At 40.0% G+C, this 72,089-nt stretch overlaps 1 pseudogene; it reads left to right on the top strand.

The window, feature by feature from the left end:
* Positions 1–843: 843 nt before the first annotated feature.
* On the top strand, positions 844–58,441 carry LOC148164932 (transforming protein RhoA-like; annotated as a pseudogene).
* The last annotated feature ends 13,648 nt before the right edge of the window (positions 58,442–72,089 follow it).

Genomic DNA, 72,089 nt, shown 5'->3' on the forward strand with positions numbered 1-72,089 from the left:
ATCTCCTGCTGTCTAACCAAGTCTATATTAAAACAGCCACCACTGGGCTATTGAAAAATCCAGTACACAGTACACCCCTCACCAACGAATTCCATACTCTCTTAGTGAAGGATGTATTCCCTGGAATCTCCTGGGAAACATAGCCAGCTGGTACACTCTCAAGGTTGGACACAGTAGGCCATTCAAACATTTCCACCTACCTGAGCCTTCTGACCCATCCCTTAAGATACTTCCAAGGAGTTTCTGGCATCATCACCCCATTCACTGTAGTTCATCTTTATATTTAAGCTTCAAGGTGCCTTTCCAGAAGACCTAGATATCTTTTCCAGATCCCAAATCCAGAGTCATGAGTAAGTGCCCTGACATAAAAAATCTTCCCTATCCAGCCTTATCATCACCTCCGCCTGCTCCAATACCTTCTAATTCCATTCTCACAAATGTTTCTCCAGTTCTTACCAGTATGCATGAGTCAACTACTGAAATTCCTTTGGGGTGTAAGCTGTTCTCCCCTGGAGCCCAGACAGTACTTCTCCACTCAGACAATGAGTGCTAGGATCCGACCCTGGATATTGTTCTAGAGGAAGTGAGGCATTATGGAGGCTGATCTTGAGGAGAACAGGGTAGCACTGTGAGGCCCTGTCTCAGGGCAGAGCCTCACACAGTATCCAAGCAAGGAAAGAATGCTTTCCTCTGGCGAGAGGAAGGTGGCCGCTCCTTCCTATGTTGGACACGCAAGGGAGTTTGAGGGCTCAACATCCTCAGGCTCATCCACTCAAATGTCCCTGAGCCAGTTCTCAGACTCCCCCTCTTTGTCTATCCAGGTCCTAACTAAAGAAAGAGGCCATGGCTGTGCAACTGGTCTACTTTGCAGCTCTGTCCTCTGATTTTCTAGAGTTTGCTCCAGATCTAGAACAGGTATCGTCGCTCTTCAAAACAACCATGAAGCCCTTCTGGCTTTCATGGCACACTTCAAGTTGGCAGGTTATTGCCTGAGTCTATCGTTTTCTTTTGCCAAGAACTGCAATGTAGTTAATCCACTCCAGTAATCTCATCATTACCATTTTCCCCAAACTGTTTATTTAGCAAAGCCTCTGTATAAAAGTATGTCTTGCCTACTCTTTTCATCCCATCCCAATTAATCATAGGTGCAAACATCAGTAATTCTAAGGCCACTGCATCCAGGGGTTGTCACCCAACTACTTCCCACCAGTACGGGTCCCATGTTGCCATCGGACCACGAGTCATCCAGCTCCAAAACAGATTCTAGAGTTCCCCGAAGGCAGAGTTTGCACTATTGACAGGAAATAGATATGGGGGCAAGAGAAAAGGTGGTATAAAAAGAGACATTTAAGTAGATAATTACAAGATAACAACAAATTCTATAATAAAGATATGAACAATATCTACAACTCACCTGAGAAGGTAGTTAACTCGAAAAATCTGGAATACCTTCATGGAGAACTCAGACAATGACATTTATTCAACATTCACTCTGTGTCAGGATCTATGGAAAGTCCTTTATATTTAATACTTTTAAGAATCCTATGATGTAGGTAGTTCTGCTGGCTACGGTTTAGATATGAGAATACTAACTAAAGTTTAATGAATTCCCACAGATGCTAAGTGACAGAGCCAGAGGTCATGCTTTTAAACACTATGCTAAACTTGTTTTCTAGAAAACTTGATGTTGGCCTGATTTTTTTAAAAGATAAGGTGCTTTTTAATCAACTGTACAAGGAGGAAGGATACCCTAAGCAAAAAGGACAGGAGATGCACAGACAAAGAGATGTGAAAGGGACTATCATGCTTGAGGATAAGAAATTCAGTATAAACCGTGAGCCATTTGAAGGAGGTCTTAGTCTACTTGGGCTGCTAAACCGAATATCACAGAATGGGTAGCCTATAAACAACAGAAATGTATTCCTCACAGTTCAGGAGGCTGGGAAATCCAAGATCAGGGTTCTGGCAGATTCACTGTCTGGTGAAGCCCCTCTCCCTGGCTCACAGATGCCTGTCTTCTTACTATGCCTGACATGGTAGAAGAGGCCAGGAAGCTCTCTGGGTCTCTTTTATGGGGGCACTATTCTCATTCACGAGGGCTCTAATCTCATGACTTAATCACCTCCCAGACAGAGGCCTCTAATACTATCACTCCTCCTGAAATGATCTCACTAGAGAATAGATTCAAACACAGGAATTTGGGGAGAACACAAACAGTCTATAGCAGAGGGTGAGCAAGATGAGGAAGAATGAATGCTACAGAATGGGTGAGTGAATTTACCATGAGGAGGTCATAAAACTGAAAATGATGTATGGCCCTGAAGATGGGCCAAGGGACCCAAAGAAGCTTGTACCCCTTCATTTCTGTTATAGTCCCCTCTCTCCTCCTTGGACCTAAGTGCCAGATATACACCTTGTCTCCATATCACTTTGGGCAAGTTTCTCAACCTCACTATGCTATTTCTCTAATATAACCTGGAAATAAAGAGCTGTTACCTACCTACCTTTAAAGATGGTTATACAGGGGCGCCTGGGTGGCTCAGTCGGTTAAGTATCTGCCTTCGGCTCAGGTCATGATCCCAGAGTTCTGGGATCGAGCCCCACATCGGGCTCCCTGCTCAGCGGGGAGTCTGCTTCTCCCTCTGCCCCTCACCCTGCTCGTGTTCTCTCTCTCTCACTCTCTCTGTCTCTCTCTCAAATAAATAAAATTATAAAAATAAATAAAGATGGTTATACAGATGAAACGATTTCATGCAGATACAGTATCCAACACCCACATTTAACTTACATCGATTTAACTGTAAGCTCTTGTTCAGAGATAGAAATACAAAGAAAGCAAGAGAAGAAATAACGGTTCACCAGCATATGAAATCCCACTTTCAATAATTGGTAGCTCTCCCTCGGCGAGAAGGCAGGTGTGAATCTGCTGTTCCCATATTAGTCCCAGTACCCCCTGCCTCTCAGGGTGTGAGCATCTCACAGGCAAGAAGTCATTTGTACTTGAAGCTAGAGCTTAGCACAGTGAATGAAACAAGGTACGGATTCAATGAATGTTCAACAAATGTTTGTTTATATCTTTATTATTATTTGTATTCTCCTCCACCCTCTCCACCTTGCTAGCAGGCTGCAATCTCTGACACCAACTGATTTGTCAAATTTGTTGTCTTGCAGAGACCGTTGTCCTGCACTGGGGACTTAGCCCACCTTGGCTTATAGAGGAGTTACTGATCTACCATTAGTTATTTCCTCTGTGGCTACTCAGAAGCAGCTCCTCGATAAGTAGAAGCATCTGCTCCAACCAGAATCTGTCCCTGACTTCTTGCTTAATTCCCCCCACACATATCACCCAGAATCAATGTCCATCTCCATAAATTCAACTCTAGGTTGACCTGATCTCCAAGCCCCCTTGAAAAGCCCCACAGAGAAAGAGAATAAAGAATGCATTAATCCTTGGGGTGCCTGGGTGGCTCAGTCGTTAAGCGTCTGCCTTCGGCTCAGGTCATGATCCCAGGGTCCTGGGATCGAGCCCCACATCGGGCTCCCTGCTCGGCGGGAAACCTGCTTCTCCCACTCCCCCTGCTTGTGTTCCCTCTCTCGCTGTGTCTCTCTCTGTCAAATAAATAAATAAATAAAAACCTTTAAAAAAAAAGAATGCATTAATCCCAACCTCTCTACCTCTTATTTAAGTCACACCTCATATCCTCGTCTAGAACTAATCTCTTCCTACAACTATCGGCAGGGAAACTATCCTTTCCCATCCCTGGAAATTCCATCCCCCCACAAGGTGTGATCTGATCCCAGAGTCCTGGCAATCAACATGATCTGACAGTCCATTCCTAAAATGCTCGTTTATTTAAGGTCAGTCAACTCTGGATGTCAGACATCAGTGGTTCTGCCAGGAATATATTGTGTGATCCCAAGCTGATCCCAACTCTCTTCCCAGTCTTTCCTTCAATACTGAGTGAGAAGAAAACCAAGCCAACACATCCCTCACATGTGATCTGCCCTCCACTCCCCATCTCCTGGGAGCAAATGCTTAGACGAGAAGACATGCAAACATTTCCAAACATTTCCCTAAAACAAAAAATGTTTAGACATAGAGAAATTTAAAACAAAATTTGGGGGAAAAAATACCTTGCACAGTTTTCAGGGACACAAAATAGATGTCTAATGTAAACTGCTAAACAAACGACTTAATATTGCCATCAGCAGCATCTACATCTGGGTATTTCCACCGTCAACTGAGTCCCTGCCAAGAACCCAATGTGGATTCTTGGGTTTGTCTTGGGAGGTGGGTTTGTCTATGTCAATGAAATTAAAAGATCCACCAAAATCCTCTGTTCCAGAAAAGGAGACCTATGACCTAAAGACCAAAAGCAAGTCAAGTCTCCATGCTAAAAGGCAGATTCCATCGATACTGACTGGCACAATGCCTGGAACATGCCCCAAGCCTTCAACTGATGTTAGTTTTTTTTTTTATCATTGTAACTGTCCTCTTTTTATCCCCTCACTGCATGTCCAAGTCCAAAAAGAGATCCTTGTTCTCTTTTGACTTGCAGAGTCAGAGGAAACAAAATGGATCACCATCTCCATCCCTAATTTGTGCAGGGATTTGAATCTGACATGCTCTGAATATGTCCCACTTTGCACGAAAGTTCAAGTTCCAGGGTCAAAGTGGTTTGCAAGCCAGTTCACTTTGCCAAGTGCCCTTCGTGGAAGAGTTAGCACTCCCTTGGACTGGGCCAGTTCACACCCAATGCCCAGTGGAATGTAAAGGGATCTCTAGTGCAGAGAATTTGTGGATATTTGTATGAAAGAGAAAAACAATACTAAGAAAGCTAACTGAGCCCTGTTTCATGAGATTTAAACAGCAATGCTTCGGCTGAAATCATGAGCTTATTCCAATGATCTTTTCATTTTAGCCTGCATGGCTCCCATTTTATAATCTCTGAAAAAGTAGAGACATGTGCTATGCACTTTTAATATTTTGTTGGAAACCTAGAATCTCTGAATATTAGAGTTGGTGTGCGTGACACACACACACTAACAGATCATCTTCCCCACCATGTTCAGTTTAGGGCTTGGCCACTGGTGGGAAAACTAATTGTGTTGGGGAAGGTGAATGGATTTGGGACCCAGAATTGCCAAATACAAGTCAGCACCTCATTTTTCTGGCTCTGGGATTCTGGTTGAGTTACTTCTCCTCTCTGAATTTTATTTTATCAGCCATAAAATGGAAATGATAATAACACCCACCTCATGGAAATATAGTGCGGCCTGAGGAAGATAGCATACATATGGAAAGCTCTTAACATTCTGTCAGGTGTTACACAATCACATGGAGTCACACTGATGTGACATGGGAGCCTGTGGTTTAAATGCGGAGGACCTCAAGCTTCATCCTCCTTCTATCACCTGACCTTTACAAGTATCACAGTCTTCATCTATAAGATGGAATATGCACACCTCCTTCATCTGGTTTCTGTGATAACCCAGAAGGTGCCTATAAAGCAGTTAGTATCTGACACATAGAAGCACCTATCCTGCGACATTTGGTAATGAAATTGATTTCTTCAACAAGTGTTTAATGAGACCCAGCTATGTGCCAGGCACTCTATCTTGTGCTGGGCATGAAGGGGGTAATGAGTTATCTTCTGGCCCTGAAGGGACTTGCCATGTAGTGGGAGATATTTTCCTTCCCATTCCCAAGAGTTATCAGAGGCTTCTCATTGCCCAGAAAATAAAGTTAAGGTTCTTTGTTTGGCATTCTAAACATTCTAGTACATGACTCCACCCTATCACTGAACCTCCTTATACAACCTATGTTTCAATCGTACTAAATTTCCAATGTCTTTGTCATTACTCATTGTATTAGTCAGGGTTCTCCAGAGAAACAGAAGCGGGAGATCTATCATAGGGACTGGCTCATGCAATTATGGAAACTAAGAAGTCTTATGATCTGCCATTTGTAAGCTGGAAAACCAGGAAAACCACTGGCATAATTCAGTCTGAGTCTAGAAGCCACCCAAAACAGGGGCAGTCATGTTTGAGGGCTGGAGGAGACAGATGTCCCAGCTGAAACAGAGAACAAATTCTCCCTTCCTCCAACCACGGATTGGCTGAGGCCCCCACACACTGGTGAGGGCAATCTTCTTTATTCAGTCTACAGATTCAAATGTTAACCTCTTCCAGAAACACCCTCACAGACTTACCCAGTAATAATGTTTTTACCAACTACTCAGGCATCTCTTAGACAAATCAAGTTGACAAATAAAATTAACTATCACATTCATCTTGACTTCACCTGAAATATACCTCATCCCTTTCTCTCTCTGTCAGAAGCCCACACTTCCTTCACAGCCCAGACAAAATGATCTCTCTTGTGAACATCCACTTCTCAGCTTCCATGTATGTCCCTTTAAGGAACAACTTCTTCTCTACACCTCTTCTGGCATAGCTGCAGATGCCACCCCTTGGCCACAAAATGGGTACAATATTACCCATTTGAACCCATAGTTCAAATCCCCCTCCCTTAAAGGATTAGTTGGGGGTAGGCATGTGACCCAATCCAGGCTGATAAGAATGACACCTAGGATTCATGCAGAACTATTCAGAAAGAGAATTTCCTTTTATACTGGGGTCATTAAGGTAGCTGTTAAACCAGAAGGCTGTGAATTAGCAGCAAAAAAATTCCATCTGACCTATAAGAACACCCAATTCAGAGGAAAGCAGAGTTGAGAGATGAAGAGAAACCAACTGCTGATGGTATCACTGACCACTTGGATGGATACCCCTTGACTTTCAGTTAGGGAAGCCAATCCATTTCCTTTTATTATCATTACTATTATTTAGTTTCTATCACCTGCAATCAAGAATCTGCTGCTGAGCAAGTCCACAGCTTTTTTTTTTTAAAGGTATTAGAGAGATGGGGTGGGGAGGAGCAGAGGGAACGAGAGAATCTCAAGCAGACTCCACACTGAGTGCAGAGCCCAACACGGGGCTCGATCTCATGACCCTGAGATTATGATCTGCGTCAAAATCAAAAGTCGGACACTTAACTGACTGAGCAACCCAGGCACCCCAGACCATAGCTTATTGATATTTGTGGCTCTTATGAAACACTGGAATGAATTTTCCCCCATTGTTAAGTGTTCAGTAAATGTTAGGTTGGATTAATCTATAACTCATGGAATGAAATGTAATGGATTCCAAATGGCATTCAACATCACTAACATTTACCCTGGTTCATTAAGGCAGAGGAAATACATCTGAGCCAAACAATCTATTTGTAAAGACCATTCAGCCATTCAGTTTCTCTAGAGCCCCAAATGAACCTGTACTTTGCATAATAATAACCTACCAAATAGAAAACATATTTTTCCAAATGTTTTTAATCCTCATTTTATTTTTTTATTTTAATTCCAGTATAGTTAACCGTGTTTAATCCCTATTTTAGAAATGAGAAGATTTGGAAAGATGAATTGATTTCCTACCGTGTCTCAGGAAGTGGGCAGAATCCTCCTCAATTCCAAACTTGATGATTCCAAAGGACTAGTGGTCTTTGTCTGGTTCTGTCTTCAGAGTTAGGGTAAAAGTAAGAACTCTGGGAGTCACCCAGCTGGAGCTGAAGCCTCATCTCCACCAGCTGTGAAACACTGCTTCAGGGTCTAAGACATACTAGTGCCAAATAAATGCAAAAGTTCTTATTATTTCCATTAACACACATTTTGGTGACTTCTCAGTCCACTAGAAATTCTAAACTGACTCAGGAATCTTGGGGGAGCTTCATCTGACTATCTCTAAGTGTTACCTATGAGATTTCTCTATCTTGGGGAAGAAGAAATTCCCCATCAGACGTCTTGATGGGAAAAATGTAAGGTCTAAGTTACTGGTGCTTGTGCTATGATCAATTTCCCACCCATGAGTCATAGAATTTCCTCATTCATAATAAAATGAAACATTCCTGTGCTCATTGAGGGGAGAATATTATTTGGTTACTGCTCTAGATTTGCTAAGTTTCATTAGTTTTAGAATCTAATTTAGTTTGAGGCTTTGTAAGTCACAGTAGGAACTTCTCAACAGATTAAGGGAATTTGATGACAGTAGATGAATAAGAAAATGGGCCACTAAATATAAAACTTAACCCTATAAACCTGAAATGGCTTCAGAAATTCTTGCCTCAGGTTGAAGGGGGATATTAAAGGACAACTGCCTCCTTCATGTAACTTTATGACTCGTCATTGTCCTAACGAAATGTCAAAGGACAGACCCGTATAAAAAGCACCAACCAAATAGACATGATTAAAAACAAGGTTTTCTGACCCACCGAAAAGGTTATTTTGAGCCATTGTAGACAAGGTTTTATTATGAAAGCTTAATTTAATTTCTTTTGGTTTAATCTAGCTAGACCAAAAGTGATTAGTGTGTAAATGTTTAAAAAAAATAAACACAGCTGATGATTTAAAAAATTCTTAGAATGTGTGCACAAATTTAAAATATGACATTGAAATTGAAAGCATTCCAACACAGGAAAAGAGAAGACATCCTTCTCCCTGAGGGAAGAAATATTTTATTGTTTTAATTGCTGACATGGTTTCTCAGTGACAAAGATCTCTCCCCAAATATTTAAGTCAAAAACTGAAGAAGAAAAGGATATCAAGGGAGGGGAGTTAACATATGATGAGCGTCTACTTCATGCCAAGTATTGTGCAATGATGCTAAACACGCATGAGCACCTATTGTTCTCCCCAAAACCCTTTAGATAGATTTCCTCACTCTCCACAAAGGGCCTTCGAGCCCCAGAGGAACCGAGTACCATGCCTATATTCTTCTCACTAATAAATGGCAGTGGTGAAACCTATAAAAACAATCAGTGTTGTGATTAAAAAATAAAAATCTCCAGAGCTCAATGCTTTGCCTATTCATCAAAGTTCTCATAAGTCAGTCATTCAAGGCGCACCTGGGTGGCTCAGTCGGTTAAGCATCTACCTTCGGCTCAGGTCATGATCCCAGGGTCCAGGGATCGAGCCCTACATCAGGCTCTCTGCTTCTCCCTCTCTTCCCCACTTAAGCTCTCTCTCTTGCTATCTCTGTTGCTATCTCCCTCTCTCTCAAATTTTTAAAAAAATAAGTCAGTCATTCATGTTTAACCTTAAGAAATTCATTATATTGATGTGGGCCAGAGATTAAATGTTTACCAAACCGTTTCACTCTTCTACACATGGAAATTGCCAGCTTCCCTTGGATTTTGCATCCATGTGACTGGAATCGGGCCAAAGGAAAGTGGTAGGTGTGATAACCAACATCTCCAGGCCTGGCCCATTAAAACTACCTCCACGCTTTACCTGTTGCCATATCTCCCAGCCATATTCCGATAATCTAACCAAGGACTCTAAGGCTCAGTGGGTACTCGGGCAACTCGATGGAAAAAGCCTGGGGCTTCCATGACTCCATGGAGCAGAGCTATGACGTCAAGGCACAGTGGATTGTGACATGCATGGAAAACCTTTATTAAATTAAGTCTGTGAGACTCATGGGTCATTTTTTACAGCTGCTGCTGTTCTTCCCTGATACATGATAAACCATTAATACTAATACTTAATATTTATATATTTATATATATTACTGATACTTAATATTTTTATTTAAATGCATCTACCTTTTTCTTAAGATTATTTATCGTGGCATTATTTACTTTATTTTACTTTACATTATTTACTCTATTGTAGATTTGATGTACTGGCCAATTCTTTTCTATTACATGAAAATAAAATCAAAACTATTTGTCCAAGTTTGCTGTATAAAAATCTTGTGTGGCACATATAGAGATAGAGTTCTACTCTAATCACTTCCCTGTGCTTGGCCAGGCAGTTGGCCCCTTCTTCAGCCAAGACCTTGAATATCCAAAGTGAATGTTTGGGGGCCCTGGGTGGCTCAGTCAGTTGAGCATCCAGCTCTTGATTTCGGCTCAGGTCATGATCTCAGGGTCATGAGATTGAGCCCTGCATCAGGCTCCATGCTGGGTGTGGAGCTGCTTAAGATTCTCTCCCTCCCTCTCCCTCAGCCCCTCCCCCCAACTCATGTGCACACACGCATGCACTTTCTTTCTCTCTCTAAAAAAAAAAAAAAAAGTGAATGTTCACGTCAGGATATGCATATGGAGGCCCTGTGTCATCCCAATTCAACAACTGTCCTTTAAGTCCAGAGGGCCCAGCTAGAAAGGACAGAATTGAGCAGAAACTCCAGAGCTGCTCTGGTTTCAAAGGTAACAGAAGCCTCTTGGAGAGAGACCAAATAACTGTGGCCACAGGCCTCTCCTGATTGCTCTGACCTCAGCTCTATGGTTGCTGTGGTCCCCTAGCAACTACTGAGGACTGGATATGCAAATAGAGTGCCTTTTTCTACCTGCTCTGCCTTCGGACAACCAAGTCAGTTATGCTCACTCCCTCCTAGGTTACCTATGGACACAACCGACATGGCATTCAACCAGCATATTTAGGCATCTGCCCCAGAACCCCATCTCTCCGCCCCACAAAGAAAACCTTCTAAGCCCAAGACTATTGTTCTGAAAACTAATTCTTCCGAAAACAGAATAAGAACTTCTGGAAGACAAGGACCATACCCTCATTATCTCTGATTCCCCGGAAAATCGCAGAGGATTTTTACAATAGTCGCTAAATGAGCATTTGCTAAGTTGAACACCAAAGGTTGGTCTGCTCAGAGGGAAGAAAGAAAGTTTTCATGTCACCTCATAGTGATTCAGTCCGAAAGAGAGAATTACTTAAGAATTCCACGAAAATAGATTAGAAATGTTTAGTAGGCAAACAAGTGATAACCGAGTTTTCCTTCCTAGAAAGGAAACATAAAGCCATGTTTGAAACCCCATGGTAAAAATTAGATGACTCCTAAGTCTAATATAATTACGACAGAGTTGGTATTTACAAGGAGTGGGCTGCTACTAAAATTCAACTGCATCTACACACACACACACACACACACACACACACACACACACTGCCGCTTCATTAATTCAATTAAATCTGCCAGTGTTCGGTGGTGATGTTCGGAATTATCTAATGTTGAAAATCAGGCCACCAACCCAAATCCGAAGGAAAGAGGGAAAGAAAGAAAAACCGAAAGAGAAACAGAGGAAGCTTTTAGTACAAAATATATGTAACACAAAACCTGCTGAGTCTCCAGCATGGCGAAGCTCTAAGTGTGTGCTCTAACCCCAGACATCTTTTCTATACAGGCTTCCTGTGCATTCCTACTCTGTTATTTATGGAAAGATGGTGGGGGGAAGCAGATGAACTCTTACCATGGCAACCCTTGCAGAACATATTACACCTAATACTATCTGTCAATGGTTAGATAGAGAGGAGTTCTCACCAGGAAAAAAAAAAAATGCATTTGGCTTGATTATATGAGTATTTAACATCCATCAGGGAAAACATACAAAGCAATTAAAAGAGCACTCACTTTGTCCCCCTCAAGTGTCGAAACAAAGCTCTGAGGTTTCTCTTTCTTTTTAAAAAAATCCTCATCTCTTTGTGGAGGAATTGACAAGTTTGTGTAATTGACCTGTACCGTCTTCATGTGCTGACCAGCTTCTAACATAGTATTAAGACTGAAGATCATGACTAAGTTTAAGATTTCTTTCCAGTGCTTTCCAACCAAAATGAAAAGCTTCCTTCACCGGTTATTGTTTCCTTCAGATGTTTACGCCCAGGTCACCATGGACTTACTTCTGATTCATTAGGTCACTGCTGTCACTGGGCCAGTCTCCTTTCAGCTTCTCTCTCTCCCTGCCCGCCCCTCCCCACAAGCCTGTGGCCTTGTGGTCTTCCAGAGACAAGTAAACACCTCTGTTCTCTCTCTTGGTTTTGCTTTTATCTATCTATCTATCTATCTATCTATCTATCTATTTATTTATATTTCAAAAGATTTTTATTTTTTTATTTTATTATGTTATGTTAGTCACCATACAGTACAGTACATCATTAGTTTTTGATGTAGTGTTGGGAGAAGGAAGGGAAAATTGAAGGGGGGAAAGTCAGAGGGGGAGACAAACCATGAGAGACTATGGACCCCGGGAAACAAACTGAGGGTTTCAGAGGGGAGGGGGGTGGGGGGATGGGTTAGCCCGGTGATGGGTGTTAAGGAGGGCACATATTGCTTGGTTTTGCTTTTAATTACCTTCTCTGGGCTCTGGCTTCCTCTGTTTTTGAGAAACCTCACAGAATTGCCTGTGAAATGTAAATACTGTCACACCCCAGGAACAGAAACCCCAAGGAATACCTGCTGGTGGGGTAGTGCTGCTTCACTGTTGTGGTGTGTGAGGCAGGTGAGAAGCCAGGTTTTCATTTTCTGGTCATCAATCCACAATTGGAATACACTGAGGTTTTTTTCCCAAAAAGTCCTAGCCTCTAGGAGTTGCCCAAATAAAATTCCACATTTTCAAGGGTTAGATTAATCAGAAACCCTTTGCAGACGTCCTCAGGAACACACCTCTGTTCTGATTGTTGATAGTGTTCATTGATTCATTCAGAAAGCATTTTTGAATGACCATGTGCTAGGAACTGTGCTGGAACACAATAGTTCTTATTCATTTTTGCAATCTCAGTTTAGACTTTAATTCCTCTAGAAAGCATTCTCTAACTTCTATGACTGGGCCAGGTATCCTCTGCGTTTCCCTGGCACCTCGAGTTTAATCTTAAGGTAGCACCAATTATTTTGTAATTAACTTCTCTTTGTAACAGTCACAATAAGCTAAGTTAAGCTTCAGGTGTGGATAAACTCCCAAATTTCCGTAGCTTAACAAAGCCCTATTTCTCACTTAAATCGCCATCCAGTGTAAACTGTGTGGCCCTATAGCAATGCTCTTTTTTTTTTTTTAAGATTTTATTTATTTATTTGACAGAAAGAGAGAGAGAGCACAAGCAGGGGGAGCCACAGGAAGAGGGAGGCAGAGGGAGAAGGAGAAGCAGACTCCCCGCTGAGCAGGGAGCCCGATGCGGGGCTCCATCCCAGGACCCCGGGATCATGACCTGAGCCGAAGGCAGACGCTTAACCGACTGAGCCACCCAGACGCCCCTATAGCAATGCTTTTACCTAAGAATCCGGGCTGCTTCTATCCTCAACTCTTTTATTCAGAATCCTTTGCTTCCAGCTAAATGCACAGGAGAAACAGAGGGGGGACCTTAGGGTGTGGGGGGTCAGGACCAGAGAGAAGCCACACCCGTTTATAACTGCCTCAAAAGAGTTAAGAATTGGCTAGAATTAGTGATATTGACACCATCCAAATTGAGGATGGGAAATGTGGAGGAACATATGGATATTTAGTGAGAAATATCACACTCTGCCCCTATATGCAAAATTAAATTGTAAACTCTTTGAGGAGAGAGACTGGTTATGTGAGAATGTTTTAGCATGACAGCATGTTTGTACCTGGTAGGAATTAACTAACAGGCACAGAAAAATCTAAGAAGATTGATGTGCAATCTCATTATTAATAAAAGAGTTCAGAATTTTTCCCTAACACAAGAATAACATTAAAAATCACTTTTATTTCTAATATACCAGCAAGAAACAAATACAAGATGTAAGTTTTTAAAAAGACAAGTATACACAAAGGAAGACAAACTGTAAGGGTGTGGGAGTATAAAATCGTTCTCCTTTACTTTGGAGAACTGGATGGCAATTTCTTACAAAGTTATACATCTACCTATGACTTAGCAATTCCATCCCAGGTATTTACCCCAGAGAAAGGCATCCCCCAACAAAGAGAACTGCGCAGTTCTCTTAGGAATTCTTAAGAGATTTGTTCATAATGGGCAAAAACTGGAAACAACCCAACCATCTCTAAATGCACTGTAATATCATCATAGACTATTACACACCATAAAATCAAATGAAATGTTGCTCGTGCAACAACATGAAAGAACCCCCAACACATCATGTTGAAGATGAGCCAGACACAAAAGAGTACAGACTGAATAACCCAATTACACGAAGCCCACAAATCGGTAAAACTCACAATAGAAGTCCCAAAGTACTTACCTTGGTGGTAAGTGAAAATCCTATACTAAAGGTCATTTAAAAACCCGTCTAGGGTAGTGAAAGTGATCTATATCTTGTCTGGGATATGTGTACACAGGTTTGTACAACTATCAAAATTTCTCAAATTGAACACTTAAGATGCGTGAATCATTTCAAAGTTGATGTTTATTTCATGTGAAGTTCAAAGCCGATACCCATGGTCTGGTGGTTCTCCTGGGACACTCTGCTCCTAGCTGTACTATAGAAATCCCAGACCTCTTCCATCTGATGGCTCTGCAATTTCTAGGGCTTCGGGGCCTCAACAGGAAGTGAGATAATGTGATTACCTGTGGTTACATTGCACTGGACAGAGCCCAGTACATGGTCCAGGTGTGAAATGCAGAACCCACAGTACAGAATGTCTGCCACAAAGGCCTTCCCACTGTTGGGCTTATCTCTCTACATCTATTCTCAACACAGCAGCCGGAACAATCCTCTTAAACATTAACTAGATTATGTCACTTCTCCATTTATAATCTTACAGTATAGCCCTTTTACTCAGACTTAAAGCCAAAGATCCTAACAGTTGCCCAAGGATCTACAGTTGAGGAAACCCCCATTAGCTCTCTCATCCCACTTTCTACTTCTTGCTGTGGCTTCCCACTAGTCCAGGCACACTGGATTCATATTGTGCCTCAGATATGCCTGGCATGTTCCTAGCTAAGGGCCTTGGTCTATCTGGGCCTTTTGCCTGGGAGAATCCTCCCAGATAACTGCATGGGTAGCCCCCTAATCTTTTTCAAGTCTTTGCTCATACACCCTCATGTTAATGAGGCCAACTCTGAACACTCTATCTATTGCTGCTACAATATGCCCACCCCCTTTCTGGAACCCCCAACTCCTATTCTTTTTCTGGCAACCCCAACTCCTAGTCTCCTCCCTGGCTGGCTCTCCTAATCTTCTTCCCCTTCCTAAAATGTGTGTGTGTGTGTTTTCTCTCTCACTCTACCAAAACATAACCACCTAGATAGTGATTGTTTTTGGCATACTGGTAACACTTAAAATGGTGGCTGGATTATAATAGAAGCTCAGTCAATACATTTTTTTTTTTAATGAACAAGTCAATTCTCACTACCACCTAACTTAATAGGTACAATTATTATCACCCCTTTTTACAGGAGAGAAACTGAGGCACAGAGAAATTTAACCATGTGCAAAGTTGTTTTGCTAGCAAACATCTGAAGTAGTGGGGCTCACCTTCAGATCCTGGTAGTCTGGCTTGAGGGTCCATGTGTACAACCACTAAATTCATCTGCCTTTCCATTCAATTATCCCTGGAGCTATTCTAATCCATACTGCAATCTCCTAAATTAGGTACTATTAGTAAATATGTTTATCTGACAGATGAGGAAACTGAGGAGAAGTTAGACTAACTTTCCCAATGTCACACAGTGAGAGATAGAGCCAGGTTTGATTGAGACATTTTGTCCCTAAAACTTTGCTCCTAAGTACTACATATATTATTCTAAGAATTCTATTGCATGACATCACCTCTAGATGGAAATAATATATCTCTTCTTTATTGCTATAAAAAAAATCACAAGGTTTGCTTCAGGGCTGATTTTTTAAAGTGCTGCAAGTATCATTTTACTGAGTGAATGCCCAACCACATCATATTGTACTGCCTACCCCCAACCATTTAATTACTTCAAGCTCATAAAGCCTAAACTGCTGACCCAAATCCTGTGGTCTCTCCTCTCCATGTGGTAAGCTCTCAATTAGATGTTCATATCAGTTTAATTCAATGTTTTCACTGACTTGAACTATTTCCCAACTGAGCTCACCCAAGTACCACTGAGGACTGCCATCTGAACAGGTTTATATGGATTTAAGTCCAGATTTCAATCAGCCTAGTTTCTATGTGTGTGGTCCTTACAGTAAAATCATTTGGTATCTACAGTGTGAGAACAATGACTTGAGTCAATCTATGGATCCCAGGGTCCATCTACCAACAGTGGCGCTCAAGGACTTGTCAAGAAAAATGGGAAAACTGGCTATACTCCTAAATGCTGCTTCTCAAAAGGATATCCTGACCAGTACCTTCTCCTTAGAGTTGCTATTAAAGGTATCTAGACATTGAATCATAGACTCGAACATTTAAACTTCTTACAGATTTGTGGTTGGACCCGGTATACATGTGCCCTTGGGTTAATAATGGGTCTTCTGTTATCATTTACTTGCTTTGAGTGGAAAGACATCTAAATTGTTTCAGCCCTGAAAGAGAGCCTGTGGCGATAGATCATCCAGGTAGTTGCTCAGGGATTTTGCGGGTGGCCAGGCCAAGAATGACTGTTTGTATGAAAACTTAAGGGTACACTACTTGTCCACCTGACCCCTTGTACTGGTCACCTGTTGCTCGCTGTGTGGCTGCTTCTCTGCTTGAGAAATACCTTTGTCTAATTCCATGTAATTCCATAACATGCTGCCCCACCTTCACATGCACAAAGGGGGGCATGTAACACATAGTGCTGGTCAGAAGGGCTGGACATAAGGGCTAATATATAAGGATGAACCTGCAACGTCAGCGTCACTGGAAGAGGAAAAAATAGGTGAGCTGTAGAAAGACATTTTACATTACATTACATTACTTTTCCCTTGTTGCATAACACATTACTCCTAAACTTAGCAGCATAAACAACACACATCTCAGAGTTGCTGTATGTCAGAGATTTGGGCATGCCTTAGTTGGGTCACCCAGCTCAGGGTCTCTTAAAAGACTGGAATCAAGTGTCTGTCAGTGACTCATTCATCTCAAGTCTCACGTAAAGAATACATACTTCTGAGGTCTCTCATTTGTTGTTGGCAGGGTTTAGTTCTCAGGGACTTCTGGGCTAGGAACTCAGTTGCACACTGGCTATTGGTCAGAGACCACCTTCAGTTTCTTGCCACTTTGACCTCTTTGTATGGAAGCTGGCTTCCCCGGACTGAGCAAGTTAAGAAGTCAAGAAAGATTGTACCAACCATAAAGAGAGTGCTGGCAAGACAAAAGTCACAGCCTTTTGTAACTGAGTCTAGGAAGTAATAGCCCATTATCTTTGGCGTACTCAATTCATTGCAAGTTAGTCACCGGGTCCAGCCACGTTCAAGGGGAGGGGATTATACAAGGGCATGATGACCAGGAGATGGCTAGTACCTGGATTCATTCTGGAAGGCTGGCTAACACAACAATGTGTCTATATATTTGTACCCTAAGCTGATACTAATTCGCTTTGGGCAAGCAAAGGAGAGAAAGTAACCCCCCTCACACAGGTCATATGCAACCCAGATGCACCCATGTCAAGAAAAAAAAGCACCCCTTCCTAAGAGAATGCATCCCTCAGCCAGAGTACATGGCTTGGCCAAAGAGACCATCTTTGAGCGGTGCACACACTATAAAACTGAAAGTAGCAAGTCTGTGTACACTATTGCCTCATTTTCTGTCCAAGTCAATTCTATGTCAAATAATGCTACCTTGGAAGTGAGGACTTACCTGTCCTGTTTGAGAAGAGTGAAGCTTTTGGAAAAGAATACAGTCAATGTAATATCATTTATTAAATGAGATATTACAAGGAACATCTCTGAAACTGAGTTGCTAGCTTTAAAGTACTAAGCAAATTTAAGGAAATATCTAGTCTCGTGACTCTAACCAACATATCCCACCCAACAGCAGCACTTCCTTTAGAATACCCAATAAATGACCTCAGACTCCCACACCCCTTTTATTCAGCAAAGTTTTATTGAGCACCATTTTTGTATCAGGTGGTTTCTGGCATATGAAGTCATGATGCCAAATAAAAGTAATAGTGTTAGCTTTTCACAAAGGTGGTATATAATTGGACACCTACATGGACTCAAATGTTCCTCCATTTCTCTTACTCCAAACCATCTCCCTGGAACCCCCAACGAAGGAGAGCTAACTCGGTGCCTATAATGTGCCATATTGCTGTGCTATGTAGTTCATTTACCCTTGTTGAGCTAAGGAGTAAGAAAATATAGATAAACTAATGGGCCAACTTTCTGGGACAACTGTCTTCCATGTAGTGGTGAGTGTCCAAGATGCTTTCATCTTGTAGCCCCATCTCAACACAAGGCCTCTTTCGGGCTGCTTATAGGAAAAAGAGATGTAGAATTGTGCCATGGCATTTCACTGCCTTAGGTTGGAAGTGATCTGTGTCACTTAGGTTTACAACCCATTGTCCAAAATTACTCATATGACTTGACCAAACTCCAAAAGGGCTGAGAGGTATGGTCTTCCATGGCCCAGAAGAATATGGTAAGCTCTAATAACATCCACTACCACAGCCACATTATTTCTCTACAAACGATGCTGCTAGGTCTCAGAAGGCGTAGGCTTTTTTTTTTTTAAGATTTTATTTATTCATTCATAAGAGACAGAGAGAGAGGCAGAGGGAGAAGCAGGCTCCCCGCTGAGCAGGGAGCCCGATGCGGGACTCGATTCCAGGACCCTGGGATCATGACCTGAGCCGAAGGCAGACGCTTAACCATCTGAGCCACCCAGGCGCCCTACAAATGATGCTGCTAGGTCTCAGAAGGTGTAGGCTTCCAAGACTATCCAGCAAAGCCTCGATTAGAATCACTGTCAGTCTGGCTCCAAAACACATGCTTTGTTCTGTTTTGCTTTCCACCACAGCATCCTACCACTTGGTGGAACCATTCCTTTGGGAATTACCTTACTAAGATACTAATTTCCAAATGACATGCCTTAAACAGGGCACTCTTAATGCCTCACCTCAACCCTATCCTAAGGGAATGAGCTCTCTCTTGTATCTGAACATCTCTCACCTAGACTTGCCCTCTCTTGTGTCCTTTCACACCCTCCACCCACCCAAAGACCATCTGAAAATGCTGTTTGTAGCTCTAAAGCTCTATACACACACAGCTGTTACTTAAGAGAGCTATTTTTTTTTCTCTCCTCCCTTTAAACACTACCTACTTTCAGAGGAGACTTCAATGTCCATCCTGTGTCATTAAGAGTCATGGAAAGAAAGCTGATTTCATCTTCCATTCATCCCTGTACTCCTCCATCAGACACCTCTAAGTAACACCTAGAGGAGGAAGACACCGTCTGAGAAGGGAGGAACCTGGCTGGGGCAGTATCTACTGTCTTCCCTGAAAAGCCATGACACTGCAGATCTGACTTGCTTTTTGTCTCTCTACCAACCTGGTATACCTGACTTAAGAAACAAACAAACAAACAAAATCTTAGTGCAAAAATATAGGAGCCTAATTCAGCAAGAGAAAGACTGAGTTGTCAGAGTAGAGGTTTGCTAACGTGTTGTGCTAGCCACAAAGTTGTTTGAGCAATGCCTATGGTCACAAAAGTTTCAGTCTCCTAGAGGAGGTAAAACATGAAAAATTATACCTAAAAAAAGAAGTTGTGTCATAAGATAAGCCCAAGCAAATACTTTTACATGTGCAGAGAAGAAAGAGACCACGTCCTGTTGAGATCATCAGTGAGGGCCTCATGAGGGAAGGGGCATTTGATAATAACAATAATAATGGTAATAATATAATAAAATCAAATTAACATTAATTGAACACTTATCTCATACCAGGCATTTTCCTAAGCGCTCTACATATATTAACTCATTTAAACTTTAGAACAGTTCTAGGAGATATTCATTCATTCACCAAATATTTATTGAGCCCCTACTCTATGGTAGGCAGAGGTCTATTAGCTGAGGTTAGAGCAAAGAGCAAGACAGAAAGCATCACTGCTCCCTTGAAGGTTACTTTCCATTGAGAGCTACCACTATCATCTCCATTTTCCAGGAAACCGAGGTCCGAGGGAGTTAAATATCCTGACCAAGGTCACATGCATTTTTAGTATCCAAGTCAGGATTTCATTGCAGTCTGTAAAGCACAGAGCATGCTTAACCACCATGCTCTTCCAACATGAGTGACAGGGTGATAATAATTAAAATAGCAATAATGTCAATGGACATTTAGCATTTCACATTTATTTGGGCATTTAGCATATGACAAGTGCTATGCAACTTTATATGGGTTATTTCATTTATTCCTCAAAACAATCCTATGAGTGCAATAACTGGAATAAGACTATGACTTGGTAAGATCCTGTGCTCTGTCTTCAGACCACCATATTTTAAGTTCTAGCACTTCCTAGCATTTAACCAGCTGTGTTGCCTCTTCTTTGATTTCTTCATCTGCAATGGGATGACACAACTAGCCGGCGCCAAAGAGAACTGAGGTTGGTGGCACCAGTGTTTTTATTTGCCTCTGCCTCCTATATTTATAAGTGTCTTGGAGTGAGGGGTATGTCTCAGTACTCACTGTGTCCCGCTGCCTGACACACTGGAACTTCTCAGTGAATATTAATGAATGAGTTAAAGATGGGTAGAATAACGGACTTGACCTTGTGGAATAATTTTCATGAATCAAAGCATCTGTATGATTTCAAGAACTTCAGCATTCCAGAAACCATTCCAGAAACCACCACATACTGGAAAGATCATCCTTCATCAATACAGGAAACTCACCGTGAGCCAAGGTAAGCACCTGTGGCTGCATGGAAGGCTCTGGATACCCAAAGGAGACAGTTGTGTAGTGTAGGCCAGAGAGAGACAACTTTTTCTATTTCCCTGTTAACCTTGAGTCTGGGCCCAGTTACAAAGAAATTGGATCAGAAGGTAACTTTAAGCTCTACAAGTTTTCCTAGCACAAGAAAGGGCATCCTACGGCAGAACTCCAACCAAAAGCTGCATTTGTGAGTGACAATGCAAGCCATATCCTGGTGTTCTAAACATATTATTAAGTCCTCTGCAATTACAGGAATCTACTGTTAAGAGTTGCAGCGAGGCCATTTTCAAAGTTGGCATGAAACCGAGAAATGAAGAACTCAAGCTCCATCCATTTTGTTTCTACTAATGAATACTCTTTTTGTTCCAAAGTCTCCCGAGTGACTCCCTTGACAATACAGGTAATTAATGGACCATTCTTCTTGATTCAGAGACTGTTGAAAATGTAAGGGGACTTGATAATTGAATCTGCATCCAAACTTTCCCATTATCTAAGTGACTAATAAATGTACATTAAATTAATAACAATTTTTTTCTAGGAACTTCTTCACAGCTAATTGATAATGCTCATTCAACAAAAGAGAAAATGAAGGCAGAGAAGTCTTGCCAAATAAGACTGGAGCAGAAATTTCCCTTGATTCTTTTTAAAATGAGATTTGAATTTGGACTTCATTAAAGTCAGCAAGGCTTAGGTCTGTCATTAGGCTCTCAAAAAGTCAGAATTAAATAATTAAGTAGCACAGGTTGATTCAGAAGATTGCTTTTGAATTTTTTTAATAACTTAAGCATAAGTTTTGTTTTGTTTTTTAACTTTGAGATAAAGACAGGATAGGGTAACTTTCAGGGTCAGTAATAATACTACTCAATGCTTCTGATATTGAATTTAAAAAAGATCTTCAATATCAACCATCTCTAGGACAACTCAACAACAGAGATTAAAATATGTTAGGCTCTGATTTTGTAGATACTATAAATGAGAGTCCAGAAGTCACAAATGTTTGAACCATATAGAAACTTAACCTTTTCTGGAACTAGTCTTAATGAATGTTAGGTAGTTTCCTCTCCCTCTCCCAAAGGAACTTCTACGAGCTCCAAATGCACATGGCAGAATAATACCTGATTTAGAAGATGCTACAGATAAAAAATTCCTCAAATATAAAGTTCTTGTTCCTGAGAAATCAGTGGCATCTTACTGCATTCAAGTCAATGTGCAATATTCAGAAAGATTACCATAGATTTGGCAATGGTTCACACTAAAATATACCAAATATTGCATTAAGTATTTGAGGAGACACAAGATGAACAAGAAATTATTGTTCATAAACAAAATGTCAGTTGCTATTTCATGTTTTCTCACAGTAGTGCAGACAACATATGGGTCAAACAAAGAAGTAGCTGAGAAAAATCTTTCTGAGAGTGTTTTAGCAAGCATCACAGAAAATGTACCTCAGGTCTGTTTCCCAGGAGAAAGGAAAGAGAATTAAAGAGACTAGAAAAAAAGATATAGAGAGAGAGATGGTGTTTTGGGAAAACAGCAAGTTGATTGGTGGTTCAAAATGTCAATATTCAAGGATTCAGAGATTGTGGCAAAATAAGAAAGAAGTGTTCTGAATACCTTGATAAGGAATGAGTAGAGCCAACACAGAGTATGACCAACTATGTGTTGGCTAATTGAATTTAAGTAAAAAAAAAAAAAAGGAATGAGTAGAGCAACTTTTCTTAAACACTAGTGGATTGGAGTGGGGTGAGACTAGAGGCAGAGAGACCACAGCATTAAGTATGATTAGCATTGGTGACATGGGTTAGATGGCGACCTAGAGTGGTCAAAAAGGAAAAGAGAACAGTAGTAACTCTGATGCTCCCAACCAAGTGTTACTGGTGATGACTTTAAGATAGAAAATAGAAGGAGCCAGTTAAGAGAGAAGATGCATTGTTTACCTTTGGAAATTGGTGGTTTCTGTGGCACATTTCTGGGGAGATGTCTAGGAAGCAGTTCAGGATGTGCAGGAAGGGCTCAGAAGAGCATCTGGGATATAGTGTTAGCAGTCATCAATATTTCATTGATTTGTGAAGCAATGCAAATGTTAAACTTTTAAAGCAACATATTACATTAAAGCTAATTTTTAGTATGGATTCCAATCTACTGCAACCCAAAACTTGCAGAGTCTATTATTAACTTGTAAAAGAATGAGAATGCTAAGTAGCAAATGAAGACAAATCAGAAAACTTGGGTTTCAGTTCCCCCTGAGAAGCCAAGATTTACAAAGTAGAACATGGTAGATGACTTAGCTCCCCTGTGGCTCTGTCTACAATGTGCCAAGGCAACCAGCTGATCATCGAAAATATTCAGTCTAGCCAGTTGTTAGGCATCATTTAAATAAAAACCAAAAGGGACATGAGTGAATCTCAACTTGTAAAATTTCTAAACCAAACCTTTTTTTTTTTTAATTAGAAATCATAACCTTTGCCCAGTTCCCTCCACCTGAAATTCCCCACAACTGTCTCCCAGACAAAACTAGATTCTCTTTAAGTTCCAGGGGCACCTGGGTGGCTCAGTTGGTTAAGCGTCCAACTCAATTTCAGCTCAGGTCATGATATCAGGGTCGTGAGATTGATTCCTACCTTGGGCTCTGCACTGGGCGAGGAGCCTGCTTAAGATCCACTCTCCCTCTCCCTTTCCCTTTGCCCTTCCCTCACTCTCTCTAAAAACTAAATAAATAATCTTTAATTCCAGATAAAGGTCCATGCCCTCCATAAAGCTTTTCCAGCTGTCTTCACCAGCACTCAAGTTAAAATAAACCACTCTTTTCCAGAGCTGTAATGCTTCAAAACTATCTCTGCTAGGGAATGTAATACACCACACTATTACTATGGGCTCATGTCTTCTCCAATTACATTGTGTCCCCCTCGAAGGTAAATCTTATTTATCTCTAATTCCCCCACTTTATCCTTTTTGCCTGGTAACTTGTAAAGTGCCATTCAATTTCTGTTGAATGCATAACAATTTTCTTGTGAACAAACAGGTAAATAAATGCATTATGAACTGTTTGAAGGCAAGAATGAAAGAACAATGCATGCATAAATGAATAAATAAATGAAGACCTACACTGGCCATCTATATGAGGACACTTAAGTTGGTTCACCTGGTTTGTTGAAATTTGCTTTTTGGGAACACTGAGCAGTCAGGATTCTGAAGTATTTTACATGGGATTTTAGGCAAGTAGGAACAGTTGGGGCTCACATTTGGGGCAGGGAAGCTCCACCTATTTCACATCGAGACAGCCATCGAATTTCTGGTTAGAAAACAGATGGGCAAGTCATCCCGTACAAGTTTTAGATGAAGAAATGGGGAAAAAATTGTTTACATGGTAATAATTTTTGTTCAGAACATCACATTGAAAGTAGAAAGGCCAAAACCAGAGGAAAATGTCAGACACTGGCAAAAAATATTATGAAGGCTGATTATGTAAACCTTGTCTTGTTTGAAGGGTAAAGACTGTAATCCACATATCAAGTTCAAATTTCCTGTTTAAATATTGTTAGTTTGAATGTTAATCTGAGCTCCATGTTTGATTGCAGGGATCAGGGCTGCAAATATTGATTACCATGAAATGAAAGCAGAAATTCATTTCTGAAAAGGAAGCTGAGGAGTGCATTTATATGAACCCAAGTAATAAATAATACCTTGGGATTCTGACTCATTCCCAAACCAGAGTGTAATTATTTCCTCTTTCACTGAGCTTCCTCAGCCTCCTTTCAGTGGACTGAATGCACATCCCATATCTGGGCACATTTACAAAAGCTAAAACAAACAATCCAAGTAGCCAAACACCATGGCAACAGAACCAAACTTAACACCACTAACTCACAACAATCCATCTCCATAGATTTCAGAGCCACCATCAGATCCCCTGCTTTGTCCTCCCACTGCAAAGCCCCACTCTCTCAATGAACTACAGGGAGTCACCGCATCATGCCATGACTCCTAATAATTGCCAAACGCAAACTGTGATGGACAGCAAGGGGAAAAGCTCACAGCAGAGAATCCCCAGCTGAGCAAAACCTGCCTCCCTGGACACAGTTTGCTTTTGAGAACAATCAGAAAGATCAGGTTTTAGTTGGGAGACACAATCTTGCAGAAAGTTAATAAGCTAAACACTTCACGGTGTGAGGGATGCCAGGAGATGCCATGGTGTGAGAGTTGCTGACCCTAACATTATTCTTCCTTCGACAAACCTCCAGGCATTGAGTACGTGGATTCACTATGTATTTCTACATGATCTGGTGGTGTCATTTATATTTGTACATAGATTTTTCCATATGTGATTGATGCACCAAACTTGAAAGGAGGGGGAGAACGGAGGCAGAAATCTTGATGTGGGTCAATGGACAAATAATTTCATGTGAACACAAAACAGAATCCAGGTCAGATGTATAGTGAAACTTGCCCTGAAGCAGTCAAGTGCCTTAAATTCTACTCTGCTTTGTCTGTATACAAAGAGCCCCCATATTTGACAGACACAACAGAAGGGAGCAAATGAACTTAACATTATCCACTTCAATGGGTCCCAAATGCCAGTAAGTAGATGGGTAAAGGCTATGACAAAGTTCTCACCACACCAAGGAAAAGAAATAGACAATAAAGAGGACAGAGTGAGGTTTTCAGAAACTAAATGACTCATCTTAATTCTGAAATTATGCCCTCTGTATTTTACTAGTGTTAAAATATCTTCTCCTTTATAGCATGATGGTAGGAGCAAAAATATTACAGTTCTGTTTGGTTTTCTTTTTCTTTTTCTTTTTTTTAACCTGGAAAAATTAAAAAGAAAATAGCAACTTTCTAACAAATATAATTAAAAACATGTATCATTTTATGAAATAACAATGGAGAATAAGGTAATAAATGCCTGTTTCCTCAAACCTTTAATTAATGATCAACAAGGTATCATTTGGTAGAGTTCTGTGTTTTTACATAATTAAGCAGCTCAGATAAAGCCAGAGTACCCCTGACCTCCCATCTCAGTGGCCTACAATTCTAGGTAGTAGGAGCGGGACTAGATGTCTGTGTCCTGGTTCCCTTCCACTATTTGTAATCAGAGAAGCCCTTGGACAAGGGGTAAATAATGCTCCAAAGAAATATCTCATGTGTGGATGTTTGGAGGGAATGCGAAGGACCTGAACAAGAAGTGAGAATAAGTTACAAAATTGAGCGTTTACATCATAAATTGTAGTCTCTATTCCACTAGGGTCTTACAGTTCCCAAATCTTTGACAGAGCAGCTAAAGCTCCAAATTTTCACATTCCTTTGACACTGTAAATGTCATACATAAATCCCATTGTTATTGGAACAAAGTACAACACAGTTAAAACAATTTTGGAATCTGGTCACTTCTACTCAATAGCATACATGACGTTGGGTAAATTCATTACCATTTTTAAGCCTCCATTTCCTCTTTAAAATGAGGACTATAATACCTACCAAAAAATTAAATTTATTGTTGAAGGGCTAAATGAAATCATATAAGTAAAGCATTTAGCACTGGGCTAACGATTATTACCAATTATTGCTGTTACTATGGGCTTTTCTTCTACACGCTAATCCTGAAGGTTCTGAGTCTATTGCATCCTTCAACTGCTGGGTTCTTCTCCCCAGCTGCCATCAAGACTTCCTAACACACACCAGTTGCCAGGAATCTTTCCTAAACCCTCAACCCAGAGTGTTGATTTTCTTATGTGTAAATCTTATAACCAAAATGGATGTAATCTGCATATATGGTGGATGACTCTCTGGACTGAGATCGATTTGGGAGGTCAAGGCATAAGCAATTTAATATATCACGCAAGAGATAAATATATGAATATCCAATATGCAAGATGCCGTATACAAAAGAAACAGAAAATCTCTGAAAGCATTTCATGATACGGGTCAGATAAATGGTATGAGAAATGTACTTTGGTTTCAACAGATACTAAGAGTCTAGAAGGACTGTGAAAAATTTTGTAGTGAGGAGTCCAATGCTTGGCCATGAGGGAGCGGTAGAATTTGGTTTGGCTGAGATGAAGAGGGTTACATGAGTAAAGTCAATGAATAAAGGACTTGGAGTAACCCAGAGAAACTGGAGTAGTACAAAGTGATTACAAATAAATCTAGATTTTATGTAGTTAGATTGAGGCCAGCAAGTGGAAATATCAAAGTTCCCAACCACCCAGTACTTCTGGGAAGGTGCCATTTGGCAGAAATTTCCTCAACTCTGTGAAATATTTCACACCCACCTCTATTAGTTCCCCTTAGGGCATTTGTAGTATTCTTTTTCAACTTTTTAACTTGAGGATTTATTGGGTTTCCTTTTCTTCCTCCTCAAACTTGGCTTCTCATGATTTTTTGCTTTTCTCTTTCCTGTTAGTCTCTGACCTGCCTACCACCCTCTCCCAATATAACACTTCCTTGGAACATTTGAACTATGCCCAGTATGAGACCTCTTCCTCTTTCTCTAGATGCAGACAAGACAAAAACTCTGTCTCTGACACCATCAAACCTGTTCCCAGACCTGTGTAAGAACCTGTGCCTGCCTGGCCACAAAATGGAGGTGTTAACCTCCAAGTAGAAGGAAGCCATTGAAGGTTGTGGAGGGGGAGGGGGAAATTATGTCAGAAAACAGTTGTTGATCTTTTTGTGTCAGTGGGATTTCAGACACCAGAATCTGGTGGCCATCTAGAAAAGTTAAGGTATTGCAAACATCACGAACCAGGTCAATAAAAATTTAGCTCAGTCACTATGATGCTAAAACAATCATTATGTATCATTCTGTGTGTGTACCATTCACTCAGACACCAGCCAGCTCTCTGCCTTTAAAAAAAAAAATGTTTTCTGCATTCATCAGTATTTCATATTCTTGTAAGGTGCGGGTCTCACACAAATGTTAACTTGGAGCCAATTTAATGTTATGCCTCTCACCTGTAGCAGCTTCCCACTGTGCAGCCCACTCAGCTACATTCCCTACTTGACACAGAGAGAGAGCCCTATAATAAACTAAAAAATAAACAAGTACTGTGAAAATCTATGTGAAGTACCATTCAAAGTTGGCAGCTCACCTGTGAAGGTTTGAGGCCCATTTGCATACCATGACATTCCAGGGGTAAGGCACCGGTATGGAATCTAAAAAGTAACCTCATACTTGGGACGTGAACTCCGCAAAAGCACAGTACCCATAATTACTCATCCAGCCTCAGGTTAAATACTCAATTTGTAAAAAGTGTTTTTTTTTTCTTGTGTTGATTCAAAGTCTGCTGTTATCCACTGGTCCTAATCTTATTTTTCAGAATTAACAGAATAAATCATACTCAGATGCAGACATCGAGTAAGGACTTTTGTGCCAGCGATTTATTATGGAGGTGCTCCCTGGAGAACTTGTCAGGGAGTGGGGAACAGAGGACAGAAAAAGGGAAGATGCCAGTAAAGTTGCAATGACAAAGTCCCTTGGAAGGTAGCTTTAGCCTCACTCTGCAAGGGAGATCTCTAGACTATAAACTACACCTCCCAACTCTGTCCCTACTTGGGGAAAGGAAGCTGTTCTTTCTTGCACCAACATGAATTAGTCACTGATGAATGACATTGACTCTGAGGACCTAAACGTTCTTCACTTCTGTCCTTCTGTGTCTGTGAGCAAAGCAGCTCAGCAGCCTGAGAACGGTCCTCCGAAAGATTTCAGGTGCAAGTCTTTGAAAAACAAAGAATATGGAAGCCAGGAGCAGAGATCGCAAAAATGGTAAAGGGATCTAAGCACATTACAGTGGAGACCAAGAGCCCATGACATCCTTCTTCCTTGTGAGAGCCCTTCATGCTGCTGTAGGCAGCCCTCCAAGCCTCCTTGTCTTTCCACTAAACCTCCCTAGTTCTTTTAACCCCAAGTTTGTACCCAAACCTTGTGAGAATTGAGTAATCCTGAGTTGTTACTGGTCTATCATCTCTCGAAGAAAGTGGAACTCTAGGAAGGTTTACCTGGCTGGGGAAAGATACTGAGGTGAGCCTCTCCGACAGCAACGGTTAAGTAATAATGTAATGTATTGTGATTAACATAATTAAAAAAAAAGAAATTCATTTAAAAAAAGGGTTGGATATTAATTTCTGTAATTCTCCGTATGTCAACTGCCAACAGAAATGATGGTGGCAAAGGATTTTCTGAGAGGCCCACCAGCCAGTCCCTGTCCCCTCCAGGGAAGCAACCAAACCCCACACTGGTTTCATTTAAAGACCCGAAGTTTCAGCTACGATTTTCGACTTAGCCATGTTTATAAAAACAGCAACTTAGAGCTTGAGGAGATTTTGACACCAAAAATTGTTTAAATTTTAGAGGCTGAAAAGTGCATTTCTAGCCTTTGGAAAGGTCACCCTTCCTGTTTTCAGGTTTATGAGCCGCAATGTTTATGGTGGCTTGGTTTCAACTCTGTTTCTTTCGACTGCAGGGCATTTCTGTGTAAATGTCACTTTCTCCAGCCAGCACCCTGCGAGGTTGGCTTAAGGAGGGCTTATATGTAGCTATCAGAGGCTCTGTTCCCAAGGGCAAGGGTTGGTTTGGGTTGTTTTTTTTTCCCCCCCGGGTATTTTAATTGATCTTCTTGTTCATTTAGCACTGTTTGCAGAAGGATCTATAGTCATAAAAAAAAAGAGGATCTCTAAAACACCAACAAAACCAGAACAAACAAGCCAACAAATACAAAATAGTATCACAACACTATGCCTACACTAGGTTTGAAGGTTGATAATTAATCATATTCCCCAAACTGGAGTTTGAAGTTTGGTAATTAAGCATATTCTTCCCTCCTCATGTTTAGAAACAATCAGAAATAGAACTAGGAGTCACAGGCAGAGAACAAAGTATTTGCTTTTGCAGAAGAGGATGAGATTAGCATGGCTTGAACCCATAGACAGTGGGTTGCCTGATTCCTCTTCCCCTGTTGTACTCAACAGAGCAACAGGGCTGTGTCTGGTCTCTTCTGCAGGGATAGCCCAGTCACCAAAGCAGAATAGTTTGGGGGGTGGGGTGGGCAGGGGAAGAGAAAGAAACGAAAACAGGAGCCAGGACACTCTGGTTTGGGCGCTACAGGTTTACGACCTTAAATAAGCTGGTTATTCTCAGCCTTGGGCTCCTCACTCATAAAACGAGTGCTGAGAATTAAATGAGATGATGTGTATAAGGTATTTTGCACAGTTCCTGGCACATAATGAGTATTCCATAATGAGTATCTCCTGTTACTAAGAATATTATTTTATTCCTACCTTCAACCCAAAGAGTCTTAGGATTTAGGAGCTTTTTCCTGCCCATTCTTCTCCTGTTGTAAATGCTGACACAGCCACAAATTTTCCTTCGCATTCGAGGCCCCATAGAGAGGATCAGATACAATTCTAGGGCTGCTCCAGAGAAATCGTTTTGACATCACCTGGTCCATGCAACATTTAATGAATACCCGTGTCCTACTAAGCACAGAATTGGGCACAGAGAAGAGCTGGAATTTGGAAGGAGATTTTCCACAGAAACAGGATTGGGGAGGGAAGCAGGGAGGTCGTGGTTTCTTGATCTCATTTGCTAACAATGTTTATGTGGCAAAGTATCAAGTTCCCAACAGCCAATAAGCAAATAAAACTTTAAGACCTGAGAGCATCCTATGTTCACAGAATATGCCAACACAAACCGGATTATACATTTCAACATGCTATTCAATATAATACAGTGGTTCACTTCTTTGTATCCATATTATAATAGAAGTTTCAAAATCTCTAGGTCATGAAAGTAGTTCCCAAGCCTTACCAAGCCCTGAGGAAGGAAATAAACACTTCTTTAATCTTTCCTAAAGTTAGTAAAGCAGACAGAGGGGCACCACACAAAATGACCCCCATATACTACTCCTTAACAAGTTACTTGTGAATGATTAATGGTTGGTCAGCAGCAAAATCTTCAAAACAAAGACAGAACATGAAATACGAAGGCTCTCTACTCAGAAAAGTCATTACACTTTGCAAAGATCATATTTAAATACATTTTTTTTTAACATTTAGCTCCTACTTAACAGTCATGGATACCCTTTCCATCATGGCAAATGTATATACATTAAATTATAGCCTCTTCTTTTCTATTATGGTTTATGTAATTAACCAGAGCAGAGGTAATGTGGAAATATTGGGATTGCAGTAATTGAGAGACTAACAATTAGCACTGATAAAATTTATAGTGCATAATATCTTTATAAACTCCAAAAGAATTGTATTTCATGAGAGTACATCTACATATCAAGTTTATACCTTTAGTAGTAAAATCAATATGGTCATCCTCTACAGAGGTTTACTTTAACACACTGGGCACCTATGGGGTAACTTAATCACAAGTCGGACTTGTGGAAATGCTAGTAATTATTTATTTATTTACTCATTAATCACAGAAGAATTTTTTGAGCACCTACAATGTGCCAGTTGTGTGAGAAACAGATGTGATTAACACAGAGAGGATCTCCTCCTTCTTATAGTTTAGAATCTAGCCGTAAGCATAGCTTTGAGTCCAATTGTGAATCTCACAATTCCTATAAACAGAAGACCTGCCACTTTATTGCGTGTGATAGCAACTCAGTCTGCATACAGATACAATTAATTTGTATTTTACTAACATCCATAATAAAAGCAATTATCTTGCTTCCTAACTCTCAATACATTTTAGGCAGACAATGAGAAATTCCCACCATTGTTCAAAACTATAAAACAAATAACAGTACTTGCTACCATCCATTAAACACTTCCTTCCTGCCAAGCAATGCTTGACTTATTTTAATACATTTAACCTTCACAATCATAGGAGGTAGTTGCCCTTTTTATCCCCATTTTTAGATGAGAGAACTATGACCCAGAGAGGATTCAGTAACTTGCTAGGATCACTCTCCTGGTAAGAAGCAGAGAAGGGACTAGAATACACAGTCTCTCAAGTCAGAAGTCATGGTTTTGAACACAGCAAGGCACCAACTCTCCAGCAGAGGATGCTCTCTTGGCATACCATTGTCTTCCTATTTTAGCAATCCTTGAAAGATGCATTGGGGGGCTATATGAAAGTATATCTTTTGGTGATAATTATTGTGTCCAGTTTTCCATGAAATAAGAAATGTTTTGAGTCCCGTACACAAAGGCCAAGTGGAGTAAAGATATTGCTAATGTTATGTGGTAACCTTTCTTTGTCCTGATAGCAAACTCAGTTTTTAATAAAAATAACTGATGTAGCAGAAGAACCAGGGATAAATTTTAGGCCAGACTTTCCTGTCAAAACTATCATTTGGTGAGAAAAACAGCCATTTCCATCATACTCATCAATAGCAATTACTCTACATTAAGACAGAACTAAGAGAGATTAAATGGTTTGGAATGTCTCTATTCCAAGAAAACTTTATTAAGAGAAAAAGAGCGTGGCTATTCAAGCTTCTGTCTGCAGACCTGGGTCATGTGAATCATTGATGTTTGTGTGAGGCCACACGGAAACATTCTGAACTCAGCTGGAAAAACTAGGTAACAGATTTGGCACCACAACTTAACCTTTTGACCTTGAGAAAACCAGTCACTTAATTGTCATGAGCCGCAGTTTATCTGTAAATTGGGATACTCTCTACACAAACAACCACACAGAAGGATTTTTGAAAAAGTAAAAAGACAATGGATGTGAAAATGCTTTATGCACTCTACATAGATTCCGTTTAATTCAATGCACAAACATTTGTTGAGTACTTTCTATGGGACAGGGATTGTGGTGAGCCCTGAGGTTACAAGATCAATGGGATCTATTCCAAAATTTTAAAGTTATCATTATCATTATCATTATCACTAGCATATTAGTTTTAAGTCATGCTTATGGCACAAAAGAGTTGGATTTTGTGTGTAATATATACAATTTATAGTACATTTGGACCCCTTGTTTCATAAATATTTACTGTTAGTGTATGTTCATTTTTTAGGACATAAGGCATAATTTTACACTTTTAAATTATTGTTGTGGCTTTGTGTTTTTATGACATACTAATCACCGTTTCTGTGATTTATTTGTTGACAAATCCTTGGTTGAAAATATATGTGTCAATTATAATATTGTTTCCATAAGAAGCACATTCCACTTCATAACATGTGTTTTAGGAATACATTATACCCTAACTTGGAGGCTATATTTTAAGTTCATTTTTCAAATCAACACAGTAAGAGCCTAAAACAATGGATATTTTCTCAAATAAACCAAAGTATGATATCTAAAGCAAATACGGAAAAGCACTAAATATTCTTCTTAATTCTACAGGTCTTGGCTCTGAGGTTTATTTATGATGATCAAATATGCATTTTCCCCTTTTCTCCAAGTGAGAAATTCTCCATTAGTTATTCACTTATTTACCATTCATTTAACAAGCTTTTATTGCAAAGTCACTGCGCTATAGGGATAAGAACAATGAAAAAAATACCAAAGGAATGAATGATAATGGCCCTCACCCTTGAAGATCTCCCAGACATAAGGTCAGGATGCAGTAGCAAGGATAACACTTCTGAAAAACAGAAAAAGCCTCCTCTCTGGCAGAGACACCATATCAGCCCTGGAATGCCAACCCCCAGACAACACATTTAAGTAGAAAAATAAAAATCCTAATTGGCTTGAGTCACTTTCTGGAAAGTCCCTGTTATTCATAGCTGGATGTAATTCCGAACACATAAAGATCTCTGACTCATGTGGAGACCAAAAAAGGGAGTTTTTTTTTCCCCCCATCTGGGCAGAAGCAGAGGTAGAAAGGGACTCAGGTGAACGGATGATAAGAAGCTGGGGAACACCACCCAGAGCACTGGAGACTTTGCAGAGAAATGTCTAAGGAGGCGTAAGATCTGCCTAAAAGCACATATGGAGAAAAACATCTCAGGCAGAAGTAATGGCAGAAGCAAAGGCACGGAAGTTAGGAAAGAACAAGGCATATCCAGGAGCAGCAAGTGTCTCTGGTGTAACTGGGATGTAGGGAGTTCAAGGGGGACCTGGAGTGCAGAAGACAGAGCAGGTTTATGAATCACCGGAAATGCCATGCCAAGGGCTTGGGACTCCACCCACCAGGCACAGACAGACCTCAAGTGGTTGGATGCAGTTCGCTAAACCACACTATGTCCCTCTGATTGGCATGGACGGCCTCGTTTGGATATTTCTCCAGGATTAGAGAGAACCAAACACTGTGGAAAAGGGAAAGCTTGGGACTGTGGCTACTGGAAAAGCTTATTAAGGAATGGCACAGGACCCACCACACAAACTAACCGCAGAGCGGCACCTGCCATTAGCCAGCCTTTCCAGAGGCTGTCCGTGATGCTGCACTTCAATGTCTCTAGGTAAACAATTAGTTCCTTTTCCGAATGTGATATCAATCAAATGCACATGGTCATTCCCTAGGGGGCAATTTATGCACACAAGTCTCTGCTCTGCTGGGAGGCCAGCATTATTGTCTATGGAAAATGGAGTCCTTGAATTTTTGTTATTTTATGTGCTTTCCCTGTATTGACTTTTATTTTGGAATTTCTGTCAATCTCCTTCAAATAAAATGAAATTTAGCAAACATTTCTTGAGCACCTACTGTATGCCAAGCACTATGCTAGAAACACAGAGAATTTCAACTTTATGGTAATAGAAGTGGACATAATGTTTAGATTAGTACAGTATAGTTGGGGATGAGACAAGGTAAATAGGGTTGCCAAGTTTAACAAACCAAAGCTCAGGATGCCCAGCTAACTTTTAATTTCAGATAAACCATGTATTGTTTTTATTATAAGTATTTTATATAAGTATTATAAGTCTTTAAGTCCCAAAGGGATGTTGTAATAGTAACTTCTATTATTGAGTGCTTATTCAGTGAGAATACCCAGGTACAACGAAACTGATTGCTTACATCCTGCACCCACTTTGATTTGGGGGGGTGCTCATACTACAATTGTAAAACATTTTGAGTATCATTCACTATTTACCCTTTGCATACATCGTCTAATCACCACAGGGACACCCTCAAAGGAAAACAACTGTACTTAGCATTATACCTTTTAATAATGTAAAAAAAGCTGATGATACCCAAATTACAAACTGAACTGGCCCTTCCCATGCTTCGCTATTTGGTTTTGAGGCGTGTTTAGATGAAACCCAGTGAATCCTCTGGACAAGGCCTGTGGCCAGGCAGGGAACTAGAACTACTATGAGTTATAAGGGATGGGGCAAATGTGGGTGGAACAAGGCCACATCAGGCCAGGAAGATAAATGGGTTGCAGACCAGATGGGCAGCAGCGGGGCACAATCCAGACAAGTAGTCAATGAGCAGAAAGACAGGCATGCAAGAGAAGGAGGGAGGGCAAAGCCAGGCAAGGAAGCCAGGCAGGGGCTGCTCAGGGTCCAAAGCGAAGAGCTGGGACTGTCAGCTGATGGAGGCCCAGGTCCAAGACTGAGTGTGAGGAGTACAAGCCAGTTCCTGGAAAGGATCAAACAGGCAAAGGGGAGGTTTCAGGTTTGGAGGGTCCTGGCTTCCTATGCACATGGAAAAAGTTTTAGACAGAAGCCAAAGTGTGTTTGCTTGTTATTTTTATAGGTATGATATAAAATGGGAATTTATATGGAATTGAAGATTTTTTTAATTGGAATTCATATATTCAATTACCAAATAGTGGTTGAGTGTATCTATGTGTCAGGCCATGTCCAGCGACAGACAACAGGGATATAATCATCATTATTATCATCATCTACAAATAACAGCCAATATTTTTGAATGCTTACAATATGCCTAGTTATCTTCCATGTTCTTTGCATATATGAATTTATTTTATTCTCACAGCAATCCTATGAGGCAATTTCTATCATTACCCCCAATTTACCTATGAAGAAACTGAGGCCAGGAGGGGCACACTGTGACTTGCTTGTGGTTACACGTGGTTTGGAATTAGCAAATTAGGATTTAAATCCAAAAATCAGGATGCAGAACTCATGTTCCAATCCACTGTACTGTGTACCTCTTAAATGATCACTAGCCTCCACCTCTGCCCCCAGTGAGCTCCCAGAACAGAGATGACATACTTGTAAACAGCTAAGCACAGCACACTAATATCACACAGGCTATCAGACAGCAAACATAAAAAGTTTTGGTAATCCAGAGAGGAAGGCCAATTGAGGTCTGTGGATGTTTCTCAAAAGAGACAACATTTTTAGCTGTATCTGAAATGATGTGTGGGATTTTGCCCTTCGGCTAGGAGCTTTCTGGACAGAAGGAATGAAATGATAAAGACTCCTGGAAGGGGTGTTTGGGAAGGTTAAGTTATTCCAAGGGGCTGGAACACTGGGCACACTGAGGAAAGTGGCAGGTGTCAAGGATGCACAGGTAGAGTTAGGTTCACTTCTGCGTGCCCCTATAAAGTGTGGACCCCGTAAGAGAAACTCTAGGGAACCATCCTGGGTTGTAACAGGGAAGTGACACCATAAAATCCAGGAACAGTGTGGAAATGGATCTAGTGATGGAAAACAGAGACAGGTTCTGGGTGAAACCAGAATGAGCCCCAACATGTCAATGAAGTACTAAAACACATCCAGTCTCAGGACAGGCAGCCCAAGGCAGCCCCAGCTCTCTGAGAAGCAGAAATATAGAGAGAGGCTGGAAATCAAGCTGGGCTGACAGGTAATATTGATACTAATAAAAAACCCATTCTTTTTTGGCTTTTACCAAGTGTCAGGTAGTACTCTAGGTGTTTCACACCTATGAATTCTTTAAAGCTGCACGACATCCCCATTTTGGAAATGAGGAAACAGAGAAGTTAAGTAATTTGCCCAGCGTCATACGGGTGGGTAATTGGTTGGGGAACTTAGCTTCAAACCCAAGCAGCAGGATACCACAGTCCATGTTCTTAGTATACTCCACTGCCTACAGCCTATGTTGCCTCTAATATATACAATGGAAAATAGCTAATTATAACTGTAAAACTTTCAGGACCCAGAAAAGTTATTATGCTTCCAGTATGGCATAGTAAAGGAACTGGGTTAAATCAGCAGCTGGAGTGTTGAGATAAGAAGGAAGAAATAAAACTTCTTCCTCTTGATCCCCTTGGTGGAAATGAGGCAACCTTCTAACTGTGGCTTCTCAATTAGGATGCAGACACTGACCACAGAGTCTTATCTCAGCACCAATAAAGGACTGGGTTCAATTTTACCTCCACTATTGTAAAACTGTGGGCAAATTTTTTTTTTCTGGTTTTTAATTCGGGCCTTCGTTTTCCCTTCTGTAAAATGTGAGTGATGATAACTACCTTGTAAAGTTGTTGAAAGGATTAAAGAGGTCGTATGTGGAGAGCACTCAGCCTATGGTGAGTTCTCAATAAACATTATGGGTGATCATAATGATGGTGAAGATGTGATGAGTTCCCTGTCTCAGGAAACAAATGGGCCATTTCAAGAGACATGGAGTTGTCCTTTCCAACTCTTGGATTTGAGATTCATTCCAAGATAAGGCCAAAGCCATGCAGGGGAATTTTTGTGATACCATCCCATGCACCTGATGTGTGATGATCTTTACTCAGGTTCAGTGCCACAACAGTTGAAAGAGCAGCCAGAAAAAAAATTGCTGGAGCTCCATATGACAATGTGGAAACTTCAGGGAACAAAGAGAAATTATTGTGAAGACTTCTAACAATGAACTGCTAATGAATAACATCCCTAGAATCTAAGTTCCCAATGCCTCCACTCATTCCTTATCAAATATTAGCAGATATGTCTCCTGGGGAAGGTTTCCTCCATAGGAACAGATCTCCGATACTACCCCATTGGACAATTAGAAAACCAGGACCAGTGTTATAGGCGTTACTTTATCCACATTAGGAATGAATCCGTTTTGGCATCCTAAAACAGGGCGCTGTTTGTATTTATTGGAGTTCAGCTAGAAATCCAAGTTAGATCAGGTGAATTAAGCCTTAAGTAAACTTACAAAACTTATATGCATAGATATTTTCTTTTAATTTTTTGTTCAAGTTTTGCTTTTTGCTCGTTGTCCCCTGCATTTAAAAATATAATAAATATAATCACTTGTAGCGACATCCTGAAGATCCACAAAGGCTTATAATTAAAGCCCTTGAAATAATTACCACTGACCTAAAGAAAAGTTTTTAAAAATTGGTTGAAAGCAATTATACAAGGCAGATAAATGCCTCTTGCCACATTACAACACTTGAAGTCCACCCCAGAGCCTGAGGGCAAGCCTGAAATGTTCCAAAGTAAAGATACTGGAAGTCCCTTCTACTTGCAAAAGATGCAAAATGGAATGAGGAGACCAGGATTTGAGTCCTAGTTTTGGTATTCATTTGTTTTAGGACGAGGGTAAGTCACTTACCGCCCTGGGCTTCACTTTCGTCAGTTATAAGATGGAGTAGTGGTATTGTATGGTTACTCAGGGCTTGCAGGCTTACTGAATACAGAAAGAGACATACACTCTACTTACATCGAGATGTCATGTCTTGAGTAGTGGTCAAGAGCAGGGACTATGGCGCTACACTGCCAAGTTTCCATCCCAGTGTTGCAGTGGGACCTCAGGCTCATCACTTAGACTTTTGGTGTCTCATTCCCCTCCCCCTTTGTAAAACTGGGACAGTGATGATAATGCCTTCCTCATAGGGTTGTTGGGAAAACTGAATGAATTAACACTTTGGCACAAAACAGTTTTTAACACCATGGCTATGCTCATCTTAAAAGCTCTATATAAGAATTCCCTGACGCCAGCCACTGGGTTCAATCCTTTATTTAAATTTTATCATCCAAACCACACAGCCCTCCTGTAAAACTGCTATTCTTATCCCTTAGGGTTCAGTACCCTGCCAAGAGCTATGCAACTGGTAAGGGCCAAGGTGGCATTTGAACCACGCAATGAAGAAACCCCTTCAACACACTCCTCTCAGAGCTCTGCCCTTGTCACCTTGTTCCGCCTCATCAACTGCCTCTCCCCCCTTGCCTGTGATGCTTCAGGCCCCTTCACATTGTTTAAGCTTCTCAAACATGCTCAGCCGGTTTCACCACAGGGCCCTGGCATATTCTGTTCTGGTGGCCTTGTCTGTCCTTACTTCTTGCTCTTTGGGTAGCTGGATCCTTCTGATTCTTCAGACCCTGGCTTAAAATATGTTAAAAAGATCCTCCCTGAACACACTATGTTCGTGGCTTCCCTACCAGCCTTCTAAATCCCACACACTTTTCAGTCACCAAACCCTATTCATTGTTTGCAGTGCATGTATTATCTGAAATTATATATTCACTTGTTTGTTTATCTGGTTCCTGTCTCTCTCCTTTTGTAAATTATACTTCATTAAGGCGGGGACAATAACTGTTTTCATGCAGTTCCCATAACATTTCTGGGGAAAACTGACCAGGCAATTCTCAGATTTATAGAAAACAATAAACAGATAATAGTGGCAATGATAATTTATTTTATAAGTAAGGTGAAATAAAAAGGAAACTAGCCATGCTTGCCACATATTAAGAAATATTACACAGCTACAATCATTAAGGTATTTAAATAGAATAAGCCTGAAACAATTGCTAGTAAATGTAGTATTAATATATGATAAAATAAGTATCACATTCAACAGATAAATGGATACTCAACAAGTACTATTAAAGAATATTTCATCATAAGGAAAAAAAATTTTGGTGTTTTACTACATACCATAAAATAGAACAAAGTCCAGATTAATTTATCTGCCAAATGCTAAATAAAGAAATAAATCTAGTGGGTAATACTTCAAAGATCTTAAAGATCTTATGATAAAGAAAAACTTTCTAAACTTAACTGTAGTGAATGAAAAAGACATCTCTACATCAAACATAATCCTGTAAAACTTTCAATGAAAATTACTTACCAAGAAAACTAACTATAAGAAACATGCTGACAAGATAGTATTCTTAATCTATACAGAATGTTTACAAATCAATTTAAGAAAAATCACTCAAATCCCAAAACAAAAGTAGGCAAAGGAAATTAGCAAATAATACACATAAGCAAAATAACAAATATGGACATATGGAAAAAAATGATAAGCCTCCCTAATAATCAAGCAAATGTGAATTTAATGGCTAATATTTTTTAAGCATTAAAGTAGCAAAGAGTTTTTTTCAAAGATAATCTGAATGTTGGCAAAGATGCATTATAGGCACCCATAATGATAAGGAAGGCTAAATTGGCATACCACATATATTTTGAAATGGAATTCCTAAATTCTCCTAAAAATTGCCCACACCAACATTCTCCTATAATTCGGGCTGCATCTATCGAAACACCATGAGTGCAGACCAATAACAGCAACATCCCTGCACCACATAACATGAAAACTCTAGATCCCCACGTCTCACGTTTGCCTTGGTTCCTTAGCACCCACTGTATCCCACTCTCTTCACCCACTGGTTTTCTTTTTCCTCCTCAGATCCACATTTTTCCTTGAGACATAGCAACAGATTTGGCTTCCTTAACTGTAACCATCAGAACTGTCTTGACATGGCTTTATCCCTGCCTTTGCCCTGGTGGCCACTCGAGCTGACTTATCAGCCTGCCATAGATTTATAAGGCAAGTACAATTGCTAGGTGGCCCTACCCCTCTTGTGTTGGTTAATTTTGTCAACTTTGCTGGGCTAAGGGATGCCCAGGATAGCTGGTAAAACATCATTTCTGAGTGTGTCTGTGAGGGTGTTTCTACAACAGATTAGAATTTGGTTCAGTAGACTGAGTAAAAAAGATCCATCCTCCCCAAGGTGGGAGGGATCATCCAATCGCTAAGGGCATGAATGGAACAGAAAGCAGAGAAAGGGAGAATCTGCTCTCTGCTTGAGCTGGGACATCCGTCCTCTCCTGCCCCCTAACATCAGCATTCTTGGTTCTCAGGCTTTTGGACTCGGACTGGGACTTATACCATCAGCTCCCCCCGTTAGCAAGCCTTCCGGCTTGGACGAGAACTGCATCATGGGCTTTTCTGGGCCTCCAGTTTGCAGATGGCAGATGGTGGAGCTTCTGAGTCTACATAATCAGGTGAGTCAACTCCCCATAATAAGTCTCTTTCTATATATCCATATCTACATCTGCATCTATATCTACATCTACATCTATATCCAATTTGTTCTGTTTCTCTGGAAAACCCCGACAAATACACCCCTTATCAGAGGCTGGAACATCTATGTATTTAATGGGCATTTCTTTGAAGCTCTGGAGTCCAGAAGCCTAAGAATTTGGATACCGTAAGTGGCAATACCAACTCAACTATAGTGAGAAGCAAATAATCCCATTGTCAGCTAGTATTCTGGTTACACAAAAGCCAAGTAGTATCTGTGAGTGCTTATGCTCAGCACTCACAGCGTTATCTAGGTGTTTGGTGTTTGGTGAATAGGTTCCAGCTCTGCCACTAAATGAAATGAACAAGTGGTAAAACTTTCTGAGCTTTATATTTCTCATCAGGAAAATGAAAAGCTCAGATAAAAGCAGAGAAGTGTGAAGGTCTCTGGTACAGAAAAAGATCATAGGTTGGAGTCAAACCCAACTAAATTTGAATGTTAACTTTGTCCCTTACTCCCTATGTGACATTGAGCAATTTTATAGAGCTTCTCTGACCTTCTGTTACCAGTACAGCTCTAAAATGTACTCCAAACATACACCATACAAATATCAAACATATACGATGCCATAAGCCATGAACGGCAGATACCAATAAATCCCAGGACCTCAGAACAATAAGGGGCTTAATCCTGGGTGGTAAAATATACCGAAATTCAGAAATGTGATTGTGACTATACATGTATGCACTCCTGTGGTATAAAAGCAGTGATACTATAGATGATAACCCCAAAAACCAAAAAGTCATATACTAAAATTTGATAAACTAGAAAAACTCTTACACTAAAATTATAGTGATCTGGGTTCTTTCTTTCCAGATGTTATCACTAACTAGACTTGTGTGTTTTCACTAAGTCATTTCTAGACATGAGTTTTCTCTTCTGTAGAGTGACAGATGAATTAGTCTATACGCTTTTCAATTTTTAAGTAACAAAAACACAACTTAAACTAGTTTAAGCATTAAAGAGAATGAATTGAACAGAAAAGACCAGGTTTAGTTTTAGTTTAGGTGTGGCAAGGAAAAAGGACTCAAATGATGTTAACTGGGGCTCCATTTTTTTCAGGTACACTCTCTCCCTGTATGAGTAAGATGGAGGCTCACAGTCCAGGACTCACTGAAAAAGTCCATTTCCCCATAGCGCTGGAGAAAAGAGAAAGATCTCAGAAAGAATTCTGATTGACTTTTCTTAAATCACGTGCCTATTGCTGAACCAATAACCTTGATGAGGGCATCGGGTGGTTGTCTGGACCTGAGTCATGTGCTCAACGTTACGGGTGGTAAAAAGGATGGAAGAGCCCACCACCAACAGAGCCACATGGAATTGGGTCCCCGGCAAAATTGGCAGGTTCTTTAACTGAAGGAAGAATCCATCTGAAGCTGGCAAAGACGGGCAGTAGTTTATATGATCTCAAGGTTTTTCACAGCTTGTGTTTTTCTATTTTCTAGTATCCTAGACCTCATTACAAATCAGTACCTGAGAAGCGAGGTAAAATCTGAAGCAAGGATCATTTAACATGACAAAAGAGCAGAAATATGATGTTTTAGGATACATGTAAATTTTGTACCAACAGATGCTTTGACAAATCACTAAGCATGTTGCTTTGTGCCTAGCATTCCACTAGGCTCTCATGGGAAGACATATGGTGCGTACGCTGGAGATGGGTGAAATAAGACACGTGTGCATAAACCACATGAAACATTCAGTAAGGCCAGAGAACATGTTTGAAGTCAAAAACCTTACCACTTAGGTATATAACTTCATACAAGTCCCTGACACCCTCTGACTTGGACCTGTAAAATGGGTGCATGAACATCAATACCTTTTCCAAAGAATGGCAAAGACCAAATGAGGTAAATGTAAAAGCATTTCAAAAATACAGTGTGGCACAGACATACTTATTTTTATAGAACAGGTTTTAAACAGGTGCTAGATTTTGTGGCACCATTTATAAACACTACAGAAATTCAGATAAAACAGAGCGCAGTGGGTAATGGTCTGGTGATAAAGGGGGTGGGAATGGCATGGGGACTGAACGGATGGATGTGGTTTGGACCCGGAGAGGAGAGACAAGTCTATTGTGACAGATGAAGTCTTGGGATTTCACCGTGAACTGACCTTCAGGAAATTCCAGCTTCCTAGTTTTCTACCTTGTGCTAATTTGCAGGCAGGTTTACAGTTTTCCTTTTACTGTTCACTGTTTCTATTTTGCTTTGAAAGCATGGACAAATTCCACAAATCTCGGTTGATGAAGAAAGCACGGTATTGGAAAATGTATGCCAGAGAGAAAAGCTCTCCAACACTTATAGAAAAGAACAGAGATTTGCCAAATAGTCTGAAAACAATTTGGAGTCTGGTATCAATAAGGTCCTGGCAAAAATCTGCCAAGAACCAAATACTGAACCTCATCCTTGGCATTTCAAGTGATGAGTGTTACATAAAGAAATTGGAACTGTTGGGCAGTGGACCCTACATTAGCTTCTTTAAGAAATAAAGTATTAAGCAGTTTTTCTTTTCTCTAGGTTCTGATATCATTCCTACTGTTCTACTCTACTGTTCAATGATTATTTATTATGCTCTCCTCTATGCCAGGAATTTGCTAGGTTCAAGGAAGACAAAGATGACAAGTCACTGTGCCTGACTTCAAGGTTCTTGTGTGTAGTGATTTAGGCTGGAATGACAATTCAAAGAAGGTGACACAAAAGAAAGTGAATTTTCAGATAGCCCATGAAGAGGCACATACAGAGACACTGCACAATTCCAGCGTGAAATAGAGCAGGATTAGACTGGAACAAACCAAGATTAACCTTCACATCTGAATCAATGAAATTATTTTTAGTGAATGGAGACTCCAAGGGGATTAAGAGGCACAAAAATTTTTTTTATATTTATTAAAGTTGCACCCATTTTATAGATGAGGATCCATAGAGCCACAAGGATTTGTGTAGAGTAACACAATTCAGAGGTGAGTTTTCTGATTCTAAATGTTGTGTCCTTTCCCTATACTTCCCTGCACTGTTCTATGTTGTTTACATATGTTTGCCTTGTCCTCTCATCATTTTGAATTTGTGAGGCAACACTGTGAATTAATTGGTCAAGGAATAATTGAACAGATTTTATTAACAAGGTACTATGCCAGACACTGGAGATACCAAGATGAAAACAACATGGTTCTTGTCGTCAATTGTGGATAAAAGGTAAACAAGTTCCTATTACATTGTAGTAAGGTATCTAAGAGCCTAGACTCTAGAAGGGTAACAGACTAAAGAAATATTCAGGAAGTAAGGATTAATAAAACTTGCTAATTGACTGGAGCTTTAATCAATTTTCTCTATTTTTCTGGTTTTTATTTCGTTTTCCACACTTGTTTTTATTATTTCCCTCCATATACTGATTGACTTTACTTTGCTCTTTTTTAGTTAACATAACTGATTATAAACCTTTCTTATTTCTAATCCGAGAATTTAAAAACTCAAAAATGAGCAAGAGACTTGAATAGACATTTCACCAAAGAAGACATGCAACTGGCCAATATACACATGAAATGATGCTCAACGTCACGACTAATTACAGAAATGCAAATCAAAACCCCAAGGATACCCATTAGGGGGGCTATTATCAAATAGATAAGACAACAAGGATGTTAACAGGGATGTGGAGAAAATGGGACCTTTGTGCATTACTGGTGGGAATGTAAAATGGTGCAGTCACTATGGAAGACAGTATGGTAGTTTCTTAAAAAATTAAACATTGTATGTATGATCCAAAAATTCCACTTCTGGGTATGTATGGAAATCAGAGACTCAAACACATATTTGTACATAAGTGTCCATAACAGTATTAGTCACAATAGCCAAAAAGTGGACATAACCCAAATGTCCACCAATAGATCAAGAGATAAACAAAATGTAATATGTACATACAAGGGAATATTATTTAACCTTAAGAAAAGAATGGAATTTTGCCATAATATGGATGAACTTTAAAAACATTACGCTGTGAAAAAGCCAAACACAGTAGGACAAATATCACATAATTCCAAATTATATGAGGTACCTAGAATAAGTTAAATTCTTGGAGACGAAGTAAAACAGCGCTTACCAGGGGTTAGGGGGAGGAGAGATGGAGAGTTGTTATTTAATGAGCACAGAGTTCTAGTATGGGAGAATGAAAAAGTTCTCTCAAGAGTTTTTTGTTTTTCGTTTTTGTTTTTGTATCTGTGGGGCTTTGGGGGTTTGTTTTTTGGGTCTTCTGGGGGGGAACTGAACAATATTTTGGCTGCACATTATAGACTGAATGTTTGTGTCCCCCCAAATTCATATATTGAAGCCCTAACCCTTAACATGATGATATTTGGAGATAAGACTTTGGAAGATGATTAGAGTTGGATGAGGTCATGAGGGTAGAGCCCTCGTGATAGGATTAGTGGCTTTGTAACAAAAGGAAGAGAAAAAAATCTCTTTCTCTTCTTTCATGCAGGTACTACAGAAAGGCCATGTGAGGACACAACAGGAAGTGGCCTTCTAGAAGCCAGGAAGAAAGTTCTCACCAGGAACCAAACCAGCTGGTTGATTCTGATCTTGGACTTCCCAGCTCCCAGAACTGTGAGAAATAAATCTCTGTTGTGTAAGTCACCCAGTCTATGTTATTTTGTTACAGCAGCTGAGCAGACCAAAATACTCCATCCTATAATTTTTATGTTTTTATTTTATTTCCCGTTAAATATTTTTAATTTCTCTTGTGATTTCTTCTTTGACCCATGGGTTACTTAGAAGCACTGTGTTTAATTTCCAGATGTGTGGGAATTTTCCAGATACTTTTCTGTTGCTGATTTCCAAGTCAAGTCCACTGTGGGTCAAAGAACTGAGACACTTGTTTTATAACACAAGTTATAGTCTATATTGGTAAATAAGACAAAGTGTATTCTTCAGCTGATGGGTGGAGAGTTCTATAAATGTTAATTAGGTCAAGTTGGTTGGTAGTTGCTTCTATATCCCCATTGATTTTTCTGACTACTATTATATCAGTGAGAGAGAAGTGTTGAAGTGTCTAACTACATTTGTGAATTTCTCTATTTCTCCCTTTAGTTCTGCGAATTTTTGCTTCATGTCTTTTGAATACCTGCTATGAGACTTATACCCATTTATATTGGCTGTGCCTTTATAATGAATCCATCTTTTTACCATTATAAAATGTCACTCTTTATCTCTGGCAATAGTCAGTGCCCAGAAATTCACTGAGTCTCATATTACTATAGCCCATCCTAACTTCCCTATGATTAGTGGTATCACAGAATATCTTATTCTATCCTTTAACTATTTTTTAAATAGACTTTATTTTTTATAATAGTTTTAGATTTACAGAAGATTTTAGATTCTGGGACTTCAGTCACAGAATATGTGTGTTAGCTTGATTTTATTCACAAATTACTTAAGCTTCGCTTTTGTTTTTATTTTTCCCTCTCTCTGTTCTTCATTCTGGATAGCTTTTGTTGTGATGTTGCAAGTTCACTGATCTTTCCTTCTGAAGGGTCTAACGTGTTTTAAGAACATTCAGTGAAAATTTATTTCAGCTATCTTATTTTCCAGTCTAGAGTCTCCATTAGTTTTTGAAACATTTTTCCAATGTCTTTCACACATTTTTCCAATGTCTTTCCTCTTTAGGTTCATGTTTCTTTAAAAGCTTGAGCATATTTATAAAAGCTTTTTTACAATCTCTGTCTGCTAACTGTTTCATCTCCATTATTTACGGACCTATTTCTGTTGTCTTATTTTTCTCCTGGGTATGGGTCACAATGTCTTGCTTCTTCACATGTCTCATGCTTTCTGACTGTATGCCAGATATTGTGAATTTTACATGGCTTAGTGCTAAATTTTGGTAGAGTCTGTGAGAGAGTTTTCGACTCGTACAGCAAGCAATTGCTTTATTTGCTCAACAATTTGCTCCTTTTGAGCATTATTTTCCAACTGTCTTAGAGGTAATCTATAGCAGACTTACCTACTGGTAAAATGTAGCACCACTAAGACTGGATTCTTCTAGGATTTGTAATAATTGACCCATATATTTAACAAGTTCTCTCCATTCTGGGTGTGAAAGTCAAATGATTTCCAGTCCTGTGGGAGTCTGGAAATTATTCAACTTACAGCTCTCAGGAAATTTTTCTTCTCCCAGAAGTTGTTTTATGTCCATACTTGTGGAATTTCATCCAATACATTCACAGACTGTTATTCAATCAAAGACTCAAGAGGACTCCTCTGCAGATGTCTGAAACTCTTTCTTTGCTAAGTTTACTTCTCTCAAAAATTCCACCCTGAAAACTATTCACCTAGATCTCCCCAAACTCCAGACATTGGTCTCCTCAACTCAAAAAAACCATACTCTGTTGGGTTCTCCCTGCCCCACTACATATTGAAAACTCCCTCTAGGCAGAAAGTTGGGGCACGACAAATTTCATCTTGTATGCGTTTCTTCTCTGGGAGATCCCGGTCCTTTGGTGCCTGTTGTCCAATGTCTAAAAACAGTTATGCTATGTGTTTAACCAGTTTTTCTAGTCCAAGTTTGGACCATTACTCTCATGGCTGGAGAGAGAGAGAAAGAGAGAGGACAGAATTCCCACCCCTCTGAAAATGGTTTGTCATTAAAGCCACCAGAAATCATATGACCAGAAGCCAAGCACACTTTGGTCATCTCAGCAAACGCAAGAACGAGGCGCCATGACAGCCAAGAACAAACATGACCATACACCCTAGCAGATGCCAGCTCTGCGTTGAAGCCAATACAGATCAGTCTCCTTTTCCTACACTCCTTCAGTGTCATGATTTTACAAAAGTCCTTTTTACTTGTACCAACTAAGGAGAAGGAGGAAGAGGGAAAAAACCTAAAATGACAGAGATAGGTCCCAAGTGACTGAGAAAATGTAGGCTATCTGGAAAATATCCGTTTCTGCCATTGGATAAAAGAAATTAGGTTCAGCTGTATAAACAGAAAATTACCCGCCCTCCCCCCAGTAGCTTCGTTAGGCTGACAGTGCAGCATGGCTAAGAATTACCCACTCTCCTCTGTTATCCATTGTTCGCTGATTGCTTTAGGTGTGCTCACCTTGCATCCTCAAGTACACTAGAAGTTTCTCAAAGACAGTATTTTTTTATATTCTTTTTAATATCCCACCACATGGACCACAGGGCTGAGACCATAGGAGGAGATGTTTAATAGGTACATGGAGGTTTACCTGTAAATCACCTGCCTGTGTCTCTTTGTAATTCTTCCATGAAGTTGTTCCAGGGCTTATGATCGTCTCTTCTTTCTTCTCTAGTTACATGAGAACAACTGACTCGTGATATTTTCCTAGACCATATGCATTGCCAACATTTTCTCCCATTGCCACACAGTGTATGAGACAATTTGTCCCAATATCTTGTTCAGAAAAAATATAATCATGTGTTTTAAATCATTATGAGAACAAGAAACTTTCAAGTTGTCAGCCCCCTTTTTCAACTTACAACTTTGAATGCAATTACTCCGGGAATCTCCCACTAGACAACCATTTTTTTATTTGTCAAGTAAAAAGAGAGAAAAGACAGTTTAAAAATATTTTCCCATTTCCTTCCCGCCCCCCCAAAAAATCTGAAAGCAAAAATATGTTCAGTTGTGTTATGCAGCATTGATACTACACAAAATATTCTGACTATTGGGACAAAGATATGGCAAGCCTTATGGAGAATATGATTTTATTTGAAATACATCACTGTATTTTATTTCTTCAATTGTGTACAAAACCCAGGCCAGGAGGGCGGCTCCAGGAGAAAATCCAGTTAAAAAAAAAAAAAAATCTATTGGCAGGGGAGGTAGGTGCTTGAGGGAAGAGCACATCTCAAAGCTGCTTGATTTAGATTGGCAACAATCAGCAGGGGTTGCATAACTAATTACACTTTAAAAAAAATAGTGGCTGATCATTGGTAAGTGGACTTTGCTTTAAAACACAACTTTACAAAGCATCTATTTTGCTGGCTTTCAGATGCGTGGTCAAAGGAGGAGCTCTGCTGTCTTTGGGAGTCCGTGGTTGCCATAGAAACATTTACAAGTTGATCTTTCTATCCTAGAGGTGCTTTGCATACAAGCCATCTAAGGTGAGGCAAATCCCCAAGGGACAGACTGTAGCAATGGCAATTAATTAGAACAGTGTGGAAGAATCATAAGAAGAGGAATGGGGGGAGGGCAGAAAAATGGCTATTGCATTATGGAAAAGTTAGTGTCAGATATCTACAAAACATGTTGGCTAAAGACTCAGATTCTACTGTTTTTCACTGCGTGGAATGATGGTTTGCCAATCTGGGGGTCCTACAGATCATTTTATTGGATGTTTGCCCTGAATAATAGATCTAATCTCTCTGAGCTTTAATTTCCTCACCCATAAAATGGGGATACTAATGCCAGTTCTGCAGGTTATGAGGAGATTTAAAGGGGAAAATATATGTAAAATGCCTGGCATATTTGCCAGAGTATTGCAGGAGTTCAAAAGATTTTAGTTTCTTTCTATATCTCACTGGAATCCTGTAAGACTTAGCTTACTCCTAGAGGAAAGGATATATGGTCAGTCTCTATACTCCATTCTTGTTTGGAAATCTCCACTAAATACTCATAAAACTATTGAGATCATTTGATTTCTCTGTGGCCTGCTCACCTACTCAGATGATTTAAATCCACATAAAGAGATAATGATAGTTGGGGAAACAGGAGGCCCTACTTAATAAAATATCCCGTGTACAGAGGAACAACTTTCCAAATAATTTTATACAACCAACATATCAATCACGAAAATATAGGTTGAGTATAATTGAATCACTTTGATGATTCAGAGATTACTTAGTTTCTTTCAGGGCTGAGGTTCGGGAATATCCATTTCACAGAAGAGTTGAAGTGCCAATTAACTAGATTAGTTTGATGAGGAGGATGGGGGAGGTGACCTTATAAATAGCTTTGGAGAATTTGTGCTCCTTAAATGGGTTGCTGTCTCCTCTATCAGGCAATATGCGAAACACGGATAGGAAAACAAATCAAGCTAGTCTGAGTCCAGGATGAGCTCATTAGAGTGGGGATGAGGGAAACACAAAATAGACATTAGCAGAGGAATGTTTTAAGCACAATTGTAGCCAGAAGTACAGACGGAAATGGAATCACAGAAAAGGGATTATCTTAACCTAGCCAACAGGGGGTATCAGAAAAGCCAGATTAATCTACCTCATGCTCAGTTTGATAAACAAGATGACAACTCTGCTCAAAATTTTTCAGTGATTCCCCACAATCTAAGAACGAAGATGATACTCCTTAGCCTGTCATGGAAAGTCTATCCCTTCACAATCAAGATATCAGCAACTCTTTCAGCTTTCTCTCCTCAACTCTTTCAAGGAATTCTCCATGAAGGCTTGCCAAGCACACCTGATATTCCTCTGAGGAAGCACAGGCTCCCCTACCACCCAGAATTTCTATGATACCAATTCCCACTGTTACTAAAGGCATAAATATGATGGTGCTTAGATGAGCCATAGCTGACCAGTGGGCAAGAACCAGTAGTGGGAACCAATCAAGACTATCAAGTGTCTCTGTCATTGCTCCAATGGATCCTCAACTTTTAGATGATGATTACGTTAGGCTGTGTATTTATGGATATGACACTGAGACTCCCCAGTTCATTTTCTTTCTCACAATAACTTGCTCCTCAAACAATCCTTGCTGATAATCAGGATTCCCATATAGATGTCCCTAGATTTTTTTTTTTAAGATTTTATTTACTATTTATTTTAGAGAGAGAGAAAGAGCGTGAGCAGGGGGAGGGGCAGAGGGAGAGGGAGAGAGAAGATCCCAAGCAGACTCCATGCAGAGTGCAGAGACTGATGCAGGGCTTGATCCCAGGACCCTGAGATCATGACCTGAGCTGAAACCAAGAGTTGGACGCTTACCCACCTGAGCCACCCAGGTGCCCCAGATGTCCCTAGATATTATTATGGCAGAGATAATGTTATGCATTTAAACACCATTTTCTCTTTCTGATCACATAGGAAGTCTACATTTTCATCCCATGGAGTTAGACTGAGGTGATATGAGTTCTGGCCAGTGGGGTGTGGCAGAGATGACATAAGCAGACCTGGCTATTTACACATCCCCTCGTATCCTCCAATACTCTCTTCACCTCACGTGCAACTTTGGGGGCCACGTTCCAGATGGCGTAGCTGCCAGGTGGAGGGGGGCTACCTAACTTACGCCAGACTTAGTACGAGTGGAAAACAGACATAGTGAAGCCACCATTATCAGCTAGTGTTGAGTACACTGACTAGCACAGCAAGTAAATGTATCTAGCCCCTAGCCTTTAAATGTTTCTGCTTTGGCTCTCTTCCGCTTACTGATATGCTGAATCTTCCTTGTTCCTTAAGAATTAGCTCAATTTTCACCAATTTATTAAGCCTTCTGGACTTTAGCATTCATTTTCCCATTGCCTTTAGTATATGTGTCATTCGTTTCACATACAGGACTGTTACATCTAAAAAGAAAGTGCGGGGCACCTGGGTGGCTCAGTTGGTTAAGTGTCCAACTCTTGATTACGGCTCAGGTCATGGTCTCAAGGCCATGAGATCAAGCGCCACATCAGGCTCCAAGTTCAGCGGGGAGTCTGTTTGAGATTCTCTCTCTCCTTCTGCCCCTTCCACCCCCCCCCAACCATGCACACACTCTCTCTCTTTCAAATAAATAAATAAATCTTTTAAAAAATAAAAATAATAAAAATAAGAAGAAAGTGAGACTTCCACATTTCTGACCCAAATCTCAAGCTTTCAGAGCAGGTTCCATGCCCAATCAGCTTCACAGATGAAGAACACAGGCCTGCCTTTCACACGCTGCCACATTTAGGACAGCAAAGGCTATTTAGAAGGCAAGCTACAGGAATTTATCTGGCAACAGACTGGACGAAACAGGATAGGAATCTGATGGAGAGGAATCTGCTGCTCTTGGAGAGACGAAGTGAAAGAGCAGGAAAGAAGGACAGTATGTTTTCTGCAACTCAGCGGGGGAAGCTAAAGGGGAAGTGTGAGGCTTGGCTCTGGCTTTAGAGTCATATCAACAGCACCCACTAAGGGAGGTAGTCCCAATGAGGGTCAGGCTGTGACTGAAGGAATTAGCTGTTCCACTTCTCTTGGGGGAGAAAAAAAAAAAAAGTAAAGCAGAAGTGTTCTGTTCAATGCTCCTCTATGAGGAGAGGAAGCAGATGCACCATTCTCTATGGGCCAAGGACCAGATGTATAGATTGGGGAGGAGAGAATCCACCTCCAACACCAAGGAACTGACTCAGATGAGGTTTTCTCACCCCAACTTCCTCACTTTCCAAAATATAATGCTAGTAAGTGTAGACACGGTATGGGCAATAAAGACAGATGCATCCAAGATGAGAAGAAGGCTTCAAGAGCGAGTTCATGGTGGATTTTTTTTAGACTGACTTTTGGATGTTTCGATCTGCATTGACTCACCAAGGGATGATAAGACAGCTGATATAAGGAAGCAAATAAATGTGAAAGAAAAGCTTTTATTTAGATTCCACTTTAACTTATCTTTTCTCTCTTGGACAAAATAAAAATTAGCATATAAGACCAAACAAGGAATTAAGCTTTTCAAATAGTACACTGAATACAGGAAAAAATAAAATTCTTGGAAACACCACCATCCCCCTTGAAAGGTGACATGCCATTTTAGAGTAAGCTTGCTTTGTTTAAGCTAGATTTGCATCTTAGTAGAAGCTTACAAGCATGTAACCTGTGAGGGGATGGTTGCCATGACAACATTAATGAGCCTGTCCTATGACCAGAGATATTGTAAAAAGAGAGTATGTTTGTGTTCCCACTTATTATTATATTGGTCTCTGCTTTCTGGACAGGAAGAGCTGAAAACTCATTCTAATAGAGGGAAATATTTATTAATGGTCTCGTCATGAGCCATTCAAACTTCAAATAAGTAAGAGGATAATTTTGCAACATTAAAAAAAAAGAGTAAATGTCAGCTAAAAACCACTTAGATAAGAAGTGTGTTGCGTTTATAATGGGCTACTGCTATGAAACTGGAGGCTGTTTTCTAACAAATAATGTGTTGAATTTATCATTAGTCTAGTTTGGCCTGTATGCTTGTACAATCGTTCTCACTGAAGGATTTCAAAGCCTTTTTTATTTAATAATTAAATCAGTAACCCTTCATATGCCTCTTTAATTAAACAATAGGTATTCATCAAGCACTATGTATTTACCAATTATTATATTCCTGTACTATACTGGCTCTTTAAATATAACACAGCTTCTCAGCCTCAAAACAAAATTCAACAGGGATTATTCATATTTAAGTTGAGAAAAATGAGGCTCAGAGAAGTTAGATGGGTGTCTTGGAGCCACACAATCAGTAACTAGTGCTATGAACTGCATCCAGGTACAAAGGCAGTGGTTTCTGTTCTGTTACCCCTTCCCCACCAACACTACTCCCCACCCCCACCCCCACCCAGGTGTTCAGTGATGTGCTGAGTTCTCCAAAGATACATATTGTGAAAAGGGCAAGAGCAAGTCCCTACTCTCAAGGAGTTTTTGGTCCAGTCAGATAAGATTTGCAATTTATTTAGGAAAAAAATGTAATTCAATTATGAAACTTGAGACCAGGATTCATGACCCAGATCTGACACTAACTGGCTGGATATTCGTAGGCAAGACATATATTATTGTTGTGCTTTAGTTTCCAAAAACGATTATCTAATAAAATCCAAGTCACTAGTCAAACTACAGCTCTCTGGAAATAGACTGAGCTAACACAAAAAGTAGTGAGTGCCCTGTCATAAAAAGAAATTTGACAGCTGAATGACCAGGTAACAAATAATTCTCTGCTAAAAATTGGATTTAAACAAAGTAGAATGTGGATTTTTGTTTGTATCTTTAAATCAATTATTGAGAAATGTGTGTTAAAATCCCAACTATTACTGGGAATTTCTCTTTTAGTTGTATCAATTTTTGCTTCACGTATTTTAAAATTATATTATGGATATATATACACAGATATATGATACAGATATCATACTGTTGGACAGATTCCCTTTTCATTTTGAAATATTCTTTTGTATTTCTACTATTCTAAATATTCTCTAATAGTGCTCCTTACTTATATTTTAATATTTTTATATTTAGATCAGCTGTTCCTTGCTGTTCTATTTTAATCATTTTATTTTCAATCTTTCTGTATCTACATAAATAAATGTATTTTTTAACCTTTCTTATAATTCCCTTTCTCTCTCTCTCCCCCCCTCCCCTCTCCCTGTCCCTCTCTTTCTCTCTCAACCCTACCCCCACCCCAGCTCTCTAGCTCTGAAACACTGTATTAGAAATAATTCTGCTCTCTTGAGGTTTTAACTTCCCTCACCAAGCGGCTCCTAAGGGGGAGACCAGTTACGTTTTGGGGCCAGGCTCACTCATAAGTACCGCAATATTGTGGAAAATTTCATTCTGCTTTTACTAGCTTTTGATCTTGCCTTCCTGGGCCATTCCCCTAGCATCCACATGGTCTCATAACTCAGTAGATGTCCCAAGCCCCAGTTCATCACTCCTGCCCCGCATAGCCCTAGAAGCTTCATTAGCTTCTCCTGCCCCCACAGAAGCCCTCCGTCTGGTCAGCCTGCTCCTCCTTACAACCAGAACTGGCAAATGCTCCAAGGGAAAAATGGGTCTTTTCACCTTGGAATAATTAAACCCTTCTGGAATTTTGGTTCATTTATTTCTCAATTTTTCCTCTTATCTCTGATGTCTTCAAAGGTTTTTTAATTAAAAACTTGGCAGGTTTTCTCCAGTTGTACTGGGGATATTAAGCTGCCACTAGCACCCACACCCTCCAGAGGACTGGAAATATACACCCAGGCAAAACGAGCCCCGTGTTAAAGTGTCCAGCTTGAATCTATGGATGCTTAGGTCAGTGTCTCCCAAGGGTAGCTCTCTGACCACTTGGAATGCTTGTTAAAAATGGTGTTTCCTATTCCTCTCCCCACTCCTGTTACATCTGTATTTTCAAGAGGATAACATCTGTATTTTTCTGGAACTTCTCAGGTGATTCTCATGCTCTACGATACCCACAAGATTTCAGTTACAAACATAGTACTCAACTAACTGAACTCAGGGGACAGACTTTTTGTTTGGTCTCTATGTTCACAGTATTTTTCACAGTTCTAGATGCTCAAAAAATATTTTTAATGTCTGTTTAATTAACGATAGCTACACTTACTGCTGGGTTACTATGTGCCAGGCACTTTTCTAAGCTCTTCATAGGAATTAACTTACTTGAGATTCTTAACAACCCTATGAGATAAATTCTACTATTATTCCCAGTTTCTAGATACAAAAACTGCAGACCAGAAAGAGTAAGTAACTTGCACAAAGCTCAGTTATTCAGTGTAAGGAGATGGACATGAATCTGGGATATCGAGTCGCACTGGGCATCATCTGAACCACTTCAATAGATTGTCTAATGGAATAAATATTGAATGAATCTAATTCTGTGGCTTCATCTGGCTTTACACTAGATATACTAGATATAAAAACTCTTCTCTCTACCCCTAATACTTACTAAACATTCTTACCATAACTTTATTTTTTAAAGATTTTATTTATTTGAGAGAGAGAGAGCATGAACAAGGGAAGGAGCAGAGGGAGAGGAACAAGCAGACTCCGTGCTGAGCTCAGAGCCCGACGCAGAGCTTGACCCCACAATCCTGAGATCATGACCCAAGCAGAAATCTAGAGTCGGATGACCAACTGACTGAGTCACCCAGGCACCCCACATTCTTACCATAATTTTAAAAATGATGACATTACAGAACCTGGATTAGTCAGGATTAGGCCTGACTGAATTAAAGTTAGTGATACTGTACAGCTTTCTTGAAAGCTACCGTTTAATTGATACATCAGATGAAACAATGATACTCCTCATTTCCTCCATAAATTGTGTGAGCCCTTGCCTGCATGGGCACCATCACTCTCATACACCCATATACTAGCTGATAGTGCTCCCAACATTTGAATGGCTTGCTTATCAGAGGTCATTTATAGTTGTTTACAGTTGTATCTGTATTATGTATACATAATTTACTCAAATAGTTCTATAAATTAATAAAATATGGATATGAAAAATACAAGTTAATAAAAAGTCCCTAACCTTTATCAAGAACTCACACCACATACTCGCTTTTTCTTGTTTTGTTTACAGTGTGTATTCTGTTGCAGGTAGAACAATGCTCCACCAAAAAGGTCCACGGCCTCGTCCCTGGGACCTGTGAGTACACTGCCTTACATAAAAAGGGGGACTTTGCAGATGTGATTAAGGTAAAAGACCTTGAGATGGAGACAGTATCCTAGAGTATCCAGAGGGGCCTAACTTAATCACATGAGTCCTTAAAAGAACGGAGGTAAGCGTCAGAAAGAGATGTGCCAAGAAGATGGAAGAATGGTCAGAAAGCTGTAACATTGCTGGCTTTGAAGACAGAAGTGGGCCGTGAGCCAAGGAATGGCAACAGCCTCTAACAGATAAAAAAGACATGGAACTGGATTCTTCCCTAGAGCTACTAGAAAGTAATGTAGCCCTACTGATATCTTGATTTTAGCCCAGTGATACCCATGTTAGACTTCTGACTTACAGCTGGTGAGCTAATAAACTTGCACTATTTTAAGCCACTAAGATTGTGGTAATTTGTTACAACAACCACAGAAAATTCATACATGTCCCTTTGCAGAGCATGAGCTCAGTAAAGACAAGAACACTGTTACATTTTCTGTTTCACCACTATAACTTGTAACAGTGTCTGGCACACAGGAAATATTTAATAAATATATGTTGAATGGATGAATAACGAATGAATATGCCAATAAACCAATAAGCCATCTCTTTCTTGTCATGATCTCATAGCACAAGAGGGATTCTACTACAGTAACAGTAATAGCGATACTATCTATTGAGTGTCTTTTATTAGGCAGGCATTTCTGTATACTCATTTTCTCATTTACTCATCACAGGGAATGTTGGGTACACTCTCTCCATTTTCTACACGAGCAATCTGGGACTCAAAAGGCACTAAGTAACTTGACCAGGTCTAATTAACTAAAAAAAGTCTTCCATTAGGACACTACTTATAAGAATAAACAAATTTATTTTTTAAATTTACAGTCAGTAAAATAAAAGTTAATTAAAAGCCAATCAAGCCCAACATATATAAATGGTGACCTTGAAATGTAAGGAGGGTTATTTATTTAATCAGTATGTAACAAAGGCCTCAGAGTTTGTGTACGTGAGAGAAATACCACTTTCAATACTCTAGTGATTTGAGTATCTGAAAGCACAGCAATTAGGCACCCTGCCTAATTGGATTCCCCATTAGAACTCCACATGTAAATTAATGGACCATACACGCCCCTCATCTAGAAGGTCAGCTTACAAACACTGTAAGCATAATCTTTCAGACTTCTTCACATACCAAATAGGTACGACAGGTTGAACTCCCCCTGCTCTCCGCTCTACCCGGGACAAAATGAGTAGCTCAGCCTTTTTTCACACTCCTGCCTTTGCTGAGGCTCAAGGAAAATCAGCCTGGCCTTGGAAGGTAGGGCCAACCCAGGTAGCTTTGGTGTTGAAAATAGTATTTAAAATTATATTGAAAAGGAATTTAGGGGTACCTGGGTGGCTCAGTTGGTTAAGCGCCTGCCTTCTGCTCAGCTCATGATCCCAGGATCTGGGATCGAGCCCCACATCGGGCTCCTTGCTCAGCGGGGAGCCCGCTTCTCCCTGTCCCTCTGCCTGCTGCTCCCCCTGCTTGTGTTCTCTCTCTGACAAATAAATAAAAAATCTTATTAAAAAAAAGAAAAGGAATTTATGCCAGAGTGAGGCAGACGGACAATCATTTTCTGTTCACCCATCTGACAATGCAGGTGTGACTGAAACAACAGATTTTCCAGGCACACTTGCACTGAGAGATCAGTTTAGCTATTAGCCAACTGTATGGCTTTTGGTAAATTCCTTAACTCCTCTGAGCCTCAGTTTTCTCGTCTGTCAAGTAGGCAGGAATTTTAATAGTTACTGCCCTGGATAAAATGAATAAACAGGAAAAGAACATTGCCCTCAAGGTTCCACAGAGTTAAGCTACAGCTTTAAGAATTAAAGTAACTTTGAGCCCTTGCTTGCTCGTCCTTGCCCACCGCCTGCTGTTCTTCCTCAGTTGTCTCCTTAGTCGGCTGCCCTCTGCTCAGCCTCGGCTGCCATCCGGAAGAAACTGGTGATTGTTGGTGATGGGGCCGGTGGCAAGACTTGTTTGCTCATCGTCTTTAGAAAGGACCAGTTCCCAGAGGTGTATGTACCCACAGTGTGTGAGAACTATGTGGCATGAGAACAAGAAGGATCTTGGGAATGATGAGCACACAAGGCACACAAGGCGGGAGCTAGCCACGATGAAGCAGGAGCCCGTGAAACGAAGGCAGAAATAGGCAAACAGGATTGGCGATTTCGGTTACATGGAGTGTTCAGCAAAGACCAAAGATGAGGGAGGTTTTTGAAATGGCCATTAGAGCTGCTCTGCAAGCCAGATGTGGGAAGAAAAAATCTGGGCGCCTTGTCTTGTGAAACCCTGCTGGAAGCACAGCCCCCATGCGGTTAATTTTGAAGTGCTGTTTATTAATCTTAGTGTATGACTACTGGCCTTTTTTCATTTATCTATAATTTACCTAAGATTACAAGTCAGAAGTCATCTTGCTACCAGTATTTAGAAGCCAACCGTGATTATTAATGATGTCCAACCCAACCGACCGACCACCGGGGTCCTTCTGACACCCTCTAACAGCACTCCCCTGCACTCCCACCTGACACACCAGATGCTAATTCAAGGAATTTCTTAACTTCTTGCTTCTTTCTAGAAAGAGAAACAGTTGGTAACTTTTGTGAATTAGGCTGTAACTACTTTATAACTAACATGTCCCGCCTGCCATCTGTCAGCTGCAAGGTACTCTGGTGAGTCCCTACTTCAGAGCTTTACTCCTTAACAGATTTTATTGGCATAGCTCTGTGATGGGCATCCAGTTTTTTGAAAATGCTCATCCAGAAAGGCCCAAGTCCATGCAGCTGTGGCAGAGTTACAGTTCTGTGGTTTCATGTCAGTTACCTTATAGTTTCTGTGTAATTACTGCCACTTAATGTATGTTACCAAAAAATAAATATATCTACCCCAGACTAGATGTAGTATTTTTTGTATAATTGGATTTCCTAATACTGATATTTGTCATCCCTGCAGAAAGTGTATTGGTTTTTTAAAAAAGAAAGTGTATTTGAAAATAAAGTCAGATGGAAAATTCATTTTTAAAATTCCCGTTTTGTCAGCTTCTCTGATAAAAAAGATGGCCCATATCACCTGTTTTCTGCCCCACATACAGTACCCCCTCCCCAGAGCTGGGCTAAATAAATAGGAATTTGGTTTCATGCCTGAGGCACTTCGACACTTCAGAAGGTGGCATGACCTGTCTCCCCTGGACTGCAGGGTCTGGCTCTAGTTCACAGTGCTCTTTTTCTTCACTGTATCCAGAGTCCCTCCCACAGGAGCCACCAGTTCTCTTGGGTGGCACTCTTTATTCTCTCCAGCTGACTGAACTTTTTTTCTGTACCAGTTAATTTTTCCAACTACTAATAGAATAAAGGCAGTTTTCTAAAAAATAAAAAAAAAGAATTAAAGTAACTATGAAATTTGGAAACAATCAAAATATTCTAAAATGGGGAATTGATTGGATAATTTCTGGCAAATCTCTACAGTGGATCAAGAGCAAAAACAGGAATAGAACATGATCTCTTTCTTATTATGCCTTGCAAAGAAGTACTCAAACTACATCACAGGAATATCTGAGAACCCAAGGAGAGAACGCGCTCTTTTATTCATTCACTCAATGACTATTAAGTCCCCGCTATGTATCTGGTTTATTGTAGGTATGAACTGAAGTGTCAAAAATGTCTGCCATCTTGATGCTAATACTCCAGGCTGGGAGACAGACCACAAACATAATCAATACACTATAAAGTACATTATAAGGTAGTCAGTGATTTGGAAAAATAAAGAAGGGGGAAAGGAGTGGTGACAGAAGACAGAGATGGAATTGGAATTTTCAGAGAGTCCAGAAGAGAACTCACTGAGGTGACATTAACAAAGTCTTGAAGGAGGTGGAGAGGTTACTATTGTGAATATCTATGGAAAGAACATTCCAGGCAGAGGAAATATATATCTGAAAGTGCTAAAATTAAAAGGTGCTATAAGAATATACACAGAAATTGAGCACCAGAAGTATCATCTAAACCTACATATGTCAGTCAGTCCATAAACATGAAGCCCAGAGTGATTCAATGACCCGTATGCTCCAAACTGCACAGCTAGCTTCATGGCAGAGACCCAGTCTTACATGACTCCTGACTTTGATCAAGCTCTTTCCACCAAAATGCAATTATTACATTCTCTCCGCATTTATTATGTAAAACTCATTCTCCTTCTTTGAGGGATATTTGGGCATTATAAGCCCATATCTGTAAGAGGGAAAATAGTGTATTCAAATAAATAACAACTTATTTGGCTTGAAACATCTGTCCAAGAACTCAAAAGGCAACTTTGGTGTTTAATGCAATTCACTGGAAGCTAAGGAGTAAGACAGAGATATCCACCTCTTGCTGCCTTGACCTCACTAAATGTTGACATCTCCTAAGATTAAAGCTTCACTAAGGTCTCGGAATCCCCATATCCCTGATGAGTAACTATTCCTATTTTCTAGCAGTTGAGATGTGCCAGCAAAAATATAATCTTCCATTTCAAAGACAAATGCCTCTATATGAACAGTGTGAGCCCTCAATTTAGTCTGGCAAAAACACATTTCAGTAGAATTGTGAGTATTTGAGAGTCTCACTAAATTACCTAAAAAATTATTTTCTTCCTAGTTGAAGGCATATTCCAAGCAGAGGAAAAGAAGATAGAAGGAAATATTCACTGAGGTCCCTACCGTCAGGTATGGCCCTCAATTCCTCACAACAATCCTTTGATAATGGCCTTGTCTGCCTGTCCCATTTCACAGGTAAGGAAACTGAGGTCCAAGATTATGCAGTTGGCCCAAGGTCACCTAAACAACAGGAAGAGGAGGAAGAGGAGGGAAAGGAAGCACTGCAATAACAGTAAAAATAGGGACATACGTGTTGGAGAAAGAGATGGAAAAAAATATTTTTCAGTGCCCTTGCATCCATATAAAATACATCTAAAAACAAATTTTTCAAAGGCCTTCCATGACAAACATCACAAGGGCAGTCTTTATGAATATGACCTGGAGCCACAGTGCCCAATAGGGTACCACTAGCCCCATGTGGCCATTCAATTTAAATTAATTAAATTTTTTTTTAAATTTAAAATTCAGCTCCTCACTCAAACTACTATAGTTTTCAAGTGCTCAATAACTACACATGTCTAGCGGCCACTGTAATGAGCAGCACAGATGGATAGGCATATTGCCATCACTGTAAAAAGTTTTATTGGACATTTATATAGAGTCTTCTCAGAAAATCTAGTCAAATTTTGATTCTATAAACACCTAGCACAGCCCTTTGCATACAGTAGATGCTGTATGGTGGAACTGCATTAAGCTGGATTTAGAATAAGTAGGAAAGATAGGTAGGGGGGTGTATTTGTAGGAAGAAAATGCCTGCCTCTGAAATTTTGTTAAATTGATTTATAACTGCAACTCCATGTCAATGGGTTTGGTAATAAAACTTTTATCCTGAGTTCTCAATTTATGCTTTTTGTGGAAATTCATTGCTGTTTCTGTTGTGATTTCTATAACTTAGAACTTCTATTTGTTTGAAAACAAGGCCAGGCAAAGTAAAAATGTAGAGCTATACCTTTCTTGGGTCAAGAATCTAATACATGTTCTTTCTACAGAAAGATTTTAGGCTATCTGTCTTCTATGTGACTTTAGGCAAGTCTCTGCTCAGTTTCTGCTCCCCTTGCCCACCTTACAAGGTTGATGTGAAAAACAAGTAAGATAAATACGTGAAAGCACATTGAAGGTCATATATATATATTTTTAATTATTATTGTAATTTTGGGGGCGAGCAGTGAAGTTGCCTATAAATCAACTGTTGGAGGTTGGTATGGCTAAAAATATTAAAAGCCTTTCCCAGGCTAATAATTAACTTAGTTGTTCTGTTGCTTATCAAATTGAAACACCTGTCTTTTCTGTTAATGTTTAAATTCACTTGAGAGATGTCACTTATGTTTGTTTGGTTCTAATGAAAACACTGGAGCCTGGGTCCATTATCCCTTCCCCCTCCCACCTGCTCCTGACTTTTCTTCTTCTCCTGCCTCTGCTCTGGTCTCAAAACTATGCTTGTCTTCACCCAGCATCTTTAGGAACAATAAAAAGTTTGAGTCCAGAGATGAACAAAGACATCCACAGACAAATAAAAAAATCACTTTTTAAAGGATTTACTTGACAAGGAAAAGGAAGAAATTTTATTACTGACTCATAACATTCAACTGCAATATTATTATTCTGATGAAGTTATCATCATGATTAGCATGTCTAACCCATTTTATTTAGGTCCCCTACTGATACATCTGATATATTTATATTTAAATTTCATTTAATCTTACCCTTTTTATTTTCAAAGCAATTGAGAGTCAGCTAGGCATTTTCACATTTATTATTTCATGTGACTCTCTCAGCTGCCTCCTAAGATTGGTCAGGGAAGTACTTTTTTTTTTTTTTAAAGATTTTATTTATTTATTTCAGAGAAAGAGAGAATGAGAGATAGAGAGCACGAGAGGGAAGAGGGTCAGAGGGAGAAGCAGACTCCCCGCTGAGCAGGGAGCCCGATGTGGGACTCAATCCTGGGACTCCAGGATCATGACCTGAGCCGAAGGCAGTCGCTTAACCAACTGAGCCACCCAGGCACCCCAGGGAAGTACTTCTATCTCAGTTTTTCCCTAGGCTCAGAGAGGCAAAGTGATTTGCCCCAAGTGACACAGGCTGGTACATGGCACAGCTGAAACCCAGTCTCACTGATGTTATCCAAGGTGACTTCCAAATGACTCTGTCTGGAAACCAGTACATATGTTATTTGTCTGCCAGTTGCCTTACACCTTCCAGTGTTACCTCCTCATTAAGTCTCTGTAAATTATTGTTTTCTGTTATAAATCTTATAAAGCTATGAAAGCATTAAGTTTAAAGACACAAAAAATTTTAAAACAAAAAACAAAATTTTTTGTTTTTCTAGATCACCTACTTTTCATGCTAACCATGTATTACAAAATAGCCTGTAAATGCCAACCAGAAATAGAAGTTCACAGAGGCCTCCATCAATATAGAGGTAAAAAAACCTTCACAGGAACCTAAAATCAAATCAGTCTGTAGTGTGAGAGGGTGTTTTGCTATGGAGATTTTTTTTTTTTCTATTCAGGCTAAAAAGATCAAAATACTGTAGACAAGATAAATTTGCAGGAAATGGAAGTAAGGTCACCAACTGACACGTGGCAGAGAAATACCACGAGCTCCATCAGCACACATACACACACACAAAATGGAATTATTCATAAGGCTGACTTTTCAAACACCTTTTTATCGATTTTTGTTGGAAAACAGCCTTTCAGCCACAGCAAATAGTACCACAAATAAGCTGGCCTGGGAGGGAACTGTGCTCTGACAAAACTCTTTTTGCCTTCAGTGAGCCCATAAAACTGGAATGCAAAAAGTGGGCAGAACTCCTACTGAGCTATGAGATGAGACAATGTGGCATGTGGGCAGGGCAGGAGATTTGGAGTCAGAAGAATTAACTCTTATAATTAAAAATTGAGCTGTTTTAGTACTGCTACAGAAGCAAGTAAAGCTATACAAAAGAACACACATACAGCAAAGCATTTGAAAGCTGGAAAATGGATTTGACTGATAGAATAACTCATAATGAAAAAGCTCCCTCCAAAACTATCCTGTTTTTGGTAAGGTGCCCACATTTTTCATCCTTTCAACTAGGATAAAATAATTTGTAATCCAAAGAAACAGTTTTGCTCAGCAGCTGTTAGTAGTGATGAGTTTGGTCACCCATATCTCTCCAGAGGAAATGTCTTTTTATTATTTTGCTACCCACAAAGGTATTTTCCCATGACTTTAAATGATCAACAATTCTGTAGATTTTCTTGGGCATGATTTGGATGATATTTCTAAGGTTTCTCGAGGTCTTACTCAGGTTAGAGTTGCCTGCCAACTAATTTCTTGGGTCTTGTTTATTGTAACATGAAAACATACTGGTAAATGTGTGGGACTGATTGTCATAGGCCTGGGTTTGAGAGCTAGTCTTGAAATCACCTGCCCCTGTACTATTTTGCTATAACAGCCAACTGGGCTACTAAGAACAGATAGAAGAATAAACCCTTTTGTAGGCTTTGCTGACCCCAACTTGAGATGACTTCTAAGACTGTCACAGTGACACCAGTGTGACAGGATTAAGTCATGAAACACACAAAGGCCCATTTTTCTCATTTTGAAAGTTGGGTTACTGTTGTGTTCAACCCACACCCGGAATTTCTCCACTCCTCCCACTTCATTCATTTCCTCTCCCTAATTTTGCATGTATTCACCTCCCCCAACAAAATTATAAATTAGTGTTTAGACAGGGAGAACAAGACTCTATTTTACTTCTCTTTGCCTACATACATTTCAGTGATTAGCAGTATTTGCAAATAGTGTTTGTATTAAATGTTTATTAAATAAATAAATGAATGAAATATTGCTGTGACTTTGGATAACCAACCTCTGTCTCTGTGTCATAGTTTTTCCAGATTATTTAAATAAAGATGTAGAGGTGGTATAGTATGATGATTAAGAGTGTGGAATCCGGGACCAGAGACACAAGGTTGAAATGCTACATCTGCTGTATGACCTTGGACAAATTACTTAACAACTCTGAGCTTCAACATCCTCATCTGTAAAACGGAGATGATAATACCAGTAGAAATTGTTCTGAGAATCAAATGCAATAATATATGTACAACATGTAGCATAAAGCATAGTTTTATAGTAGTAGAGTAATAATATAATTTAAAAGTTATTTTTTTTTTCGGGCTCTAACATACTCTAAATCTATGTTTTCATCTAAAGGATGTTCCATTAGGGTTGGGGAAAAGATGGTGGAGGACTAGGGGACCCTATTGCAACCGGTCCCTGGGAACTGAGCTGTATATCAACCAGTCCACTCTGAACACCCACAAAATCAGCCTGAGATGAAAGAAGATATATCTGGATCTCTACAAACAGAATATCGCAGGCGGTTAGTTTCGAGGTAGGAAGCAGGGAGCTGTGATTCCGCGGGCAGATATTGGAGGGTAAACGGAAGGGGGAGGGAGCCGAGCAGGCCCGAGCCTACATCACCAGTAGGTGAAAGCCTCCCATACTGGGAAAGGGGCACAGACTCACAGACCAGTACCAGCAGGGAAAGGACTTTAGGGCAGCCCCCCAGATGGAAACCCAGAGCAGCAGGGCCAAGCATGGGAACTGGGGCGGCTGGCAGTTTTAGAAGCACAAAGGGCAGAGGTGTGCCCCAACCTGGAGGTGAGGACTGGGAGTGCTGCTGAGGGGCGCAAAACCCAGGACACTGCAGTTTATAGCAGCACAGACAGAAACGGAGATAGTGTGGCCTGGAGATCTGACTGAAGAACAGTCTGCAATCTCTCTGCTCTGAGGCAGAGCTTGGAAACAGTCTCTTCTGCTCTGACTCTCGGAAGAGACACGGAAAGCCACCAGGGCAAGCCGCCAGAGAACAAAAGCCCCAAAAAACCGGTTTTCACTGAGCCCATCCCCTGCCACAGGGGCAGGGCAACTCTGCCCAAACAGGGTTGCCTGAGTAACTGCGCGGCAGGCCCCTCCCCCAGAAGACAGGATGGGAGAACAAGAGGCCAGCAACCCTAATGTCCCTAGAAAACGGGTGCATCTTGCTTGGGTTGTGGTCAATAATTTGGATTCTAATCATTCCCTCAACCACCCCTCAACAGAATGACTAGGAGGAGGACCCTCCAAAATAGGAAAGACTCAGAGACTATGACTTATGCCACAGATTTACAAATGAATTCAGATATAACCAAGATGTCAGAGATGGAATTCAGGCTAGCAATTATGAAGACAATAGCTAGAATGGAGAAATCAATTAATGGCAACATAGAGTCTCTAAGGGCAGAAATGAAAGCCAAATTGACAGGACTCAAAAATGCTATCAGTGAGATCCAATCTAATCTAGATAATCTAACAGCTAGGGTAAGCGAGGCAGAAGAACGAATTACTGACCTAGAAGATCAATTAATAGGAAAAAAAAAGGGAAAAGAGGAGGCCAGGGGAAAACAACTCAGAATCCATGAAAATAGAATCAGAGAAATAAGTGACACCATGAAACGTTCCAATGTCAGAATTATTGGAATCCCTGAGGGGGTGAAGAGAGAGAGAAGACCGGAAGATATATTTAAGCAAATCATAGCTGAGAACTTCCCTAATCTGGGGAATGAAACAAACATTCCTGTCATAGAGGCAGAGAAGACCCCCCCACCAAGATCAAGGAAAACAGGCCAACACCCCGGCATGTAATAGTAAAATTCACAAACCTTAAAACCAAGGAAACCATCTTAAGGGCAGTTAGGGGGAAGAGATTCCTTACGTACAGAGGGAGGAACATCAGAATAACGTCAGACCTATCCACAGAGACCTGGCAAGCCAGAAAGGCCTGGCAAGACATATTCAGAGTAGTAAACGAGAAGAACATGCAGTCAGGAATACTTTATCCGGCAAGACTGTCATTTAGAATGGACGGAGAGATGTACAGCTTCCAAGACCGGCAAAAATTGAAAGAATATGTGACCACTAAGCTGGCCCTGCAAGAAATATTAAGGGGGGTTCCATAAAAGGAGAAAGACCCCAAGAGTGATATAGAAAAGAAATTTACAGGGACAATCTATAAAAACAAAGTCTTCACAGGCAACATGATGACAATAAATTCATATCTTTCAGTAATCACTCTCAATGTGAATGGCCTAAATGCTCCCATAAAACAGCACAGGGTTGCAGATTGGATAAAAAGACATCCATATGCTGTCTACAAGACACTCATTTTGAACCTAAAGATACATCCAGAATGAAAGTGAAGGGATGGAGATCCATCTTCCATGCCAAAGGACCTCAAAAGAAAGCTGGAGTAGCAATTCTTATATCAGACAAATTATAATTTAAGCTAAAGACTGTAGTTAGAGACACAGAAGGACACTATATCATTCTTAAAGGGTCTATCCAACAAGAAGATCTAACAATTGTAAATATCTACACCCCCAACATGGGAGCAGCCATCTACATAAGACAACTGTTAACCAAAATAAAGAGTCATATTGATAACAATACGTTAAGTGTAGGAGACCTCAATACTTCACTCTCAGCAACAGACAGATCATCTAGGCAGAATATCAACAAAGAAACAAGAGCTTTGAAGGACACACTGGACCAGATGGACTTCATAGATATATGCAGAACATTCCCCCCTAAAACAACAGAATACTCATTCTTCTCAAGCACACGTGGAACTTTCTCCATAATAGACCACATACTGGGTCACAAACCAGGTCTCAACCAATACCAAAAGATTGAGATTATTCCCTGCATATTTTCAGACCACAATGCTTTAAAACTGGAACTCAATCACAAGACAAAATTTGGAAGAAATTCAAATACTTGGAAGCTAAAGACCACTCTGCTCAAGAATGTTGGGTCAACCAAGAAATCAAAGAAGAACTTAAACAATTCATGGAAACCAATGAGAATGAAAACACATCGGTCCAAAACCTATGGGATACTGCAAAGGCAGTCCTAAGGGGGAAATACACAGCCATCCAGGCCTCACTCAAAAAAATAGAAAAATCCTGAATTCACCAACTAACTCTACACCTTAAAGAACTGGAGAAAAAGCAACAAACGATGCCTAAGCCATACATTAGAAGAGAAATAATTAAGATTAGAGCAGAGATCAATTAGAAACCAGAAACACAGTAGATCAGATCAACGAAACTAGAAGCTGGTTCTTTGAAAGAATTAATAAGATCAATAAACCACTGGCCAGACTTATCCAAAAGAAAAGAGAAAGGACCCAAAATAATAAAGATATGAATGAAAGGGGAGAGATCACGACTAACACCAAGGAAAGAGAAACAATTATTAGAAATTATTATCAACAACTATATGCCAATAAACTGAGCAACCTGGAAGAAATGGATGCCTTCCTGGAAACCTATAAGCTGCCAAGACTGAAACAGGAAGAAATTGACAACCTGAATAGGCCAATAACCAGTAACGAGATTGAAGAAGTGATCAAAAGGAGGGTCTGATGGATTCCCTAGGGAATTCTACCAAACATTCAAAGAAGAAATAATACCTATTCTCCTGAAGCTGTTTCAAAAAACAGAAACAGAATGAAAGCTTCCAGACTCATTCTATGTGGCCAGCATTACCTTAATCCCCAAACCAGGCAAAGACTCCATCAAAAAGAAGAATTTCAGACTGATATGCCTGATGAATATGGATTCCAAAATTCTCAACAAAATCCTAGCTAATAGGATCCAACAATACGTTAAAAAGGATCATCCACCACGACCAAGTGGGATTTATCCCCAGGATGCAAGGATGGTTCAACATTCCCAAATCAATCAATGTGCCAGAACACATTAATAAAGGAGAGAGAAGAACCATATGGTCCTCTCAACTGATGCAGAAAAAGCATTTGACAAAATATGGCATCCTTTCCTGATTAAAATTCTTCAGAGCATAGGGAGAGAGGGAACATTCCTCAAGTTCATAAAATCCATCTATGAAAAACCCACAGCGAATATCATCTTCAATGGGGAAAAGCTGAGAGCCTTTCCCTTAAGATCAGGAACCCGACAAGGATGCCCACTCTTGCCACTACTGTTCAACATAGTACTAGAAGTCCTAGCAACAGCAATCAGACAACAAAAAGAAATAAAAGATATTCAAATTGGCAAAGAAGAAGTCAAACTCTCTCTTTTCACAGAAGACATGATACTTTATGTGGAAAACCCAAAAGATTCCATCCCCAAATTACTAGAACTCATACAGCAATTCAGTAATGCGGCAGGATACAAAATCAATGCACAGAAATCAGTTGTTTTCTTATACACTAACAATGCAACTCTAGAAAGAGAAATTAGAGAGTCAATTCCATTTACAATAGCACCAAAAACCATAAGATACCTCGGAATAAACCTAACCAAAGAGGTAAAGGATCTATACTCTAGGAACTACAGAACACTCATGAAAGAAATTGAAGAAGACACAAAAAGATGGAAAAACATTCCAGGCTCATGGATTGGAAGAATAAACATAGTTAAAATGTCTATGCTACCCAGAGCAATCTATACCTTTAACGCCATCCCGATCAAAATTCCAATGACATTTTTCAAAGTGCTAGAACAAAGAATCCTAAAATTTGTATGGAATCAAAGACCACAAATCGCTAAGGAAATGTTGAAAAAGAAAAACAAAGCTGGGGGCATCACGTTGCCCGATTTCAAGCTATATTACTAAGCCGTAACCACCAAGACAGCATGGTACTGGCACAAAAACAGACATATAGACCAATGGAAAAGAATAGAGAGCCCAGATATGGACCCTCAACTCTATGGTCAAATAATCTTCGACAAAATGGGAAAAAATATGCAATGGAAAAAAGACAGTCTCTTCAATAAATGGTGCGGGGAAAATTGGACAGCCACATGCAGAAGAATGAAACTCGACCATTCTCTAACACCATACACAAAGATAAACTCAAAATGGATGAAAGACCTCAATGTGAGACAGGAATCCCTCAAAATCCTAGAGGAGAACATAGGCAGTAACCTCTTTGACATCGGCCACAGCAACTTCTTTCAAGATACATCTCCAAAGGCAAGTGAAACAAAAGCAAAAATGAACTTCTGGGGACTTCATCAAGATAAAAGGCTTCTGCACTGCAAAAGAAAGAGTCAACAAAACTAAGAGGCAACCCACAGAATGGGAGAAGATATTTGCAAATGACACTACAGATAAAGGGCTGGTATCCAAGATCTATAAAGAACTTCTCAAACTCAACACCCAAAAAACAAATAATCAAGTCAAAAAGTGGGCAGAAGATATGAAAAGACACTTCTCTGAAGAAGACATACAAATGGCTAAAAGACACATGAAAAACTGTTCATTATCATTACCATCAGGGAAATTCAAATCAAAACCACACTGAGATACCACCTTATACCAGTTAAAATGGCAAAAATTGACAAGGCAAGAAACAACAATTGTTGGAGAGGTTGTGGACAAAGGGGAAACCTCTTACACTGTTGGTGGGAATGCAAGTTGGTACAGCCACTTTGGGAAACAGTGTGGAGGTGCCTCAAAAAATTAAAAATAGAGCTACCCTATGACCCAGCAATTGCATTCCTAGGTATTTACCCCAAAGACACAGATGTACTGAAAAGAAGGGCCATATGCACCCCAATGTTCATAGCAGCAATGTCTGCAATAGCCAAACTGTGGAAGGAGCCGAGATGCCCTTCAACAGATGAATGGATGAAGAAGATGAGGTCCATATTACAATGGAATATTACTCATTGATCAGAAAGGATGAATACCCAACTTTTACATCAACATGGATGGGACTGGAGGAGATTATGCTAAGTGAAATAAGTCAAGCAGAGAAAGTCAATTATCATGTGGTTTCACTTATTTGTGGAACATAAGGAATAGCGTGGAGGACATTAGGAGAAGGAAGGGAAAAATGATGAACCATGAGAGACTATGGACTCTGAGAAACAAACTGAGGGTTTTAGAGGGGAGGGGGGAGGGAGATAGGTTAGCCCGGTGATGGGTATTAAGGAGGGCACATACTGCATGGAACACTGGGTGTTACATGAAAACAAAGAATCTTGGATCACCACATCAAAAACTAATGATGTAATGTATGGTGACTAACATAACACAATAAAGTAAAATTTTAAAAAAATTTAAAAAAGGATGTTCCATTAATCATTGAGAACACAAGAAAGGCATCACAAAATGGCTCCCTTCTGCTCACTGAGTCCCTGTATATTTAGCCATTTTCTGGCATCAGTAAGAAAAATGCAGATATGAAAGAAAATGATTTTATTGTGCTATCTTCCAGCTTAAACTAAATGTAGTTTGTGTCGGGGGGAGCAAGAGGCCAGAAAAAAAGAAGCAATTACTGTTAATTAAATACAGTAGTTCAGAGAGAGGAAATACTACTCATCACCCCATTAGAGTAGAACATTACTATACAATTAACATTAATATGCAAAAATCATTTACCCCACTGGCATTCCAAACAATATGGCCTTATACATTTAGAAACCCTGCTCAGCTACCTAGGAGATATTTTTCTGATAAGCGTAGACACATAGATATTCACATGATGCACTTAAAAACCCCAATATATGCACATGCATGGTCAAACTGATGACACCTGGGAAGTAGCCACACTTTAATAAGAAAACAGTCAGTTTGATAGCAAAGCCACAGAAAACCAAGAATCTGACAAATTCATTTGGTACTAAACCTTCTGACATTGTAAAGTATTTTTAAAACTGAAAATTGGGTGATTGGAGAGCTACCAACATGGGAGCATTTGAGTTTGCTACTTCTGCATTTTTTATTCATGCTATTATTTTTTTAAAGAAAAAAGCCACCTATTTTTGATCAAATAATTTTAAATGCAAATGTTGATTTAGAATGACCTTTTATTTTTATTTATTTATTTTTTTTAGCCCCTATCAACTCCCTTCCTGTTTGGTACATCTGCATACACCACAGCTTCTTAGGAGATGGTTCGTTTTAGTCTGTGGTCCATTCATTCACATAAGAAAAATTTATTGAAGGTCCCCTGTTTAATACAACTCTTTGTAGCTGTACATGTGGAATGTATATTTTACTAGGGAGGACACAGTCAATAATAAGTAAAAAACTAATAAGTAAGTAAGCATACAAATAGATAATAGGGCAATTTGAGATAGTGATAAGTGCTATAAAACTAAATCGGTTTTCTTCTAGATATCTTTTAGTTTTCATTTTTACATTTAAGTATTTAATCCATTTTGAGTTAGTCTGAGTATACATTGTGAGGTAGATATGGATCAAAACTTTTTTTTTTTTTGGCTTATGGATATCCAATTGTT

This window comes from Eumetopias jubatus, unplaced genomic scaffold (assembly GCF_037043125.1).
Source record: "Eumetopias jubatus isolate StellerSeaLion01/CBP00866 unplaced genomic scaffold, mEumJub1_p1.0 scaffold_2, whole genome shotgun sequence".
NCBI classification, from domain to species: domain Eukaryota; kingdom Metazoa; phylum Chordata; class Mammalia; order Carnivora; family Otariidae; genus Eumetopias; species Eumetopias jubatus.